General features: G+C 39.9%; 1 protein-coding gene and 1 long non-coding RNA gene across 9 annotated transcripts in view; one reads left to right on the top strand and one right to left on the bottom strand.

The window, feature by feature from the left end:
• Nucleotides 1–707: 707 nt before the first annotated feature.
• On the bottom strand, nucleotides 708–29439 carry LOC148214129 (uncharacterized). The gene is made up of 3 exons (XR_015798476.1): nucleotides 29391–29439; nucleotides 23420–23509; nucleotides 708–6224 (listed from the first exon to the last, which is right to left on the bottom strand). It is a non-coding gene; the product is annotated as an uncharacterized LOC148214129 (long non-coding RNA).
• Nucleotides 29440–43962: 14523 nt separating this feature from the next.
• HMCN1 (hemicentin 1) overlaps nucleotides 43963–72089 on the top strand; it is a 329972-nt gene continuing 301845 nt past the window's right edge. For 2 of the 8 annotated variants that reach the window (XR_015798470.1, XM_088153968.1), the window contains exon 1: nucleotides 46635–46791. Coding sequence is in view for 2 of the 8 variants with exons in the window: in XM_088153961.1 (XP_088010087.1) it covers nucleotides 46707–46791 (85 nt within the window). In the remaining 6 variants the exon portion in view is untranslated. Of the gene's footprint in view, nucleotides 44096–46589; nucleotides 46792–63060; nucleotides 63210–72089 lie in introns of those variants that run through there. The other 6 variants (XM_088153963.1, XM_088153964.1, XM_088153961.1 and 3 more) reach the window with 5 other exon arrangements.

Raw genomic sequence — 72089 nt, forward strand, 5'->3', positions numbered from 1 at the left:
GTGGGGAGGGTGGGCAAAGCATTTTTGCAATCCATTTCAAATAAACCAAACTTACCAATATATTTTATTTGTCATAATGGCAAATATAACACTAAGTCAAGTTCTACATAATCCACTGTTTTTCTTTCGGAATGGGCCATTTATTGGATATTTCTCAAGACACCATCTCTGCTTAACCTTCCCTATTTAAACACAAAATTCAGTTTTTGTGTTTGTGGGTTTGCCTGACATAGGCTGTTACTTACTTACATACAATTAACGTATTGACAGTATAATACAAGGATTGTGTCTGTGTAGCATTTCTAATTATGAGTACCGACTTATCCCCTTGTCCTCATGCCATTTTGGCAACCTTTCAGAACATAACGTTATGAGTTTAGCTGCATGCAGGTATGCTGCCCGACTTCATCTCATCTATGTTCCCTTGCTATTTACTCAACTAATTTCAGAAATAATATGTACCCATATATGATTAATGAAACATAGCTTTCTTTGTATTGTCGAAGGCTTTCACGGCCGGCATACGATGGCTGGTGTGGGTCTTCCAGGCTGTGTGGCCGTGGTCTTGAAGTCTTGTTTCCTAACGTTTCGCCAGCACCTGTGACTGGCATCTTCAGAGAAGATCCTTCACAGAAGGGTCACTTCACCCTGGGCACAGAGAGAACTGCTCCTGTCTGTGCTCCTGCACTCTGAAGATGCCAGTCACAGGTGCTGGCGAAACGTTAGGAAACAAGACTTCAAGACCACGGCCACACAGCCCGGAAGACCCACACCAGCCATAGCTTTCTTTTCTTGTTTCTTATCTACTTTGCACAAGGCACCATCTTTTTCTGACAATGTGACAGTTATCCTACATCCATTCATGCTACTGGGCTCAAGCCAGTCTTCTTCAGGTAGTCAGTAATGTCTGTAGATCTAGACCGAGTGGAAAATTTGAGACCAATGTGAGATTACCATCACGTTGATCAAATTATTTTTCAAGAGAAAGAACTTTGTAAGTGAAATCATTTGAGATTCTACCAAATAGTCTGAAAGCCATTAAAATCAGGCATGAATGGATTGCTACGGGTAAGCAGCTAAAAAATCTCAACATGAACATGTACGTACAGAAGCAACATCAGGCACCAGAGTTTTCTTAAAAACATAGTTGAAACCAAAGACAAAACTGAGGGGGGAATCACTAGAGGATCATCTGAGAGATTCCACAGTTGTAGTTGCCATTTCTGTTTTTCCAAAAATGGCACCATAGGACCTGACAGAAAATTGGACCCAGTTTTTGAGACCCAGAGAGCCCAGATACACAAAAACAGGGCTATGGTGAACTTCATGGCATTTACCAGTCAAGGGGATCAGCAGCTTGCTCACTTGTATCCTTGTGCCCAGTCAGTTGCACTGGAATTATAGTGATTGTAATAAACAGCAGGAACCAATTTCTGCCATAAAGGGCAAGAACAAATTGTTTCACACAAATTGTTCTCTATGGAGGAAGCCGATCTAGAAAACACTGGATACTTGCCACAGCAGTAGCTATTTTTAAGTTATTCACAAATAAGGTAATTTATCATTTGGAACATCATTTACAAAGTTTTCAGCAATCAGTGAATAAGGTGTAGACAAACAAAGAAAGGATCCTGAGGAGCAATAACCATAACATTTTGCTAAAATGTGTAGATAGTGCAAGTGGCATGAGCATGACTTGCCAGGGAATGGAACAACATCCTGAGCAGAATGGGTGTTAACATTAATTTTTGTTTGTATCTCTCTCCTTCCCCCTCATCAATATTTTCTAAAATAGCTGTCTGTATCTTAGAGGTGTTGAGAGCCAGTTCTGTGTAGTAGTTAAGGCACTGGAAACCAGGAGATAGTGAGTTCTAGTCCTGCCTTGGGCACAAAGCCAAATGGATGACCTTGGGCTAGTCATTCCCTCTCAGCCCTAGGAAGCAGGCAATGGCAAACCACTTCCAAAATCTTGGCAAGAAAACTGCAGGGACTCGCCCAGGCAGTTGCCAGGAGTTAACGCTGACTTGAAGGCACAAAATCATCATCATCATCATCATCATCATCATCATCATCATCATCATCATCATCTTACATGTGTAATTAGGGGTAATTTTTAAATTACATCTTGATTAAAATGGGATAGGTTATTCAGCTCATCAGTTACCAGCTGACAATCCCTATTAAGTAACTTTGAAGCATAATGATCCTTTAAAGTTACTTCAAAGAAACCAACAAAATCTAGTGATGTGGATATCTGTCAGACTTCAAAGCTTTTAAATGTTAATATCATCTGTACTATCCCACTTACTCACATAATAAGTATAATGGCAACATATTGATCCAATGATCTTGTTAAATATCTTAAGTCTCCTGCTCTTGAAACATCTGGTCAGATAAAGAGAATCAGAAATCAAACTCAACCTGCTCATTTTTAAAACTGCATTGGCTTTACAGACTTCCACAATTTAATATACTGTATGTAGAATTGTGCACACGATACACATTACAGTCCCAAACCTTAATAAAGTACTGCACAGAATATGAAAGAATAAAACTTCTTTATGTTTATTCTACAAACAATTTTTTAAAGAAGAGAACATTTTGGACTTTTATGGATGGCCACACTTCAGTTTGAGGCAGGATTTGAATGGAAATGATAAGTTATCTGGACAGCTGGAACACTGAATATCAATATAGATATATGGAATTAGTTCTGAAGATTTTATTAGAACATGGACTGCCCCTGGAACACTCATGGTCAAGTTAATTCTATGAATTTCAAATTTAGGTGGAAATCTTCTATAATTAGTATTGATGAAGGTAGAGAAAGTCACATATTTTTAGCCCTTAAAATAAAGGAGAAAAGAACATACCAAAGAAGACTTGATTATTTCTTTGTGATATGTTAAGAGTTACACACACACACACACAAACATTTTTTTCCTATATGGGAACATTCAGACGTACAGTTCTTCACTTTGATCCTGAAGGAAATAGTACAATCCAGGGTGATTACTTGTATACTTGCTTGAAGATCTCAACTGAAAACATTTAAAATTATAATGAAGTTGCAATATTTGACTTTTTCAGATGCATAATTCTCATTCTTACTACTGTTGCATACTAACATTTGTAACATAGTCTGATTCTATAAATGGGTTAATGCATCTGAAATTCCCTTTCAGCTGAACACTTTAGGAACACACTTGAATCAGAGTATTTCCTTGACAAACAAAGAGGTGGTCACAGAAGAGATAAACAAAGGAAGTCAAACATATGCCAGAGACAAATATCTCAATTAATGTGTGATTAATAATTAACCATATGTAAAGGAAATGTTTATGCATATAGCTTAAATTAAATATCTGGTATCTCCACTATTATTTTCCTGATCAGGTGTCTTCAAGATGTCTTCCTAGAATTTATTCGTTCAAGCATGTTCTAGAAGTGTTTGGCTGGAAAATAATATTATTGTATTATTGATTATGTGGCATCAAGTTGATGTTGATTCCTAGCAACCGCATAGACAGACTTTTTCCAAGACAATCTGCCACTAACCTTGTCCTTCAGGTCTTCCATCAGCACATCCTTGGCTGCTGTAAGTGAATCTATCCACCTTCTACTGGTCATCCTCTTCTCTTTCCTTCTGTCTTTCCTAGCATTCTGGATTTTTACACAGAGCTAGGCCTTCACTTAATGTGTCCACACTATAATAATCTGAGCCTCGAGTGAGAACTCTGGGTTGATTTGTTCAGTGATCCATTTGTTTTCTTGACAATCCAATTTAAAATTGAAGGAAGAAACATCAATAACCTGTGCTATGCAGATGACACTACTCTATAACTGGAATGCAAATGATCTGCAAGCTCTAGTAATGAAAAGTCAAGGACCACAGTGAAAAAAAAAATGGGACTAAGGTTAAATATACAGAAGACCAAACTAATGACAACAGCAACAAGCCTTAGAATTGACAGTGAATGACAGTATGGAATTGATGGATAACTCTGTTATTTAGGACTGACTATTAACAGTAAAGGAACCAGCACTCAAGAAATACACTGGAGACTAGCGCTTGGTAGAGCAGCCATGAAGGCCTTGGAAACAATATTCAGATGCTGTGATGTGTCTGTACCGACAAAAATCAGAACTGTGCAGGCAATGGTTTTTCTTGTGACACTCTATGGAAGGAAAAGCTGGACTTGGACGAAGCAGAATAGAAAGAATATTGATTATTTTGAACTTTGGTGTTGGAATAGATCTTCCTGTAAAGTTGCTGATCAATATAGGTGCCTGCTTGCTTTAGCTGGGCAGCTGGGATGACTGTTATGGTGACAGTGCTGGGAATATATACTTTTGCATTCTCTTCCAGTGTTCTTCACACATCCCTCCTAGGAACATCACCCTGCCACAATAAGGCAGCACAGGAGGACTTGGTGGTGGTGGTGAATCTTTTTATTGAGAGATGTACAATTATATCAGCATGCAAACAGATTTAACAAATTAATTAGATGATTTTTTTAAAAGATAACTATTTAGAAGGGCCAAATCCTGACACTTTATAAAAACTGAATTCTGCAAGTTGTTTCAAATTGAAGATTATCAATTAAGCTATTTTATTAAAATCAATGGAACGCCGTTTATGTCCTGCTCAGAAATATTTTGAATTGTCTTCTGTTCTTGCTTTGCTGAGTCAACCTTGTTTTCCTACTCCACCATAGCCAGCCTTCTCAAGTTGCTTTCTTGGAATTGACCTTGGCTTGGCTTCTGGATTATACCACCATCTCCTCCTTAAATTAGATGTTTCAACTTGGCTCCTTCATTTGGAAAATTCATTCAGGGTGTACTGTCTGTCCTGCTGACTAGTTTCATAAGTACATATTTATAGATTTTCTTCATCAAACTTCTTTCCAGGGAGCTTATAATAATAGCTTATAATCATTCAGTCAGCGCTTTCATATACAAAAGCAGATGACATTTTGTAGCAGCAGCAATTGGTGATAACACAATCATTTTCACATTGCTGGACTCCAGCACAAAACTGCTAAACTACATTATCAAAAAGTTCAGTTCTATTTATTTAACTCTGAACAGAGGCAATGGTTTCCGATTCCACTATGGGTGTGAATTTACCTAACAGTGCTTAAGATAATTATATGAACACCAGTTATTTGAAATGAGAAAGGTGATTTTGTCTATATTTAAACTCTAATTGAATTCTCACAGGGTACTTCTTTTTTTTTTGCATTCTATTGCATTTCTTCTCTTCTACCTAACCTAACAGTTGAGGATCACATTTCATGAATTTGATAGAACGGCATGATCCATGAAGATTTGTTCTTTAATGAAACATGCAAGCTTTTAAAGCTCCATAAGACTCTTAGTTGCTTGCTTAGTAAGACTCAAGCAATTCTTTGAAGATTGCAGATTTCACTAGGTGACTTGGGGAAACTATTTTTTTCCTGCTGGATTAAATCAAAGTTGATATTGTTTGGGTACCTGGTTAATTCTGGCAAATTCAAAATGTCAACAGGGGTGGACTATGGTTAAGACCTGGATAGGAGAACACAAGAAAAAAATAGAATCATAGGCTGTACTGGGAAGAAGGCAATGGTAATCCACTTCCACATTGATGCCAAGAAAGCATGTCCATGTCCATGCAGAACCCAGCTACATTGTTGTATCTAGCCAAACTTGGCTGATCTAAAAACACCAAGCAGGGTCAGGCCTGATTAATACATGGATAGGAGACCCTATATCATGTCTGTAGGCAAGACTGGGAAATTGAAAAAACATCCTAGAAGACGTTAATGGCATTTTGTAACACCAATGAGATGGTAATTTCTTTATATGCCTGCAATCAATTTTGATTTTGGCTTTTAAGACTGTTAATAAGCATAAAAGTCACAGTTTATTTTTAATCTAATGTGAGATGTATTAGTTGCTAGATAGGTGAATAGCCTGAGATAAGTGTAATGGAGAATGAAGGAAATGGCTATTGATATCATAAAGACATTCTTTTTTTTTGTAATCTTTTTATTAAAGTTTTACATATATAAAACCTAAACTAAAAGAACTAAAAGAATCTAAAAACAAAGGCATTCTTTAACATGGACAAAACATGCTGTTCTTACTGAATGTTCCTTGTAATTTATATGGATGAGGATTTAGCTGTGATCCTTCAGATGTTGCTGATCATCAGTGGAAAAGCCACAGGTTTCTTATCCCTGTTGTAGAATAAAGAGCATTTGGGGTTTCCTGAAATACAACTTAAAAGTATTTATTTTTCATTTATGCTGCTTCAGAAGCAATAGTCAGACCCACAGATTTATGCGATGTTAATACAAAAGATTCTATTATTCAACATATTACTATAGATGAGAAAAAGACAGTGAAGGCAGGAACAAAGCAAACCACATTCTGAAGAAAAAAAGAGAGACCTTTGCTGATTAACCTCGTCTGATGGTTTTGCTAAAAAGCAAATCAATGTTTTACCGCACCCTAGTCCCTGAACTATTAATCTTAGGTCACCAAATGCTGCTTGTCATGGTTGTTCCAGATTAGCAAACAATAATTTTAATCAAGCAAGTCGCTCCTATATTCATTCAGTTGCATGATTTAAAAAATTACTGTATTAAGCCAGACACTTGTGTGAACAAGAATACTCCCAGAAAGTTGTTCAACTGCAAAAGCAGATCAAAAGAAGAAGGTATCATAGGATGATACGTTACCTAGAATCCACTATAGCTATGTTATTTTCTTGGGATGGGCAGAACATTTACCACATATATTATGCTAAATCCTCAGGGTGTGCACCCTGGAAAACTGCTGTAATTAGTCAGCCATAATGTACCACTTTTACTTTGCAGACATAAAATATAAAAGTTGAGTCAAGTTTATTGAAGGAGGCCCAAGGACTAATTTAACAATAAAGCTTTTTATTATATTATACAGCAATGTGAAATCACAGCTGCCAGTTCTTTAGCCGGTATTGGCCTTCATTTGCATCAAGTTCTTCCCAGGAACTAGGAAGTTGTAATGTATCAGTATAATATATGTGCAGATCCAAGCAGTATGGCCTTTTGTAATTGACAGATGGAAATTTTATCAATGCGCAGATTTTCTAAGTGCCATCCAAGGCTCTTTGGTATAGCACCCAACGTGCTGATAACCGCTGGGACTCCATGCTGGTTTATGCCATAATCTTTCAACTTTGATTTTCAGATCTTGATACTTTGTGATCTTCTCCAATTCTTTGTCTTCTGTTCTACTATCCCCTAGTATTGCCACATCAATTATCCACACTTTCTTCTTTTCAACCACAGTTAAATCTGGTGTGTTATGCACCAAGACTTTATCAGTTTGTATTTGGAAATCCCACAATATTTTAACCTGCTCATTTTCATCTACTTTTTCAACTATGTATTCCCACCAATTTTTCAGTATCGGCAAATGATAATTTTTACAGATGTTCCAGTGAATCATTTTGGTGACTGTGTTATGTCATTGTTTATAGTGAGTTTGTGCAATCTTCTTGCACAAGCTGAGTATATAATCTACTGTTTCTTCTGCTTCTTTGCCCAGTCTGCACTTTGAATCATTTGATAATTTTTCAATTTTGGCTTTGATTGCATTAACTAGCTTGCTCTTGAGCAGCCAAAATCAAGCCTTCAGTTTCTTTTTTTAATGTTCCAATTGTAATTCATTGCCAGGTTTTATCTTTATCCACTTTCTCCTCAATCTTTTGTAGAAACTGACCATGTAATGCTTTTCCTTGCCAGCATTCTGTTTGTGTTTTTATTACATTATTTCAATATTCACATTTTGTTTCCTGTACACTCAGTATGTTCCAATTTTTAACTTGCATCAGTGCTTGTTCTTGATTGTCTTTTACATAATCAGCCAATGCATGCTTTTCTTCTTCAGCAGTTTTGTTTCACTTGAAGTAAACCTCTGCCTCCATTTCTGTGGGGCAGGTATAATCTAGCAGTATAACTATGGGGATGTAATGCATAGTGAATAGTCATGTGTTTTCTTGTTTTTCAGTCCAAACTGTCCAGTTCAGCTTGGCTTCAGTTAATAATTCCAGCAGTGTATCGTATAACAGGTATTCATGGCTTTGATGGTGTTTCCACCATTCAATTTTGTCTTTAACAATTTTCTCACTCTTTGGATGTATTCTTTACTGATCACATTTTTAGCTTGTCCATGCTTGATGTTATCCGGTTGTGAAATGCCGAGATAATTGTAGGCTTCATCCTGATGAGTCCTGATGGTTTGGCCATTAAGTAATTCAATTCCATTACTGTTCATGATTTTACCCCGATTTATTGCCACTGCAGCAGATTTCTCTAGGCCAAATTCCATTGCTATAATTCTGCTAAAAATTCTTACAGTATTTGTCAATGACTGGATTTTGATTTCTGATTTTCCATAAAGCTTCAGATCATATACATAAAGCAAATATGAGATTTTATTAGCATTTTTTGCTGTTTGGTAGCCAGGTTTTGTTTTCTTCAATATCACTGAAAGTGGGATCATGGTAATGACAAATAATAAGGGTGATAACGAGTCACCCTGGAAGATGCCTCTCCTAATTTTGACAAGCCCATATTTTTCATTTCCAGCCACCAATTCTGTCTACCACTGCTTCATTATTTTTTCTATAAACATTCTAATGTTTTTACTGACACCAGTTGTTTCCAAACATTTGATGATCCAACTATGTGGTAATGAATCAAATGCCTTTTATAATCAATCCAGACCATATGTAAATTGGTTTTATGGCTTTTGTAATTCTCCAAAACCATTTTATCAATCAGAAGTTGCTCTTTTGTACCTCTCCTTTTCCTTTTATTTCTTCTCTGTTCTACTGGAAGGATGTTATTTTCTTCGAAATAATCTTGGATACTGTCTGCTATTATGCCAGTGAGTAATTTAAAGATTGTAGGCAAGCATGTTATTGGCCTATAGTTTCCTGGTATTGTCCCTTTCACTGGATCTTTTTGAATCAGATACGTTTTGCCAGTTATTAACCAGTCACTGATGTCTCCTTTATGCAATACTTCATTAAGTTGTTTAGCTATAATTGGATGTAAGCTAGTCAGATATTTATTTATTTATATTTCGAATTTAGACACTGCCCATCTCACGAGGAAGTGACTCTGGATGGTGTCTAAATTCGAATTTCTATTTCAGCCAAAAGCCATGCAACTGATCATTTCCAGAAGATGTCCAGTTTTTAATCCTATTCACTCAATTTTTAACCATTTCTGCTACTATAATTAGTTCCTTCATTTGACTTTTACTAAATTCTTCTTCAAATTCTTTTATCCAACCAGCTTTTTTATTATAATCTTTTTGAGTTTCCCGTAGATCTTTCCAAAACTGGATTGTTTAATTTTTGTTTGGTTTTCCATTTTTAGAATTTCTATTGCCATTTATACTTTGGTAGACTCACCTCTGGTCTGATTGGAATAGCTGATTTTGCTTAAATTGGAGGACTCATGTCTCATAGCATTCAATTTTCCCACCTGTTGCTGTTATTTATTGCTTTACGATTTCCAAACCTTCTTCAATTTTTATGGTGCTGAGCCAATACGTTTTTATTAGGCTTATCTTCATCCTTACATTCTTCAGTTTTTGCTCTTTCATGTTCTTTAAATTACTTGCATCGGATCTTAATTTCTTTATCTTGGCTTCCAGTCTGATCTTTGACTTTGAATATGATTTTGCTTTTGGTTTTTTAATTTCAGTACCTTATTCTGTTGTTTTTGTGCTGTTCTAGATGTTCAGTTATTCTTTGTTTCAATTCCTCTTGTTTTTTAGTTAGAGGGCTTTGTTCTTTCTGAGGAAAAGGCAGAAGAGAGGGTCCCTGGTTTGGGAATGAAAATGATTCAATAGCTATGCTGGCTTCCTCTAATGCTGACTCCCCCTGGTTTTCCTCTACTTTCTGAGCTACTTCTGGCAAGGTTTTGATTTCTTTGTCCTGGGTAGACCTTTGCAGTTCTTTCAATTCTACTTCTGTGAATACTTCATTTCGTGTCATAAATTGACATTGATCTGCTAGCCTCTTTTCTGTTATTTCTGCTATTTCCAGAAGTGGTACGTTCTTTTCAGATATCCTCTTCTTGTTGGTCTTGATTTGTAATAGCAGATATTATTTCTTTGTTTTCAGTCTTTGTATATTTGCAATATACAAATTTGCAAGCCCCACAACTTGCAAATTTGCAATGGGTAAACAAGTTTTCTTCCTGTAATTCTGCAGCTGCTGGCCCTGGTTGCTCAGCCAACAGTCCTGAGTCCTGTAGCCCACTTGTCACCAGATGTCCAGGAACTAGAACACCTAGTGTAGTCCTTGTTGACCCGGGCAATGACCGATCTGGTATGGGTTTCTGTAAATTATGTCTCACCATATTGTTTATGGGAGAGACACTCTTCCTCTGGCTCCTCTGATGAGACCTGTCCAGCATGGTTGAACCTCTGGCATAGCTCTCATCCTCCTCGGAGCACACAAGCCCCACAACTTGCAAATTTAGCATATTCTTGGCTATATAACAACAACAACAACACCAACCCATGTCAAGGTAGTGCCTCACTGGGGGTTATTGTTGTTGTTGTTGTTATATAGCCAAGAATATGCTAAATTTGCAAGTTCTGAACTCTGTAAGGCCAACCCAGACTCTTTTTCGTCTGCTACTTTAAAGAAGAAGAGATCTGGTCCTTTCTTTTGAAGTTGTTCAGTTTGTGGGAAGGAATATAATGCAAGAAAATGTCTGTTCCTTCACTAGTATTTCCTTTGTAATACTGTATGAAACATGGCTATATATCTGCCAGGAAATTACCATTATTGACAAATGAAACAACCTTCTTCTCTTACCTATATACTGAGACAAAATCTTAACAAATATACTTTGTTTTCTTCATAAAGGATTGCATGTGCCTAGTGAAATATTCAAGAAAGGGATTTCTCATATTTTCTTATTTTATAAAAATAACTTTCTCACCTGAAATAAAATTTATTTCCCTTCTTGCTTACAAACTTTTCAGCCTATATGAAAGTACCAGACTGACATCTGATGGTTTGGGCTAAAGTGCTTCTTCTTCTGGTCATGAAATGAAGGTATGGATACATATTAGCTAAACCATGATTCATTTTACCATGAGTTAGTTGAGTAAATTGCCAATGTATTCAATGCTGTTTTCTACATTTGTACAATATATTGAAGCATCAGCTAACCTAGTGATATGGACCTTGGTATCTACTAGTAATTCTTGACATAAAATTCCATCATCACCAATTTACAAGGGATTGTGGGAATTACTTTTGGATTGAGTGTGTACAACATGCTAGAATAAAATGTGGTTGGTTAGTTGTTCAATGCACTGTGTGAACATAACCTTCATACAACTTCCTTGTCTGACATTTGTGGCTGCGTACCCTAGCTAAGGAATGTTTTCCAACAGGGAAGTTCATCTGACATTATAATCAAACATAGACATATTTAACTCTCGTTCATTTCACAGAAAGAGTTAAACCTGTGCTTAAATCCCTCCCACATTTTCAAACACTTTTCAATTTTTCTGGAATGTGCCAATGTTTTTTAATAAGGACCATCAACTCATTGCAATATTTAGTTGCTAATTGGCTGCCCTTTATTGAATGATCAATTAATTTAATAAATATAAATGATTAAAATATAAATGTATTTATAATATACACTTAAACAGATTCACTTTTGAGATACTGAAGAAAGTGTGAGATGGCTAACAATATAATAAACAAAAGCTTCCATCGTTGTCAGAAAAACTGTTTTAATGTTTTATTTCTCCTTCCCTGATAGAGTAGCACAGCAAAATTAAAAGGACCTGAAAAAATTAATGAAATCCAGTTAACTTGTAGCTTCTCCTGACTGACCAATGTAATGATACAAATGATTAAAGGTACAGCACCAATGTATGCTGACAATGTATGAGTTCTTCTTCACATAGTCTGTAGGTTATCTCTGACTGAACCGACTGCTAGAAAAATTATATGGTTGGGAAAGCCTGGTCATAAGAAAGGCTAAACAAAGAAAACATTTGCACTGTGGTGCTGTAGAAATTTGCTAAGAATATATTGGATCACAAAGAACAAAAAATTCAATACTGTACTAGGTTAAATCCAGTCTGCTGACAGATGTCAATGTGGTTAGATACTAAGGACACAAGCATGAGTTTATAAGAACTCAAAGAAGTGGTATGGACAATCTTGGTGAAATGTTGCTCATTGGGTCACAATGAGTCAGAAGTGACTAAATGACAGAATCATAAGGATTATATAGGTTGGCATTACTTTTGCTATTTTATGTATGGAAGCCGGGAAAAAGACATGCATACTTCAGTGAATGAGAGCCAGTTCGGTGTAGTGATTAAGGTGCAAATAAGGATGGTTTGTAAAGATACAAAACTATAGAGAGGTGCAGTGTATGGTGTTGGTGGAAACTAGATTTAGATTTTTTGTTCTCTTATTTCCTGACTTTAATTTCATTTGCTAGCTACTTCTTACTCTTGTTTTGGGCTTTTCATAACATGGCTCACCCAGAAAGGAATAATGTAATGGGAATGTATCTATGAGAGAGCCAGTTTAGTGTAGTGGTTAAGGTACCAGGCTAGAAACCAGGAGACTGTGAGGTCTAGTCCCACCCTAGGCACAAAGCCAGCTGGGTGACCTTGGGTCAGTCTCTCTCCCTCAGCCCTAGGAAGCAGGCAATGGCAAACCACCTCCAAAATCTTGCCAAGAAAACTGCAGGGAGAAGTCTAGACAGTCACCAGGAGTCAACAATGACTCGAAGGTACACAAAAACAAAAACATACCCCACACCCTTTAATAAATAGCAGAGAGATACTGTGCTTCCGCTAGGTCTGAAACACTCCTTCCAACTTATTTTTGAAGCAGGTATCAGTATGAAATTGCCAAAGTTTAAATAAAAACAGTGGCAAAATTGTGACCAGCTCTCCTAGGTGCCTCCCTGACTGCTGCCCAGTTGCTAACTTTTAAAAGGGAATTTCTAGGGTCCTCTTTTCCTTGTTATGGTCCTTTCTCTTTAAGCTGGATCTGGTCTGGACAGCCTTCATGTAGTGGATACTTTCAAGCAGAAAACTGCCCTCTGCCAGCAATTCTACCTCTTTTGCCAAGTAGAACACACAGTTCCTAGTAGAAAATAGTTTTATAAATACACACCAAGGCTACTTTATTTAAAAACAAATCTTGAAGTACACCCTCTTTAAATTAGGCCAACCAGTTTTCCAGTACCAGTATTGCTCAGCATTTTACCCCTCCTACAATAGTCCTTTCACCTCTACCTGTTTCCCCCATTAGAAAGCATCCTTTCTAATTCCTCACCTACAATATATTTCCCTGTTGCTGCTTATCCTCTGCCTGGGCCTTCTTTTATAGCTAGTTGCTCTCCTCAACAGTTGCAATCCTTATCAATCCCAGCCCCCATTATCACTGTAGTATGATCTAGAACATGCTAACCTGCTTTGACCTTACAGATGATTAAAATTCATGAGAGCAATACAATATCTTCAGTGACTAAACCCAGATTTTTTTTTTTTAGGTCAGACCCACAATTTGTTAGCAATTCCACATGATTGTTCTTTTCTGACTTTTGGAAAGCATGGTAAGGTGAAAACTTTATGTCAGGGAGTTCACACAACATGCTAGGCTAAAATGATGTTAGCTACTTTGTGGCTTATGTGTTGTGCAGACCCAGGGAATTGAGTGTTTTCAGTTAAACATGGGTTGGCATGTTGTGCAAATACAGTGTATGTGTATTTTTTTTAATATCAGTTTTTTAAAAATTGTATTACACTTTAATGGGTGTAAGATTACTATCCTTCATTCAAAAAATTTCTGATTTCCTAGTCATAAAATTTTGTCTGAAAAATCAACTTTTAATTTCCTGCAATTTAAGGAAATTGTATTTTTCAATTTCACTCACACCTTACTCCCTGCAATTGCATAATCCTGAAGCATTGTTACCATCCTCTGCATTTTTTTAGATACTATAAAGGAGCATTACTATCTACAATATTATACCAGCTTTACAGTGGTATAAATTAACAAAGTTAATTTAAAATTAGAAACTTGAAAATTATTGTCTGATGAGCAACACAGGAAAATTCTTGAAGTTTTTGTAGAACTCAACTAGATATTGCATTCCCAGAATATGAACAGTATATCCTGATTCCTTGAAATGGGGTTTTTTGTTTAGAGTGAAAATGGCCCTTTTCCCCCATCCCTCCATTTCCCATTTTGTGAACAGAAAATCACAGAACTTCAGCCACAATGGAGCATTGATTGGGGAAAGCATGATGATGCTAATTGCTTGTCTAATTTTGCTGTAATTTGTGTGTCTTTGTGATGCAACTGGTTTCACTATTTTAGAAGAGTATCTACCAGATCTTGCCAAGAATGGTAACAGCTGTATTGGAACCAGTAATTCAGCAATGTCCAATCTAGAACATTCCAGATATGTTAAGAGAATTCATACATTTCCCAGCCAGTGTAGCTTTTGGTTATGTTGATTGGGAATTCTAGGATACACAATGGAATACAATTCCCAGAATCAGGAGGGTGCCACTTTGGTGAAACTTGGCATACAGACCAGGAAATATTTGTTCTTGATTAATCCTCTGTGAGAACATGGGTAGTGATTTCATTGAGAGATAAACCTACCAATTTCCAGCTAGACGGCAGCAAACTTTCTGCATTTTCTGCATCTCTTTGGTGTCATTTAATGGTCATCTGGATTTTTAGCCCAGATTTGGTAGTTCTATTTAGGCTAAATGTTTGCATAAAATCCAGAGGATGCAGCTGCAATGATTGATTGGGGATCTCAATATGTTTTGATCTCCACCCAAGTCACAGTGCCTGAGTTTAATGTTAGGAGAGCAGAGCAAGGCCACCCCAAAAGGAATGACATTTTGACAAACAGGGAGCAAATATTACAGAGGTGGAAACAAGACAAATAGAAAAGAAACCTGCATAATTTCCAAAATAGTAAGCCAGTGAGTAGCAAAACATTTATCCAAGGCAATTTCTACTGTTTACATAGTCACTTGAATGTCTGTCTCATCCTTTAGTGCAGAAAATGTTCCTAACTGTTTATTTTTAACCTTAGAAAACATGTAGGGTTCATTCTCATGACTAATGTAGCACAGACCAGTTACTTTAGGAGCTGAAACAGAAATATATATCTAACCCAGGGATTGGAAAACTTTGGTGACCAAGGTCTACACTTTTTATTTAGTGGGTAGATTTCATTACACATGTAGGTTGGAGTAGGCTTGGGTAAACATTCTGGGAACTATAGCTTTCCCAAACTGGTGCCTTTTAAATATGATGGACTTCAGCTCCCACCATTTTCAGATAATGTGGTCATTGGGATTAAGCCAGAACTGAATGGGACATTAATCTAAGCAAATAAGTACATGGCTTTGGGCTGCATGTTGATCGTAAAGATATACTCAGAAAGAAGTTAACAAAAGGGTTGTCCAGATTTGTATAGTTTCAACATGATGAAAGATCTCTTCCCCAGCAGATCCATTTGGTTCCATGTTGAACTACCTGTAAGGGTGGAAATTTGTGAATTCTGAAGTCTAGAAGACACCTGCATTGCTATTTGTAGATGTGACAGGGCCCCATATAAGTGAAAGACAAGCTATAAGAGTTTGAACAGAAATAAATAACATGGCCATGATGAATTTGGCAAAATGGACCTAGTGAAGATTCAATATGGGGCTGGTATGCATGTTAAGCAGAATAAAATGGTAAAATCCTGCGATGATAAATGGGGTGTAATCTGAAAAATAATGCATCTTGGAAAGCCCTTCCCTTCTCTTTCTCATGAATTTTTTTTTAATTAAAGAATGCAATTTTCCCTTCAAGATGCAACTATTCTACTTTCTCAGGATTCACCTCACTCTGCCAGATGTGAACATCTATCTCGGGATTTGAAAGTGGCTTCCAGAGTTAGCATTTAACAATGGATTTCTATGTATGTCTATTCAGAAATGAATTCTATTGAGGTCAAAGGATTTTATTCTCTCAGATAACTGCACAAAGGATTGTAGCCTAGATCATCAGGAACACAGAAGGAAGGGCAAGACAAGCTATCTTCCATATAACCCTTTCAAGGTATCTTCTGCTTACTGTAAAATTTTAAACAAATCCCCCCTCCCTCACTGCTTGCCCTTCATATCAAAGCATCTTTCTAGGGGGAGAAAATGATCATGGGGTGATAGGATGAACAGAAACAACTGACCCGTGTTTTGCCAGCATGCAGGTACATCAGAGTCAAGATGCTTTTGTCCACACACTTGATTCAGCATCTGGACCCCCGACCCCCCCCCCCCCCCCCCCCCCGTTCACAAAATTGTGACAGCAAGGGAAAGTAGTACCTCCTCTTTTTAACCAATCAATTCCTTTCCTTTTACTCTTTGGATATACTCCCTTTACTCTTGGAGGAAGGCAGAAAAGCGTTTAATACCTTTTTTAATCGTCTGTCTCTGAGCTTGGGGCTGAGATGTCACTGACCCACCCTTTGGCACTGGCTCTTATCACATGGCATAACTTGGCACACACAGACGTAATGGAAAATAAAAAAAGCATTCATGCAAATACGAGAGCAGGAACAGAACAAGCCACAGAATGCAAACATGCTCTCAGTTATGAGAGCCAAAACAGCTCCAGAGTGAAGCAAGGTAATCCTGCACAGCAGCCTCCTTTTAGTGTGAGAGGTGACACCATTCCCCAGATGTGTTGCGGTACATGGAACACTTCACTATCCGATTACACACATGGGTCTCAAATATCACTCTGGGCAGAATGACTGTTCCCTCCCGGAGAAACATAAGGAGGGGATTTGAAGTGGGAAACATTTGAATAATGCCAGGCTGTTAACACTTAGATAATGACAATTACAGGAATTTGAGTCAATCTGTTTAAGCCTTCCTCAGTTAGACTAAGCCATCTGGCAGAAAGGGAAATGGGCTACCAGTGAGATGAAATTCTGTCTAGGGTAGCAAAGTGGCAAAAATAAACCTGTTTGCAGGAATTCAGATTAGATACAGTAGCGGCATTGCAGTGGAATAGAGTGCAATCATAGGAAAATAACATCCTTTTGTTCCAAACTTCTAGCTGTCTTTGCTTTTTCATTTTGGTACAATCCATGACTTAGTTAAGGCCAATCTCATAATACATCTGTTATTTGCAGGTTTAAAAGACCCACTATTACCTGCAGAGCTTCCCCTCCGATGAACTATAGAGTTAGTTCACCCATTCAACAGCAAGTCCTGAATAATGGGGCTTTGCAAGCTTCACTTCAACAGTGCTTCAAATAAAGCATCCCCTTGGAACTGCTTTGTGACAAAATACAGCCCTTCCTGCTCCTCACGGTGAAGTGAAGCTGCTGGAAGGGACAGGAGAACTTCCAGCAACTAGTCATGCTGGAGGAGATCTCAGAATTGACACTAGGCACTTTTGTTATCAGTAATTATGCCGTCAGTGGCCCTTGTCAAGGTGAACAGCATTGTCTCCTTGGCACAAAATGCATTGTTAAGGCAAAGCCTGGCCACTTGGTATAGTCTTATTGAATAATGGGAGCTCAATTGGTGCATCGTCATGGAGAAAATCTATGTGGCCGCTAAGAGTCCACAATGACTTGACAGCACATAATCAATCAATCAATCAATCAATCAATCAATCAATCAATCAGTGCAATTTTGCAGATGATCTGACCCTTAGAGAAACACTTAGTTTAATGATAAGGGAACTTATCATAGACATCCACACATAGTACATTAGCAATTGTGTTGCATCATACAGCAGATGCAATATTTCCTCAGCTTATCACTGAGGTAGGTTGATTAAAAATCAGTTGGTAAATAATTCAAGTGATAAGTAGGCAAGTCCAAGGTATGATCTCACCTTGGGCTGATGAGGTGGTATCTCAGTCCTTACCCTCATACCATGTACAGACTGGCAGTAAGATTTTAAGTGAATACTGATGAGAGGAAAGCAAGCTGGTTTAAGGAGTGGAGATAGAGATCGTGCACAGCTCTGGCCTTCAAATGTCTTGGTTATGTTCCCTTCCATTAGCATAGCTGTCTTCTGCCTAATGGCAAATGCAGTCTTAAGGGCCCACAAGATTATAAAGCCATATTCTATATTGATTAATGCAGAAGAACAACTAATCTCTAATTATTTGCTCAGTAAAAGAGGGTGGCATCTTTCTCTGAAGCACTGGGGACTGCTAACTATGTAGGTTTCAGGAATTGCAGCTCAGATAACTGTCGCTTCCCTGAGTTGTCACCACAAGATTCTTGTCTTGATAGGAAGAGAGGAACGTCAGATCTCCCTACCTGGAGAGGAGCTGCAGAAGAAGAGCAGACCACAGCATATCTTTATTTGAAGTCCTTGATCAGCCTGTAATAATTGTGGAAGCCAGCTGCCACTACAAACACAGGCACAAAAACCTTTGGAAATCCGGTGTTATCAAGATGAATTTGTTTTCAATGGTACATTATATATTACCTCCAATGCGTTTTTTTTTTTTTTTAAAGAAAGGCAATCCCTGCGTGAAAATTACTGATACAGTAAAAGTAGAAATCAGAGCTAGCCTGCCTGCTGCAAGATGAAGAGATCCACTTCTGGAAATAGTGTGAGGAATGTGGAGAGAGAAGCAGAAGATGTTGAGCATAGAAGTGTAGAGGCACAACAGTTCTACTCCAGGAAACACAATGTTACTGGGCTTTTTGTAGACAAAAAGGTTCCTGCCAAATAGACTTTTCTTCTATAATACCGAAAATGGCACCTGAGTCCTAGAGAGCAAGCCAGATAGTAGAGCTGTTTCCTGGATAATTACCCTCTGTGGTTGAGTTTCTCTTTGGACATGGAAGCAATGTCATTTGGAGATAATCTTTCATAACGTTTGCTTTCCTTATTACTGCCTACAGCTACCCTAATATTATTCTTTTTTCTTCTCTCTAGAACAGGGTTGAGCAACTGTGGTATTTCAGAAGTTGCTGGAACTGCAGTTCCTAACATCCCCCACCAGTGGCTCTGCTAGGTATGATTTCAGGACGCTGAAAGAAAAATGGCATCTGGAAAGCCATCTTTATCTGCGTCTCAGCCTGCTTTATCTGCATCTCTTTATCTGCGGATTTTTTTTATAACATTCTATGCTGCATGTCTTTTGGCAGATTCTCAGATGAAACTAGAACAATCTTTTTGCCTGTGATCAGAAGCAAAATTAGTCCTTAGCTATCTTTGGTTTCATCCCACCACTGAGCTTCTTGGATTAAAACACGTGGACCAGAACTGTTTCCTGCCAACATCCCCAACGCTGACCTATCTTTTGCCCAGGAGACCAGTTCATATTTAGCTGACACATTACAATCTTTGTATCATGCATCTATTTGTTTCCCAACCTATGTGTTGAATGGATGGTATAAGCAGTGGACAAGGGATATTTTCCCACTTCCTCTGAAAACCTATCAAATTATGCTTCAATACAAATGAAGTGTCTGTCCTGTATCCCATTCTTTTTATTAAAAGGTACAGAGTCACTGTTCTTAATGCACCAGAATCTCTTCATCTAATATGCAGAGCAGCTATAAAACTGCCACGCCCAAATCTTTCTCTTCTTCAGCAACATCAAGTTGTGCAAAATGTGTGATAACAGGCAGCATCCACTGTGGTGTGGGATAAGTTGCACTGTAATCATAGGTCACACGCAGAATTAAATCTAGAAGTGTTAGGACTGCAACACCTATCGTTCTATGCCAGCATAGCTTTTGGCTGGATCAAATGGTCTTTTGCTGGTTATGAGTTGTGGGAGTTGCAATCTCAGACACATTTATATATTTGTTAAATTTGCATGCCGCTGAATCCAGTCAGAATATTTGAATCATTTCAGGTTGTAGAAGGATAAATTAGACATAACCAGAGAAAACAGACGGTCTAATTTAGGTGACAGTCATGTATCTCCCACTTGTTTCTAGATGTATTACTCAATCACTCCTCCATCCCTTATTTCTAGCCATCAAATTTTCTATGCTGTTTCCGTACAAAATAACAAAGCAGCTAGCAAGGATGTTTGAAACTTACTGTTTTCTTTTTTATTCCCCAGTCTGAATTCCAGAGGAGACCTCGAATTGCCAGTCTGAGGACATGGCTTATATAAGGAATTATCTGAGAAATAAATTCTGTCAACCAGCGGTTGTCTGGTTGACAGAATGAGTAATACCAATGACTCATGACATTCAATCCTGCTGTAGGCTTTCAATAAAAATAATAATAAAAAAAAAACAATGGAAAATTAAGGCATAGTAAAAACTGGTGCACAGGATAATGATGCGTTTAATTCGTTACTTACCGTATTTATCGGCATATAACACACACAGGTGTATAACACACACCTTAATTTTAAGAAGGAACTTTGAGTAAAAAAACGTAAATTTAAAATAAATGACTTGGAAGCAAAATAAAGGGAGCTCTGAACTTTTTGTTGATTAATATTTATACCACTTATAAGGTAAATATGAAAGAAAAAGCACCCCTCTGAACGAAGAAAACCAGGCGCTTGCACAAGCGATGGGGAGCACTGTGATTTTTGCTCACGCGAGCGATGGGGAGCGCCAGTTTTCACTCACTTGCTTGCCTGCCACTCACCTCCTGCTCTGCGGAGCTGCCCCGGTTACAGCCCTGGCTCAAATGAAGGCTCCACCTGCCGCTTGAGTATCGGCGTATAACATGCAGCTAGGATTTCAGCCCCAAATTTTAAGGAAAAAAGTGTGTGTTATATGCCGATAAATGCGGTGATTTCCCCCCCCCCCACGGTTCCTTTTTTGTCACTTCCATGCTCCCCTATATATGTTCACTCAGAAATAAGACCCACTGTGTTCAAGGTCCTTACTTCCAGGTCAGTGACTATAGGATTGCAGACCCTTCACTAATTTCAGACTCGAAATTCAAATGGAGAGTTTTTCTCTAGAATAGAAACAGGGTTGCCCCAAGCCTTTTCACAGTATGACGCAAAGGTTTTATCTGCTTCTCCCACTGATCATTGCCTCCTTTTATTGGCAAGGATCCTGGGACTTCCGCCAAAACCCTTACACAGTTGAACTTCTCAATGGGATAAATATGGTAAAGATGCCCTTGAATGGAGCTCAGTCCCTGCTGACCGCATCCATACCGTTATCTTGGCAGCAGTGTGGCGATTTGCCATTGCCTTCTTCTGATATGTCTTTTCAACTTTCCAATCTAGCAGCCCTGGAATTCAAGTGCTAGCTTCCCAGACCACCAGAAAGGCTAGGTTCTGCCACTACTGAGGGTGCTGCCCCCAAAAGGAAGGAAGCATTTCTTTATGCACTACATTTCTTCTTGGCATTAGTGATGGGGTAATCTTCCTTTATTCAGGAAACTGCTGATGAATTGTCCAAAATGACCAGGAGAGGGTGTCTTGATGGGAGCTGTTAGAGGGTGGTCTTCTTACAGAGATTTCTCAGGAATGTGCAGAATGTCAGACCCACAGGAAGGACAGGGAAATGGTAGAGGGGGATGTTTTTGAATATAATGTTTTTATGAGATAGAGTTAAAAGTAGAATGAAAGAAGCACAAATTTAACAAAGGAACTGGCATTCTCGTGGGGACTTGCAGCCCTGGGTATCTCTAGGGTCTCTCCTTGGCGATTTGGGTGAGGTAGTAAAGCTGACTGAAGTGCACGTGGTGCTTTTAAATGAATCTGACATTTCTGTAGTAAGTCTTTAGTTATTGTCTCTCTTCTCAAGAGGCTTCCTCTTTCACAGGTTTCTTGCAACTCAAGGGGAGAGTGCAGTAACATAGTTTGTGTTATACAGATGATGTGAGTGTGCATAGAAGGAGCAAAGGTCGTTTCCTGTCGGAACAGAATGCTTCCTTTTCTGGAAGCTAAAATGCATGTAAAATGCCACTCTGAGTTCTGGCCACTTCCCCAAAGCTTATTTCCTTTGAACAATCCTACACTATTCCATATTCTGCCCTTTATAGATACATTAACTTATACAAACTTGGCTTTGCATGGCCACACTCAACCATACCTGCCAACATATCAGGATCAGAAAAAAATGATATGGTTTAATTTTTTAAATTTAATTATTTGTGCTTTCTCCACCATCCTCATCCAGTATGCATTCTGCCTCTCAGTTCCCAAAAGAATAGATTCAATTGAAAAAGACATTAGTAACTGGGCTTGAAACAGTCTTTGCCACTGTGGGAACTAGATTCTCCTAAGCCTTGAATGAGAAATGCATTCAAATAACAAGCTTGATAGTACTTGTATGCCCTTTGATATCATGACTTTCCAACAAGGGATGTTAAGAAAACACAGGCGCAAAGGAGGTGTTTCATTGTCTGGTTGCCTTTATTACTCTCCCCTTTGTTCTCTGCAGAATATAAGGAACAGTGTTTTTTCTTGGACTTCTGCTTATGCAGCATGCAGCAATAATATTTTGAAAATAAAAACTCTGTTCTACCTCAGGGAATCAGAAACACACTGGTCGGAATTAGTGCCCAAAGTTTGAAAAGGTATGCCTTTGACTTCACTCCCCACCCAGATCCCAGGGCTACCAGGTTCGAGCTGCAAACATCTGAATTGCCTCTAGATAGCAGCAAAGAGACTGCTGTCATCTGGGGGGCCCTGGATTTTCTTCAGCCCAGTTCTAGTAGACCTACCAAACCCAGGACTGCCGCACCCCTTCTGGGCCAGCCTTTATAATATATTTCTGCACCCCATCTTCTTTTGAATTTGCATTGGTTCCCGCATTCTGATGCTGGCCACAGAGCAGTAATAACATTTCCCAGTTAGGGGAGGCAGGATGAGTCACTGCTGTTGTATGTTTCTTTGAGGAAGCAGCAGTTGCATCTAGGCAAGCCTTGCTCCTCCCCAGCCTCATTGTGATGCTACAAAAAATAGCACGCAACCAGGATCAAGATGTCAGCTCAGAATTGTACTAGGACTCCTTTTGAGGGCAAAATGACCTACCAAAAACTTAATTGGCCTGGCTTGGGTATGGTGACTATCATGGATCACTCTTTGTCCAAGACAGGAAAAAGAGTAGGATCCAAGAGAAGCATGGGGCAATCTCAATTCTGGGGATCTAGGTTTTAATACAAGCAATTATTTCCAGAGGGTGGGGAAGAACTTCCATTTTTTAACTGAAACACCTTCTGAGTCTTGTCTTACAACTGGGAAGCCCTGATTTTTTCCAGGACCAGGTGATGTTATATCCCTTTACATCCTAAGTATAGAACTATGTGTGCCTTCTATCCTGCATTGCCTTGTGACTACATCTTGGCCTAATAACTGAACCAGGAGTTCCTCTTGTAAATACTGACCTTAGTTTACTTGAATGCTCTGTGAATTCTTTGGAATAAAATAATGTCTCCAATCCCGATTGGGCACACTAATTGCTGTTCTTCTTGACTCTAAACAATAGACAAATCAAGAATCACTGACCAGTCACACAAGTAAGAATACCAATATGGAGGTCAGTCAGCAAATCATGGCTGGCCATTCATCACCAGTGGGTACATAGTTTACCCATTATCAGTACTAAACCTGATTTAGTGCGTCATGCAAGCATGTTCATAGTGTCCTCTATAAAATTATCTTAGTTACACATTGTGATACTTTCAGGCCAATACAAAGGAACATAGTAACCACAGGTACTTCTGGTTTGCATTCTTGTGTTCTGAATCTCTTTTGCTTAGTTTGTAAAATGCTATTTATTTAACCATGTAGATCAGTACTTCCCAAACTTTTTCCTTCATTACTCAAAACCACTTATCAGAAAGTCCTTTTTGCTTATGTCAATTTAAATGTCCCTGTTGTGATGGGATTTGTGCATCATTACCCAAAGAAAAACCACTTTTACCCACTTTTGGGTAATTTACCCAGGTTTGGGAAGCACTGATATAGATTATCATCATCAATATTGATTATGTGCCATCAAGTCACTGTTGACTCTTAGTGACCACATAAATAGATTTTCTCCATGATGATCTGTCCATAACCTAGTCTTTCAGGTCATAAATATAAATATCATAGGTAGTACAGTATAAAAATACTAGAAAGAAGTATTCCAGCCACCAGCCACTCCTCTTTTGCTATACCTATGATAGTTGTACAGAAGGGACAAATAGATCTATCAGTCTCATTGTTGATGGCTCTCATCTGCAAACATCTCCATTATTTCCATCTTATTAATTCTAGTGCTTAGGTAGGTACATCAGTTTGAGTCATGACAACTTGGACACAATGAGGCTAAGCATGGCTTATTATGGATGCAGATAACCCTCAGATGATATAAACAAATACCAGAATCATCCACATTCCTGTGAAAAGCAAACAAACTATCACAGCACTTTCTAGCAGTTTAGGGAAAAGTACCTGGAGAATTTCCTAATATGCTAACAGATGGTCAGACAGGAATGTGAATCTTTTGAGTAAATGACATTGGAGCCAACTAACCCAAAGCATAAAACAACATGGGCTTCATCTTGTACAAATGCCTACTAGAAAGGGCACAGGGGAGGGTATGTTAAAGTGCAAGGAATATGTGGAATACTCTCTGGAATATGAGAGTGGCAGCAGTGAGGCCATGATGCAAACTGGGTGGGGAAATTCTGTGATGTTCATTTGTTTTCTAAGCCTATTTAGGTTTACCTCCAGTTTTCCCTGGGTTTCCTGCCTCAGAATGGAAGGAAAGAGTCCTACCAGTCTATCAATTGCTGTCAAGGGGCTCCAAAGTCTACACATGGACACAAAGTCTGGAAAGCTGCACATGCTCCTGACTGGGTTCATGGGTTGTGCTAAGCCATAATGTGGTTTATTTACTTTTGGTTTACCACGTTACATGAATGGAGCCACTGTGGTATATAAACCATGATTTATGTTTTATCAGGATATATGAACCCAGCCAACTGTTGCTTAGCTACAGTAACAAAAGCATGGTTTAATGTGATGTGTCAAATCAATCAGCATACAGAATGAACATTGAGAAACCCCCAACAAGTAGGTTATCTGCTACAAGCAGAAAGTAAGCATAGAATAGAAAACAGAATACACAATTTCAGAAGCTGGGTACAGACAGAGGGCTAGGCTATAATGTGGTCATAGACATCCATAACAAGCCACAACAACATCAAAATGAAGTATGTCGTGCAAATGACATGGTTATCTATTGGAGTCATGATAATTCACGTCACTTGTGGGATAACATCATGACCCCTTGTCCTCTTTGTGGGCACCTATGAATGTGGTTTGTCTGATTTTAATTTATCATGATGAAATAATCCAGTGATAATGATTTGAAAATATTTGTCTTAGTTTGTTCAGCAAACCCTTTTTTTGTAAAGTGTGAATCCAACAATATCTGACTATTAAGTAGTGATAGGCAATCAGTGATACTCCAGATGCCATGCTGGCTAGGACTGCTGTTCAGCAACATCTGGAGTGCCATGTGTGTCCTATCAGGTGTGTCCTAACCCTAACCCTAACCCTAGTTTTATACCTCACATAAATGTGAAGCAAATCATAACTTAAATGATAATGAATTGTTTGCAAGAAAAGAACCAAGCTCAGAGAACCCCAAGGACTCCAGAGTTAAACAAATGATCCACAATTAATTGGGTTTATTCAATATACTAATGCATAGATCTTGGTTCATGAATTATAGTGGCTGGAATGGCACAGCAACATTAGCCAAAACTAGTGTGGATCACATTGTTGGTTAGTGTGTTATATCAACCCAGCTGATTGCTCTTAAAGAAATAAAAGATTGGGCTGTAAGCCTTAGAGAGCTGTATGAGCCATCCTACAGATTACTGATTGGATTTACACTTTGCTGGAAGCCACAATGTGTTTTGCTTGGTCTTAGTTCTGTGGCTAGATTTGCCAATCACACTAGACTATAATGTGGTTAAGTAGCTTATGGTTTAAGGAGGCTATGAGGCTATGTCACCAGTTTATTTCGGATGATAAACATACAAGAAGGAACACGTTTCACCCTCACAGGGTTTTTTTTATTGTTCAACAGGTACAGAAGCAGACCTTTTGTTTCAGTAACATAAAGGCCCAAAACTAGCTGTTTCCTTATTTTATGACATATACACCAAGCTTTTCCTGCTAGCCAGCTGCATTATTTACAGAGTCCTTAAGTAAGCTCCTTGTAGCTCTGCGTACTGAATCAAACTATTACACCATTGCTGTAATATTTGTGATTGTTTCTTTAAGGGTTGCTGAGACCACTTCAGCCACTCTAACTTACTTTCACTCCTAGTTGCTGTGTGGTCTTTTATCCAACAAGCTCCCTGCAGATACTCTGCTCCGATTCCAGGTTGTGAGTCACTTGATAACGAGCTTCATACACACGCACTCTGTTACTTTGGAACTTGCTGATTCCTTAGTTGCACAATTGCTTTTCCTTTTCTTTAGGCTACTCTCAGTGGCTTCTGCTTGCCTTCTTCCTGATCCCCCAAGATCTCAGCTACTGCTCTTTCCTGTCCCACATTATTTTCTTCCCAGACTTCCAATGAATCTGTAGTCTCCGAACAGATACACACACACACAGATGCCACCAGCCAGCTAATTGATAAAAAGAACTCTGACAGAAGCAGAAGCTTTCTGAAATTGGAGTTGTTGCTGGAGCTGGCATGTATGTAGAGATCCTTGTTATTTCTAAAATGACTGGGAACTTGCCTGACAGGGAAGAACTTGAATCTTATTTATTTATCAAATTTATATGGCTACCCATCTCACACAAAGCAATCCTGGGTGGTGTACAATAAAACCAACAATTAAAACATTATACAAAAGTCACTTAAAACAATGAACATAAATTAAAAAACAAGGCGGCGAGAGGGAATGCATCAGAATATTATATCTGATGCAGCCAACACATGGGCTCCCTGTTGGCAGGGGATCCCCAGGCCTGCTGAAAAAGCCACATTTTAAGGGATCTTCCAGAAGCTCTTCTTTGGTATCTAACCAAGAACATCAGAATGGAGCAAAGGTTTCTTTTTTTCTTGCCATACTTTGCTATAGACATACATAGGAAGAAAACCTTTGCGTTTTCCCAACCTTTCTATGGGAGCTTCCTTCCACGGTTAACCATGGGTTAGCACATTGCATGGCTTATAGCTTATTTAAGGAACCATGATTAGAGTCTGGTTTAATGTGACATGTGAAGCCAGCCTTCATTAGTGGTGTTTACCTACATAGTACCCATAAACCATGGTTTACAAACTAGTGTCTGAGTAAATTGTATTAGTTCAAAATCAGAATCAAAACATAACTAGAGCTATCATTTCTGCATTTTAAGAATCTGGTTGAACCCTAGATGGCAGCCAAGGGGGAGTTGTACCTCTTGGCTACCATCTACTAATTACCTGGATGTTTGCAGCCCTAATTTTAACCTGATGTTTCAATCCAGTTATAGACTAATTACCATCACATAGCAGATGTATATATGAGTTTGGAGCAAGCTGTTTCTTTTCTTGGTACAACAGAATAAACAAGATTTAACCATAGCAAAATGGATTCATACCACACATTAAGCCATGCTATGGTTAAGGAAGTTTCTCTGAATCATATTGTGTAACTATAGACCTTATATTATCATATTTTAATCACATTACTGCATATCAGTCTGCATTGGGTGCTTACTTTATGATTAAGCAACCACCTTCCAGGAAATTAGATGGAAGTCTCACAATGGCCACAATCCAGTGTGACGCTTTACAGCAATGTCTGCAGTGTTTACATTCCCAAATGGCACACAGAGTTGTTTAAGAAACTTCAAAAATTAATCTTTCCTCCTTCCATGTTTGATAGCTAAAACCCTAATTTGCACCAGGGAGGGAATTCTTCTGAGCCCTGTAGACCTGGGAACAAGTAAATATACCTGTTCCCATAGTGTCCAGGTAACTTTACATTGCCCTATGTATAATCAGAAGACTTCCATGATACAAAGCCTGATTGACTGCAAGTGTCCTAGGTTGCAGCGTGAGTAAAACACCCTTCGATTTTAAAGAGTTGATTCTGACAACTATAAAACCTAAAACAATCAGGTGAAGGCTGCAAGTTCTCTTCCTATTTACCCAGAAGAATAAACTTGCATTATAGATATGGCAAAATGCTTCAGTAGAGTGATATGTAACAGTTGGCAGGGCAAAGTACTTGCCAGTTAAACATTTGTTTAGAATACATTATCTTTTGTGGCTCTACAGTAATTAAATTTAATACTTCCATATTTGCAATTCAAATATCAGCTCAATCCCTATACCTGGTTTCAGGGTCGGAAAGAACAGGAAATACAAAATTCATATGACTGGATGAAGTCTCCCTTAAAACGACATGCATGTTCAGAATGTTATTGCTAGTTCTGTCGGTGATTGCTGCCTATGACATTCTGCCTTTAGTTCATAGAATTTAATCTCTATACTTGATATATACAGCTGGCTGATCAAACTAATTCTGGGAAATTACTGTGTATTTTTATCAGTTGGGGCACCATATGAAATTGCACTGCTGGAACTAACTCATGGTGAGTTGCAATGTTTTGCTTCATTACAATATCAACTTGCATCTGCTGAGTTTTATTGCAGCATTTGCTCTCTGAGCCACAAAGGTGACTTCTCTAATCGCTTGGCTAAGTAGAAAGCTCATAATGCAACATAAACATGGGCTTCATATCACAAACATCACTGATCTGCCCACTGGCTTTTCATTACCCTTGAAATGTATGAGTAGCAATCAGGCTTGAAGTATACTTGTTAATCATGGGGCAGCCCTATTACTGATACTCTGGAACAATAAAATGACTGGGTTGCTATTTGTCATTCATTCAATTACAGTATTACTATCCAGAATTTAAAAAAGATAAAGCCACGTTTTAAATTACATGAAAATGGAAGGGGAATTAAACCACACAACAGGGTTTGAGATGGGGAACATGAAAACCATAGTGTAATCTCCAAAATGGACATACCATGGTTAAAAAAACAAAGAAAACCTCCAAAATATTTTCCAGAAACTCAATCTGGCCCACATGTGTAGTGTGGCCTTAGATCCCCAACAATAATAAGTGCAGCCTTTGACCACTAGATGATCCCCTCCCCCACGGCCTGCTGTAACCATGGTTATGAACCCAGGCATTATTTCAAACCTCTCATAGTGATAGTTGTGATAGTTGCAGTAGAGTCATATGTACTTCCTTAAACTCTTTGGTGGAATGGTTGGATACAATGGAAACATTATACAAACAAATCAACAGAAGGACTCAACTGTGAGTAAACATGCACATACATAACCTGTAAATGTAGCTGGACAATGGAACCTCCATCTAGAAATCTAGCCTGGCCCTGCTCTTGTGTCTCAAGAGCAACTTTGTATATGGCAGGTATAAGCAACCAATGGCATCTGAGTCATGAGTGGCTCCCAGACTCTTTTTATATCCTCTGGAACATCTCCAGATGATGCCGCCAAAGTCTAATGGCAAACAGCCAAAATTTGGTGGCATAATTTTTCACTTCCTCCATCCCCAAATAAGTAAAACTTATGACAGGCTTAATGTGCATATACTGTATAATTAAACGTCTGCTTGAATAAAAATAAAGGGTTGACCCTTCCTCACTGATGATATATCATCACCTTTCCTCCCCCCCATTGCTTGCTCTAATATACAGAAATCAGCAGGCAATGCTTTTCACAGCTGGGTGAGATAAATATTAAGACCAAGCAGCCCTTAAGCTACAGTGGGCAACTGAAAAGCTAACAAACTTCAAACAACAATCATGTTTTTAAAAGTTTGTTCAGTGCAATATGTCGGGTCATACTCTCTCCTGTTTTGTTAAGAATGTGTTTAGAGTAATGTGTAGCATGACCCTTTGTCTTTCATTCCTATCCTTGGTCATCTCTTCCCAGCCTTAGGCAACCCATAACCATAGTTCAGGGATAACTGATTTCTGTGCAGGCATGCCTTTGCTCACATAGTCTGTACCTAAGGCATAGCAAACAATGCGGGAAATATGCCCAGAGCATAAATAGCTGTGAGTGATAGAAAACAAGCTAATCTCCCCCATCATTTTGGGGGGGGGGCACTACTGTTCTGTGGTATTAAAAATTAAGGCCTTCATTAATGATTTTTATCTTGTTAGAGCATTGAAACAACTTTCAATGATATATTCCTAGGAGAACTGAGATTTTCACTGCTGTTTCTGAATGAGATAGTGACAAGCATAGTGGCTCATTATCAATGAAGTTAGAATACTGTCTCCATGTTTTTCCAAGCAAGTTGGTGTCATTTTTCTAAAATGAGTCATATATCTTTAGTTCTGATTTGATCTTTTGTGGTTATGGATGCTACTGAAACATTGCTCTTAGTTAAAGCCATGTTAACAGTCAAGGTGAGATCTGAACTATAGTTAAGACTCATATTCTCAGCCATTACATTACACATCAAAATAACTTATTACCAGATTTGGGCTGCAAAAAACTGAATAATCCTGTGTGTGTGCCTTCAAGGCAGTGTTGATTCCTGGCGACTGCCTGGACTAGTCCCTGCAGTTTTCTTGGCAAAATTTCAGAAGTGGCTTGCCCTGGCCTCCTTCCTAGGGCTGAGAGAGAGGGACTGGCCCAAGGTCACCCAGCTGGCTTCATGCCTAAGGCGGGACTGGAACTCACAGTCTCCCGGTTTCTAGCCTGATGCCTTCACCACTACACAGAACTGGTTCTCTGAATAATCCTAGATGGCAGCAAAAAGATACATGGCATTTTGATTCTTTGTTGCCATCCCATGGTCACTGGGATGTTTGCAGCTCAGATCTGGTAGTCCTGAGAATTTATTTCAGAGACGTCTGTTGTGAGCACTACTCGTTTATTGTTTCTTTTGCTGTACAAGTGTAAAAATTAATGTTTACAGGTAGTCCTCAAGTTACAATGGTAACTGGGACTGGAATTTCCATCACTAAGAGATGTGGTCATAAAGCACGATGTCACGTGACTGCATCACTTAGCAACAGCAATCTCAGCATTCCCCGTTGCTATCATTAACCGAATCCCACTGGTCGTTAGCTGAGGACCCACCCCCATCTAGTGGTGCTGGGGCTTTGTGCTGTGGCACTGGGGTGGCTGGCCATAGCATGGGGCTTGAGGTGGCACTCCTCGGCAGTGGTGGCCCAGGGGCTGAAATAGAGGACTGGGTACGGTGGCAGCTGACTGAGACTGCTGAAGGTCTGGGCCTCTACTTCAGCCCCAGCACTGCCACTGATACTGAGGAGTGCCACTGTTCAGGGCAACCAAAAGGGCAGAGGTGAGGGAAGATTGGCAGGTTGGGGGGAGTTGAAGTGCCTCTGTGGTTGTAAGTGCAGGAGAGCTGCCAAGCACCTGAATTTTGATCACCTGACTGTGGGGGTGTTGCAAAGCTGTAACTTTGGGGATTGGGTGTAAGTACCTTTCATTCAGTGCCACCGTAACTGTAAATGATTGCTGAACAAATGGTTATAATTTGAGGACTGCCTGTATACATAAATGTTCTGAGCAGTGGTGTAGTAGAAGGGTAGAAGAGTTCCAAACCTTTTTCTCAGAGCAGAAACGACAATATCATATGCTGGAACAGCAAGATAAGTGTGGATTTCTCTGATAAGAGGCAATAATGACAAAAGGTGCAGTTTTTATTACAGTTTGTGACACACGAAAGTCATAGAATAAGAACAATGGTCAAGCAGATGTTAAATATTTACTTCTTTTTCCTTGGAAGGACTCCTGTATGCCAGCAATTGAATAATAATACTTCTTGGTAAGATTGTTTGCATTTCTAATTCACTTTTATTGGTATATTATTTTGGATGTCTGCTGCTTAGAATATAGGTAATAGAAAAGCTCCATCCATCCACCCACCCTTGAGTGAGAATGGTGTTTCCTTGGGATCTTAACTGTGGAGATTATCATATTGGTGTCTGCCCTACTAAATCTACTATGAACATCTTCACACAATTTACTAAATGCAGCTGGACAAAGCATTCAAGAACAGTACTTTGCCATGTGGAGAAGCTCATATAAAAAATCTCTTTTGGAATTGTCAAGCATCCACATTGCTGGATTGTGTCTTCATATATATGAATGCAGAGCCTCTATACTTTATTTTCTTCACAGCAAAATGAAGTGGCTGAGCGTGCCCACACATGTGGAGATAGTCAGGAACCATTCTGGAAGGAGGCACATAACTCCTGCAAATAACAGAGCAACTTTAACATTTAAAAAAGAAGGCCTTCACAAGCACTCCTCTGCAATGCAAAACATTTCTTTTGAATTTTAAGTGTAGTCCTAATACTAAATCAAGTCGTTGGTTAAAGGAGATATACTGTATGTACTACCATTGTAATTCCACCTTGAGTAGGTCCTTATCTATCACTAGCTTTCATCTGGTTCTAAAGCAATCATTGTTTTTATAACTACAAAGTGGGATATGGAACAAAACAGCAAATTTTGGTTAGGCATTATGTTAGCAGTAGGTTTGAACCACACAGTTAAACCTCAAGTAAACCAATGGTGATGATTGGGGAAATATATACTTCCCCTAAGGGACCAACATGGCTTAGTATTTCATGCATACATGCTTTGTGATCTTACCAAATTGATAGATGCCAGAAATTACGCTGATCTTTTGTTGGCTGGATCTGAGGAAATGTGTAGGAGAAAGAAAAGTTTATATCTGGTATTTGAGAATCTGATATAACAATCAAACCAGGAATATGCTGCCAGCAATGCTTATATTTGCAGATACTCTGGTTGTATTATTTGCAAATAAAACAAATATTAACAAAGCTTTAATATACCCCGATTGCCTTTTTAAAAAATCTGTGGAACCTGTAAAGTAGCCATTTCCCTTGGAACTTTATATACTGTCAGCTCTTGAAGGTTGTCCAGACTCCACAAGAAGACTAGAACTTAAGCTTTATTGAGATAGGTTATATTATTGCAAGTCGGAGTGTGTTTTTCCTCCCTTCCCTCTTATATTGCAGTGAATCAAGGAGGAGCCAACCAGAATCTCTTCCTAATGCTACCTCCTTTCCAGGGCTCAAGGAATGCTTCTGGCCTTTCTGGTTTTGTAATAGCTTCTGAATATTTCCATCAACGCGATCTCCATGGTTCTCTACAGATACCTAGAGGTGAGCCATTATTTGTTAGAGGTGTTGGCACTTGCTTAGGTTGGTAAGTAAGTAGGGTTGGGCTAGATACTACCTGGATTAGAGATATCCAGAGAATGTGAAGGCTATAGGCTGGGAAGTTGGACAGACACCCCAGAAGAAGGGGGTGGAAACCACTCCCATATAGCTTCTAAGAAAACTACATGGATATGTCTATGATGTAACCAAGAAACAAGCTTGATTCAAAAGAGATTTTATTTTAGGATTGAGATTAAATGTGTGTTTTGTGTCTGGGTTGGCCATATTGAGCTGGTTAGTTACCCTGATATGCTTGTACTCCATGGAAAACATCTGGGGATGCTCCAGTATGTCAGGAAGCAAGCTAGTCATCCAGTGATTAAATGTCAGTTTTTCTGAAAAAGGGTATAACTGAAATAGCCTAACAGAATCTTAGTTTAGATAGCCAGCCCCATTTGTACTATTTGAGTCCTGTGTGCAACAAATAGAATGACTTTGAATGAGCTGTACAGGAAGGAATGGATGAATATTAATTTATTTTCCTTTGCTGGGTTGTCCAAATTGGCGCTGGGTGAAAATAATCTCTGCCAACAGTGGGATATGGAAAAGGAGGAGAAGGCAGCAAATGTCACTGTTTGGGATTGCTGGAACTGAAACATTTATTTCATAAATAACTGCAGCCTTTTGTAATTAGTCCCTGGCTTTGTATTGAACTGAAATCAGAGCTATGTGTACTTTAAAAACAAATTAGACCTTTTACTAAGATGAACTCTTATTCTTTGGTCTCTTTAAATTATGTGTACTGGTATAGTTTACCCAATTTATTACCAAGTTTATCTTGGTGTTGCTAGGCATAGGGGAAACTCAAGCATCTATGCAAAGCCTTAAAATACTATTCCACTTCTGTTGTGTGGCACTTCCTCTGGTTTTTCAGTCAGAACCAGGCATTTCACCTACTTTCTGGCATAGTGATTACCATAAGGCTTTAAAAAATCATTTTGTTTTTATCTACTTTGTGAAATGATGGTTCTCGTTAGGGAGTGCTTTAACACTGGCAGAAAACATGGGGTTAGCATAACCCCTTGGCAGAGGAATCAAGAGCAAGTGGGTTATAACAGATCCTTCCCATGATCTGTTATCAGCCATTGCTACTGAAGCCTGCACAACTTGAAATGCAGGTACCCAGAAATTTCCTGAAAGAGGTAATGGGTGGGGAATGAGATTTTTAGCACTAGAATCATCTTAATTATATATACAGCAACATGATTCTTGTTCTTTTGTTCTTCTGTCAAGTGGGATGGGGCTAATAAGGTTATGTTTATTTGCAAAGGGCAGAGTCAACCATGTGATCGGTGGTGCAGGTGATGGAAGAGTGAGATGGAATTTTTTTGCAAAGGTAGCAAAGAGGAGGCAGGGGGTGCCTGTCCCTGACACCCACATAATCCTGTCAGATCCCTTCCTGGAAACTTGGTGTGGTCTTCCCCCAGGTGAAAGAATTCTACCCAGGCAGGCAGTTATGCTTTTACTATCTCACCCGTTCTTGAATTTATTTATTTAATTCAATTTAGGTACTGATCGACTCCCCTGACTTGGGGCAGCTCACAACATAACGAAATAAAAACCAATACAAACCATGGGCACAATATACAGACAAACAAAAATAACAGACACACTCAGCAAGGGGCCCATTCATCTCAACCCAAGGCCTGGGAGAACAACCAGATCTTCAAGGCTTTACGGAACACTAACAAGCTGAGAACCACACAGATTTCACGGAGGATCTCATTCCAAAGGGCAGGAACCCTTGAATGGGAACCACCTCACTCTTCTATGACCGTCCTCACCTGAAATATGGGTAGGTTGAGAACTTGTCCCTGTGAATAAGCTTTTAAAGAAATGGTTCCAGTTCTCACCTTTTTACCACATTGCCACATTTTACCACCATGAGGTTCTGAAAGACATGGTGCTCGGTTACAAACCCAACATAGCAGTAAATGAAAGAACAAAGATTTGACATTAATAAAAGCAACAAAGTAAGGATTTGAAAGAACAGTTTTAACTGCCACAAGTTATGTGAGGCTGAGATCTCCCTAGCATTGCTAGCACTCAGTCATCTGCAAGCAGTCTGAGCAAACCAAGTCAGAGAAACTCTGAATTGGTGCAGGTATAAAACTACCTGAAACTGAGGAAACAGCATGTAAAACAAAGAAAGGACCTCACGTGCAATCGAATACATCTTCCCTGCCTTACCGGTCCCAGTTCTCCGAGCGCTTTTTAAGCTTTGGATCTGAATTCTTAGGTCCAGACATATGAAATCTGTTTTGTTTTTGTTTTTTCCAGAGCCTGGCTTCCCATGGGGCCCCCAGCCAAAGCTCACTGAGAAGAAAGAAAACTCCTAACTTCTCTTCTTGAATTCCCCCTCCCTCTGCCTCTTATTAGAAAGGCCACGGGTGGTTCTTTTGAGGCTACTTAGAAATCCCCAAGCTTTCCAGCAGGCCGCCCAAAGTTTGCCTGAATCTACAGCAATGATAGAGTGCTGATGCAGCAAAGTTAACCTTTCACCCTGGGGAAAAAAACATATTGGAAAAAGGGTAATTTGTAAATATTGTGCAAAACCGAGAATGCATAGGTGGTTATTAGTTTGCTTCCAAAGAAAACTGGATATGTCTGAACCCTGAACCTACATTTGCATCTATCCAAACAGGATATCCAAACAACTTCTGTAAGCCTAAATTAAACTGAGGTGTCGTTAATATCAGCTTACCTCACATGGAAGGATATATTCACACACATATGTATATAATTTTTATTCAATATGTTTTTCCACAGAGTAAAAACAATACAAATTGTAAGTTAAAGATAAGAGGAATAGAGAAAAGTAATAGAAAAGTAAAAAAGAAAAAATACAAAAGAAGGAAAAAGAAATAATAAAGAAGTGGCTTCTGACCTTAATAGCAGTTACATTCATATTTTACCTTCTCTCTCTAAGGTTACATCAAAGTTTCCTTGTTTCCATAATCTACCAGTTCTAATAATCAAATCCATAAATCATCAGTTCAGTTTTTTCTTTTTTCAGCAAAAAGTCCATAAGGGGGTTCCAGTCACCAATCAATGTAATAGTTGATCTTTTTCTAAGGAAACAAGTTATTTTGCCATCTCTGCTAGTTCCATCATCTTCACCAACCATTCCTCTGTTGTGGGTATTTCAGAATCTTTCCATTTTTGTGCATATAGTTGTCTTGTAGCAGTGTTCATATATAAAAATAATCTTACATGGCTTTTTTCTAGTTGTCTGTCCATTAATCCCAACAAAAATGTTCTGGTTTCGGTTGAATCTTAGTCTTTAAAATTCTTTGTATCACTGCATGTATTTGAACCCACATTTCTGGCTTTTTTTACAAATCCACCAAACATGATAAAATGACCCTTCATGTTGTCCAAATTTCCAACATAAATTTAAAATACCTTTACACATTCTAGATAATTTTTCTGAAGTGATGTACTAGCGGTACATCATTTTATAAAAATTCTGTTTTAGGCTATAATGTGAATTTCAATCCTTTCAACCACTTGTTTTTCCACTGTTCCAACAATATGTCGAAATTCTTAGCCCATTTTATCATGCACTCTTTCACTTGTTCATCCTCCATTTCAAATTTCAGCAAGAGTTTATACATTTTGGCAATTACATGTTCATCATTTGTACATAATTCAACTTCAAATTCTGTCTTTTGCTGCTCAATTCCAAGTGTCCTGCTATCTACCTTAAATCTTTCTCTTAAGTGTGCATATGAAAACCACTGAAAACTAAATCCCTCTGCAACCAGTTCTCTTGATTTCATCTTATATTCTCCATGCTCTTGTTCTAATAGCTCTCGATAGATTAATCATTTCTCTTGTTGTTTCTTTCCTATAAAATGCTTCTTGTGCTGAGACACATAAGGGCATTTTCAGGCACAGTCTGAGTTTATATCTCAATATATGCTCAATATGGCACTTCTGGTACAGTGTTTTTTAAAATCTACACTAACCTTAACTTTATTGTACCACAGAAAACCATGCCATCCAAACTTCAGATCATGCTCTTTTAATTCTAAAGTTCTTTTATTTCTCAGCAGCACTTACTCTTTCATCCGCACCAAATAACTGGTTGCAAAATACAGTTGTAAATCAAGCAATCCTGATCTGTACCTTGAAAGTTCCTTAAGACCTCTACCTAGCCCATTTTTTGAAACCAAAAGAATGGCTGCATCATCTGCATACAGAAGAATTGGGATTGGATGATGAGAGAGGGATGGAGAATGGAGGTCTAAATTGGCAAAAGCTACCACCAGATCATTAATGTAAAGGTTAAACAATAGGAAGGTTAATATACATACTTGCTTAATCTCTTTATGAGTGGGGATAGGATCCGTTAGATCTCCCAAATTAGTGCCTTTAACCTGCATTGTGGTATTGAAGTGTAACTGAATAGTCAAATTAAGCAGACAATGATCAGTCAATGAATTAGCTGGTTTCCTCCAAAGTTTTTCTCCGGAATGGAGTCAAAAGCTGCCTTTAAGTCAATAAAGGCAGCAAAAAGAGCTCCATTTGAAAGTTTGTAGTATTTTTCTGCCAAATGATATTATATTAGGCACTGATTTATTGTTCAATGTCTATCCCTAAAACCTGCCTGTTCTGGCATTATAATGTTCCAAGTCCTGTAATTTGTGGCAGAGAAATCTAGCATAGAGTTTACAATTTGTTTTTGGTGTTTTTTTTTTTTTTGTAATTTCTTTTTTTATCTCCTCTTTCATCCTTACAACCTTTCTTCCATTCTCACTTCAGAAGCAACCAACTGACTTTTAACAGATTTGACAGATTCAGATATCTGCTTTCCCATCTCTTAAACATTTTTTTGTAATACAGTATTTCTAGAGTAATTCCTTTTTCTGTGGTTGTTCTAATGACCCTTTCCTTCCCTCACCATGCTTTGCAACTTTTCTGGTGGTTGTCATTCTCTTATTTATAATCCAGAAGTAAAAGTAAATCAGTTACAAAGATGAAAATAAAAGGCATTCTTCTCCTTCCCCCCCCCCTTTTGCCTTCTGTATACCCTTAAGACTTTAGTCCAATCTATCTTTCTATAATTTTAATGACACAGTCCATCTCCTGTTACAGTTATCTCCTTGTTTTGTAAATTCCACCAATTATATTGTCCCTTTGGTTTCAGATAATACACATTCACAGGAAGGTCTGATTTGTTTATTTGATTAATTCCAAATAACACCAAAAGCACTTACACCAAAATATTAAACTTTCAGATTTATACAATCCCCATTATCCATTTATAACTTTTTTGGTCAAAATCTTGTTAAGCTCTTTGCTCTTGTTTTAAGTCTTTTAAAAGTATTATTTCCTCTTTGTTTTACTTTCTGTAATTTGGAAAGTGTAATTCACCCAGAAACTGTTTTCTTTGTCCTGCTGTTTTCAAAGACCTCTTTTCAACTGTAAATTGATTGTATCCAAAAGTGATTAAGAAAGTGAGGGTTTGGTCAAACTTAGTGTCCTTTACAAGCCTGTGCTTGTATTCATGAGCAAGCTGTTTCCTTCTTGCCCCGCTGCTGATCTACTCATGAGAAACCACAAGACTTCCATCTTGCACTCTCTTCATGAGGAGCAGCAGTCTGGGGTGGAGGTGGTCGATCTCTCGATCTCTCCTTTATCCAGAATGACTTTGCCAGCCAGAAGTCACAGCTGGGTGCCGTTCAGTGCCACAGCGCTGTCTCCGTTCCTTTGGAGATGTCTGGATAGAACATAGAACCTCACCTGGAAGCCGGAAAGATATATTACCACTTGAGGAGAATCACATTGTCTCTTAGGCAATGAAGGAAAAAAGTGATGAATATTTACAACGCAAAGCTCAAGATTTGAGGTCTAATTTATCCAGCAGAGAATAGTTTATGCTTTAATACTTTAAAGCCTTAGTTGATACTAGTAAGGAAAGCACAAATAAAGCGAATAAATAAATAAATAAATAAATAAATAAATAAAGCGAAAGCACAAATAGCGCAAACTATGGTTGCGTCGAGATCCTTACAATAAACACATGACATATTTGGAGAGTGGTTTGACACAATACATCTCTGATCTAGGAAAGGTAGGAAATGTTTCTTTTTAAGGTAACGTCAACATGCAGTGCCACATGTGAAAAGAGTTTCCCCTTACTTTATGTGTCGTATGTAATCTCGACATGTGTTTTTTCCCCAAAAAAGGAATGATATATGATTCTTGACTTATTTTATAATAACCCAAGTTAAACCTATGATAATGTACGGAAGATGAAGTGACACAAACTTTAGGGTATATAACTGAGTGCTTGTAGACTGAGGGGGTTCACAGGCACTGATCCATCTTGAGGAGATGACCATTCTGGCTGAATCTTATGCACAAGGAAATATTTGTCAGTATTGTTTATAGCCAATAATTAAGGAATCTGAATATACTTTTCTATAAAATTTGTCTTTACAAAATATATGCTTGTAATGTAATTTGACTTTGCATTGTTGGCCCAGGGGAGTGAGCAGGCAAAGGGCAATGCCTGTGACCAACTCTGCACTCAGGACAATTAGCAGGAAGGTTTCTCACGCAATTCTGCATCTGCCAGACAGCAAACTGTTTATGGGAATGGCCTGTTATTTGTATGTATTTAGTAGACTGTGGTTTGCATAATTGGTTAAATAAGCCACAGTCAGTGGCTGCACATAACATAAACATCCAATTATGTTGGCCTTTATGTTTTTTATTCTTTTTATTATTATTTGCAAGCCACCCAGGGTTTTGGTGCATAAATAAACATCAGAGCAACAACAATCTAGTTTAGTGAGCATATGTGAGTGTCAGAGTTTTGTACACAGTTGTATTTGAGGCTGGATATTACTCCACGCCTCTGCTTGAAAGCTGAAATTATGTGGGATGCCTCTGGGCTTGATTTGCTCACCCCTTCTACTCAACGTCTGCCAGAAGTTACTGGGCAATGTTATTTGGTGGCACGGGATGCAATATCATCGGTGATATTCAGTTGTACATCTCTGCCCCAGGCTGGCCATTCAGGTGCTGACTCAGTCCCTGGAGGCTGTGAGGGTCTGGATGGGGATTAACAGGTTGCGACTTAACTAGCAAGATAGAATGGCTTTGGGGTTTTGGATTCCCTGGAACTGGAAAGATGCCATTGTTAATTCTTTACAGGGTAGTATTGCTCTGGACAATGCTGGTGCACAATTTGGGGGTCCTCCTGGACTTGCAGCTCCTGCTTGAGGAGCAAGTGGCAGCAGCAGCTAGGGCGGCTTTGCACAAATTAATCTTGTGCATCAATTGTGCCTGAGGGAAGAACCTCAGAGGAAGTGTTCCTCAACTGGGAGGCCCTGCTTGTGGTCACTCATGCCCTAGTCACTTCTTGTTTGGATTACTGCAATGCATTGTACATGAGGCTACCCTTGAGGGCCACCTGGAAACTTCAAATGGTTCAGAATGCAGTGGTATGCACAGTTTGGGGTCCCCCAGACTGCTGCTGTGTGAGCTGCACTGGTTCCCAGTTTCTTTTCAGGTGCAATTCAAGGTGCTGGTTATCACCTTTAGAGCCCTGTATGACATGAGTCTATGCTATTTGAAGGACTGCTTCTCCATGAGGACATCTAGTGGGATGTCGCTAGATTGGATAGGGTGGGCTTGCCCTCTGTTAATTGCTGTCATTTGTTAGAACCTAGAAAGTGAGCCTTTTCCATAGCTGCACCCACCCTATGGAACAGCCTCCCCTCAAGGCACAGAGGACCCCTACCCTTCTTGTTTTTCCAGAAGGCTGTTAAGACCTGGTTCTTCCCTCAGGCTTTGGGTCAGAATGGGAGGTGAGCCCAGCATTTGTTGTGTTTTTTTAGAAGGTATTTTTATGGTGCTGATGGTGTGTTGGAGTTTCAATCTTATGTTTTTATTATTTGTGGGATTATTTTATATAATATAGGTGGCAAGATAAATTTCTCCAAATAAATAAAAATTAATGTGCAAGAATGAGATTCTTGGACATTACGAGTTGTGCTTTCCAAGAATCATAGCCATGATTTTAGTTTAGTTTTACAGCCATTTTTTAAAATGTTTTTAAAATGTTTTTTAATCTAAAATCTTCTCCAGCCTTTGTACCCGCCATAAGTATAGAATTCAACTTGTAGAATACTCAGCATGGCCATCTAGCTGTGACTTCTGGAAGCTGAAACCCATAGATCAGGGTTCCCAAACTGTGAGGTGTACCTCCCTTGGGTAGGTGCAGACAGAGTCCAGGGGAGGTATGAAGAACCTTATAGGTCCTAATTAGAGGAGCCAGGAAAGCTGTGGAAGAATCTTTAGACTTTCCCATAATGTGGTTTCAGTGAGGTATTTTACTGTGTTCATTCAATAGAGCTGTTTTATCCCAAGCATTTATATCAGGCTTTAGTGATCAGATGCAGGGAAAGTCCTCCCTTGACTTGTAAGATCCTGCCTTTCTCTACAATGTCATGTTCTATCTTGGCTCTAAGCTTGAATCTTCTACTCCAACCCTTGGCCCCCAATTATCATGGGTTCATTAACTAGCTTAGCCAGAAAAGCAGTATTTTTTTAAATCAAAAGTTGGCAAGAAACTGTATACTAAGCTGTGACAGAGGGTGGGGTTCACCCATTGTGCTACATCATAGTTTGTTTAAACATGGCTTGTTGAAAAAGCTATAGTTGGTGAGGTCATACAATATACTAAGCCAGAACCAAACACGCCACTTTACAATTATGGATGTTGAATGATAACTTATTATAATGTATAAAGCAAGTCAACAGGTAGCACCTTTATTAAGTGAGGCAATTCTTGGAGAACTAATTGGGCAATTTAGTCCACCAACCCTGTGTAGCCTCCTATACAAGTATACTGGACTCACAATGGGCAACTTTGCCATATATAGTACTCAGCCTTTAGACATTTCTGCTACCAAAAATGCAAGTGGAACTTCTGAGCTGCTCCAAGATTTGGTCTCATCCTTCCACTAGATGCAAAACAGTTTGGCAGTTCATGGGGTTGGGTTGTTTATGTATTTCAACTGCTTTGAAAAGATCATCCAGTTCAAGAGAATGGTGATGGCATCAGTTGTTGGTTGGCAGTACTGAGTGGTCAGTAAGAAGGAAAGGAAAAGGATTGGAAATAAAGGAATGGGAGCCTAAAAAGAATTGTCCCCACCTTATTTATGAGCTGTTTGGACTGCTTTGCATGTGTAATGAGATGTTTAAAAAGCTGCATTTAAGTTGGATGGACTCAGTTGGACCTTACAGCAAACTGAACAAAAGCCTAATTACCAACACTGTGTTTTTGCACCCAGGGGAGAAATATTACAAGCTCAAGGAGTTGCTATGGGAGCAGGAGCAGTTATGCTTTAAGTGCCACAGTGAGTGCAATGCCGTACTGTCACTCCCCTTCTTCAAGCAAATTGTTCTTTGTATTTTTCCATTTGCTGGAAATGGAAAAAGGTGCTTAGCTCTGCTTCAGCAGGGGATTGTAACTGATGTTTGCAAATTGCCTCTTGCTATGAGTACCCAGAGAATTATTTTAATCTCAACTGGGTAAATTTTTAAAAGATCTTAAATTCTTTTCATTCCCAGTGTCCGTAGGCTGGAAGGTCATGCAGAGGCCAGACTTCAAATTTCACAAAGTTCCAGGGCAAGTGAACAGTTTGCATTCCCATGTAGTTTAGCCTAAAAAGCTTGCATAAAGTTGAGCAGACTGACTTCCCTTCTGTGACTGCTTGGTGACTCACAACTAGCCTTGTGAAAGGGCTGAAGGATGAGGATGATAGCAGTTCAACAGCAGGGTGAGAACACTACAACTCTCACTATCTTTCAGCATTAGTCATGCAGAGGACTCCTATGAATTGTAATCCAGCAACATCTGGCAGGTCAGAGGTTTCCTACCCCTCCATCTCAAAAGCATATTTTCCAATGACCTCTCATCATAAGGGAGACCAGTCTTTTGGAAAATAAAACTAGAGTATTTGAGAATCTCAGTTTATCATCCCTGTTTTGCATCTGTTTTGCTTTGGTGGATCATAAAGTTGGGGGAGATGCAAAAGCCTCAGGGAAGAGTTTATAGCGTATGATCTGTGTGTGTAGAAGAAGAAGAGAGGAGATAGGAAAAGAAACCAGAAAGCATAAGATTTTGTTTCAATTGTCTAGATGACAGCCAGAAAACATGTGATTTTAATATTAAAACTAGAGAGAAAACACTGTACTTGGAAACAGAGGAGGCAGCACTATTGGTAGAAGGGCAGCAGCTACTTTGATGTGGAAGAAGAAACAACCATGGAGTCTTAGGAAAGCCTGGAACTTGTGAGTCTGTGAAAGGCAAGGGAAGTTGTGGTATTCAGAGCAGCCTTCTTCTATTGGTGTGCTTTCTAGGTCCTGTCCGGTTGGGAATTATGGGAAAAACACTCAAACACTTTTCAAGGATACTGGGTTGGGGAAAGTTGATCTGCAATGATATTTGCAAGAGGAGAACCTAATTGCCTTGACCAAGGATACGTTTAACCCAGCACTTGGTTTTCTAATAGCGGCCAACCTGATGTCTCTAGAACTTTGCAGGCACAGAAGAACAGTGGAGACCTGCATATGGTGGTTCTATATAGTAATTGGTAATATTTGGTGATAAAATAAATATTTTCCAGGTTTGGTCAGGAAGATCAGAAGCATCCTCTTCCAACTTGCTGGCAGAATATATTTAAGAGAACATCTACCTACTGTGACGAATGCAGTGGACTAGAGCTGCTTGCTGCATGAACTCTGAACTCAGTGCTTTCTATGGTAAGAAGTTGGGAAACTGTAAAGGATTATGGAGATAGCCTTGAAGAAGGTATATGGCAGCCATTAGGAAAGCATGAAGACAGGAAGGGATGAGGAAGAAACTCAAGATGGCCCTGCCTTAACTTGCTTTGGTATAAGAGGGAGAGAAACAGAAACAGTGTCAGGTTTTCAAAATTATGTTGTTATAGTCTAGATCAGTAGAATTCTAGTATTTCCTGTGTCTGTTTCCTGATTGGATCTACCGCAAAGGGGTGACAGAAACTCATCATAGGGACACTATGTTCCATAGCATCTTGATCTCATTAGTGATGTATCTGTAGCCATTGACTCTTAAATAGCATAGAAATAAAATAATAAAAGATTGGAAAGTCAGTTGATAAATATGCTTGAAAGGAATTTAGCATATTCAGTTACCAGTCTTCTGCAATGCTTCACACTGGAAAAGCTTTGGCTAACTTTCTTAATATGTTTGAACTCTATATCAGATGTTGGCAATGGTATCGGAATTTACACTGAAAGGTTAAACAGAATATTTCTTATTTTATGCTGAAGGGAGTCTATTAATAAATAAACCAAGCTGTGACTGGACTTTAAACATGCCAAAAGAAATCAACAATAAGGTAGTTGATAATATGCTGTTGTCATGCTGCCCAGTATGTTATATAGTTCACATGTCTTGGGCTAGATAAGATATGGAAACTAATTATATGAGACAGATTTGGAAACCTTATCAGAGTAAATAGGGAAAATCTAGGGAGGGCCAAACTGAACTGGAACTCAGGGATGGAATATAAAATAAGGTAGGTTGAGCTAGTGTATAATGGTAACAGCAACCAAATCAGTAATTGATTTGCCTACTCCAAAATTTCCTCCATTAGTAGTAGTATTTATTATGATCTTAGAGTACAAATAAGGATAGAAACCATAAAAGCGAATGTAATAAAATCATAACTAAAACTTAAAACCTTGTAATTTTCTTCAGCAAGATCCTATTATGGATCTCATAGTCCAGCAAGTTCTTGTTGCTAAAAAGCAACATTTTGCAACTATACATGTCAATTATCAGTCTTTATCAGCCAGATATAAAATTCATCAGGGTGGCCTGGCTTTTTTTTTTTTTTAATTAAGGGCTGAATTAACCTGGACTCAGAATAAATATTTCAGTGTTCAATTCAGTTCAGTTCAGTTTAATTCAATCTCCCTGAATCCATAAGGACTTAGTCTCTGGAGGGCTGGAGTATTGTTATATTCTAAAACTGCCAAGGAAAGGACATTAAATTGGGCTCTAAGAAGTGCCCAGTGATAAGTAAATATGCTTTTACTTATCGAGTAAGTGTCTCTGGGATTCTGTTAGGAATCAGAAGAGCCTTGTGATTTGTCCCTTTAAAATGCTATGTCCTCAGTCTGCTCTTTGATATAAATTCCTTAGCTTTTTCAAGACCAAATGGAAACAGATATTCAGTGATAGGCCATAGGGCAGCAATTTTCATATGATATTTTTCCATCATTTTGCCTTAGAGTTCTCAGATTTTATTAATGGAAGGAACCCAACTGAACCCAATTTAATCCTTCACCATGCAAATGAATTGCTTCCCATATTTTGGGTTCAACTCTGGGGAGATCATCTCAATCTTAAAGCTGTATTGGGGACTCATCTAGGTGTTAAAGGATTAACTTAACACCTTTAGGACATTAAGGATCTTAAAAATCCTGATTGTAGTTTTTCAAAAGAACTAAAGTTGGAATAGGGGGCCGTAAAAGGTGTGCAATTGTTTTCATAATAAATAATTTGACAGTGTCTAAATCCCTCTCTGTCTCTGATGAAACTTTGGGATTGCTGTTGCACTTTTTTGGGCTAAGAAAGAAGCAATATTAACTGGGGCTGATGTCCTTCTAGAATACTGAAAAAACAACTGCTAGGTATTAAAAGCATTTAACTTGTTCTGTGGTCTGATTTGGGGACAGATCATCCTGGAGAACGTCCATCTACATGGTCACTAAGAGTCAACAGCAACTTGATGACACATAATCAACCATTCAGTCAATAGTTTGATTATTTATATACCATCTGTGGGATGTGGTGGTATTGGAAAATACTATGGCTGGTTTTCTGATGGTTGATAACTAGCTGCTTTTCCATGCAGAGTTGAGACTTAAGAGTTCTCCTGAGACTCACTTAGGTTAGTAACAAAACAGCAGCATTATCTGCATAAAGCAGAATAAAGAGTTGTTTGTCCAACATTGGTGGCATGTAAATCTAAGTTTTGTTAATGTTTTATAAACAAATATATGTAAATATTTAACAAGAACATGGCTAAGATGTAGCCTTGTTTTACCTCCTTGGCAATTGTGATTGTATTGGAGAGCTGTCCAGCACAGTGACATTTGACTCTAAGTCTTGCTTATGTATCAGTAGCAACACACTTTTGTCGACTTATCAGATGACAGTTTCAGGAATTCTGAACTTGTTGTCTAACATGCTGTGTTATCTATCTAAGAAGATAATGATACTAAATCAGTGTTAGTCTTTATTAGGTCTGCTGGGATAAGGTCATTGTCAGGATCTTCGTCTCCAAAGGCCAGAGATGCAGAAGATCAGCCAACAGTTCTAATGGGGGAAAGTCAGCCCAAGATTCTCCATGCAGTCTGTGTTTTCATAGCTAGACAGCAGGCATCCACAACAAAGCTATATCAAGGTAACCCTCTATAATATACCAGGAAATCAAAACTTTTTATTCTGTAGAATCCCAATTCTGATATTATTTATGTATTTATTTATGTATTTATGTATTTATTTATTTTTAAAGTGCCTACTTTTTCACTTGTATTATTTTTATTTTGAGGTTGGTTTTTTTTAATTGGTGGTTTTAAAATGCTTTCACATTATCGTTACCTACCTTGTGAGGGTGGGGAGGAGGCTTCTAAATGTATGCCAATGGCTACTGATGGAATGCTGCATTTGTCCTCTGTTGCTTGCTTTATGATTTAGAATAACAAGATCCTAGGATCCTAGAGTTGGAAGGAGTAATTAAGGACATTGTGTCCAACCTCCTGCTCAGGGCAGGGATCTAAATTAAAACACCCCTGATAGATGGCTGTCTAAGCTCTGCCTGAACACTGCTTCCACTGTCAAACTGCTATTATCATTAGAACTTTTTCCCCCTCCCCATGAAATTCAAAATCTGCTTTCTGTAACTTAAATCCATGATTCCATGTCCTGCACTTTGGAGTGATACTGAAGAAATTATGGCTGCCTGTGTGACAGGTAATTGAAGAATGCTATCATATTCCAACTTAATCTTTTCTTCTGGAGGCGAAACATCCCTAATTCAATCAGTCCTTCATAGGATTTAGTTTCTAGTGCCTTAATCATTGTTGCCATTCCCTGAATTGCTCCAGTTTGGCTGAATCCTTCTTAAAATGTGGTGGCCAGAACTACTGGATAGTATTTATTGACTAATTAATTGAAATATACATTGGCAAAAAGCTCTATGTTCACTGAAATCTTTGTTTTGAAATCATTAATCTCTTTCTTACAAAAATGGTTGTCCTATAGTTCAAAACTAGTTAGGGCTTTATTAAGATCAATAGTTCCTTTCAAAATATTCAGCAGTTATCAATATTCAATATATCAGAAATGTTTTTTTTTAAACTTTAATATACTGTTACCTACTAAGTTCATATTAAGATCACTGAATATCTTCTAAGGCCTACACCTCAAACAAATTTAAAATAAGCATAAAATATAAATCAGAAAACCTATTATGGTACTTCTAACAAAGGAACTTTATTTTCATATATAGGTATATGTATATATTGATTGCAGGGATACATTAAATCAAATTGTTGTACCTTAGGGCCATCAGCCAACTCCTTAATGTTAGTTTTGATATTAGTAGGCTGTTTAAGTCTCTGTATACTCAAGGATTCTCACTATTGTCAAGGGTCACAGCTGTTTTGCCATTTTCCTCTCTGAGCCATATGAATTGCCATTCATCTTGCAAATCATCTTGCTTAATGAATCAGCTCTTTTATTTCTTGCTACATGTCTATTTCATCATCTGATTTCCATAACGATAGCTTTGTGAGCCAGGAAATGTCATAATTTGCAAATCAGCAGATCTGTCTTCTAAGTCAGTCTGAAAACAAGATGATTTAAGACAGTATTCCTCAAAATGTGGGTCATGATCCCGAGAGAGGGTGGTCACAATACCATGGATGGAGGGTCAGCAGACAGTGCCTTCATCACAAATCATTTCTAAGCAAGCTTATCAGTCTGATGCTCAAGTGTGTGGAATGCAACATAACATAAAAGTTCCTGAGCCCTGTATGAAACCTAAGTGTTCTTCTCATTTTCTTTGTAAACACACTGCATTTGTCTTTCAAAAGGGGAGTAATTATGACTAGAGGGCAGAAGGCTTCTATGAAAAGCTCTGACCATCTAACTTGACCCTTATTCTTCTGAGGAAATTAAGGTGGAGTGGGGAAATTGCAAGGGAAAGGCAAGATTGATGTGACTGTTATCTCAATGGGGCTAGGTTGAGAGAGAGAGAGTCCAAAGCCTACTAGTGTGTAACAAGGTACAGCATTGTAAGAGAAGCTGATTTAAGGCAAAGAAACAACCTTCTCACTCTTCCCCAACTTTGGTGACTGAAAATGGATGTTTTCAAACTGAAACCCAGATTTTAGGAATTATGTAAACATTAGCAAATTCATTCTTCCCATTAAAAATAAGTTTTTAAACTTTACTGGGGGTTTTCTGGCTTTGTTTTTCATTGTTTTTCTAATGAAATGGTTTTATTTCACAATATTGTAAAGCCCTGCTGCTGTTCTGTTTAATATATCAATTAAAATAAGACATACATTTGTTTTTTGTCCAAGCCTCACCCACCAGTTTTGCTCATGGGAGGGCACACAAATTCATTTATCACTTTCGAGGGTCACAGTAGTACAAAGCTAAGGATCCTTGGATTAAGGCATTGATGGACAGAGAAACTTTTAAGTGAAGATAGAAGAACATCTGTGGAAACATGGAATTGTACATGGCTGCATTTGCAATGATACATATCTGCACATCTGCATCCACAAGTGCCTTACCTTGTATTTTGAAGCCCATGTTCAAAATCCTCAAGAAGAGGGTATTCCTGATTGTCACTTGTTTAGGTTCTTCAGGGGAAATCTAGAATCTGAGATTTTATCCTCAGTCTAGGATAAGATATATAAGAACTTTCCAAGATGGTGGCTGGGAGTGGGCAACTGTTGGCCACTGCACTGGTTTAGGCAAAGGGACGGTTGTTACAAGTTTTTTATCTTTACCCGAACTCCCCAATGCTCCAAGAGCTTACCTGTGTGCCCTGAAGCTTGGATGCCAACCGCAGACTTCGGGACAGAGTTTGGTGGAGCTGGTGTGGCTGGGCAGAGCCCCATGGTTAATCTGGGCGTGGTGCACAAGGTGAGTGGTGAGCAAGGCAAGTGGTGCGCAAGGTGAGCGGTGTGAGCTCAAGGAGAGGCCTGGGCCACAAAGAAGAACTTTTCACTCTAGTCTGGGATCTTTGGGGGTGCTTGATGTGGTGGTCCCAGATGCATGGAGCTTGGCGGAGCCTGGCGGTTAGCTGGAGCATGACAGGGACTGGGCGGAGCTCCGTAGTTGTGCCAGATGATGCAGAAAGTGCACAGCCTGAAGAGAGATCTGGACCATGATGGCCTAGAACTCAGCTGGGATCGAGGCTGGACTACTGCTCAGGGCCTGAAAATTGGCCGGACTGGTACTGGAGCACTAGAGGTGACCTGAGTTGCAGCTGGAGTGACCTGAGTGGTACCGGTGATGAAGGACTGAGGCCTGGACATTGGCCTAACAACTGGCTTGGCATCTGGCACCTGAACAGTGGCTCTGGCCCCGGCCCCCTGGGGAGACCTGAAGAACTGGGAAGCTGATGGGTTCAATTCCAGACTGAGTGTTGGGGTCCCTCCAGTAGATGTTAGCTGGGTCTCCCTCCCTTGGGTGAGACGGGGTCTGCGAGTGGGTGTGGGAATGTGTGGGTGAATGCGTGAGTGTTGTCCCCTACTGACCAGTGAGAGAAGTCAGTGTGGGGAGCATGGTGTGTAAAGGGGTTGAGAGGTAAGGCTCTTATGGCACCGAGAGCGGGAGCTGGAGTGCTGGGGAGCACCCCCCCCCCGATTGACTGATTTAATTGACTGGGTGATTGTTGTTATATGTTTGGATGGAGGGTCCCCTAACTAGGGAAGCCAGAGACCCAGAACTGGGGGGAATTGGAGGCCCTGGCTCATACTATTCGGGTGATGATGGGGAGGGGGTGTTATGCTAGGAGTCAGAGCGCAGGCTGCTCTTGGGGAAGATGCCCCCGGTGTTTACTACTGGTGGCGTGTTCTGGCCCTCTGGACTCAGACCCAGGCCCTGGACAGCAGACCCATGGAGACCCTGGCTTTTGGCTGGTGCTGCTTAATGCCAGGTCAGTTAATAACAAGGCCCCCCTTATATGTGATTTGATCACTGAGGAGTGGGCTGACCTGGCATGTATCACCGAGACCTGGCTGGACCCTGAAGGGGGGGTGCCCCTTTCAGAAATGTGCCCAGTTTGGCACCAGCTGTGACCCCAGGGCAGGGGAGGAGGGATAGCTGTTGTCATCCGGGAATCTCTGTTGGCCTTCAGGGGTGCTGCTCCACAAGTGGCTGGTTGTAAGACCCTGTGCCTGAAGCTGGGTTCGTGAGAACAATTGGGATTGTTGCTGCTATACCAGCCTCCCTGCTATGTGGCAACCTCCCTGCCTGAGCTGCTAGAGGCCGTCTCGGGGCTGGCGGTGGAGTTCCCCAGATTTATGGTTCTGGGGGACTTCAATTTGCCATCGTGCCTGGGATGTGCCTTGGAGAAGGCCCAGGAGTTCATGCCCACCATGGCGGCCATGGGCCTGTCCCAGATTATTTGCGACCCAACTCGGGACAGTAGTCTCATACCAGACATGGTTTTCTTGTCAGAGCAGTAGCAAAATGATCTGAAGGGGGAGTTACATCTGTCCCCATTGTCATGGTCAGATCATGCCCTGGTGACCTTGAGATTCTCTTATGCTACCCCCCTCCTCAGGCAGGCAGGCAGGCAGGCAGGCAGGACCTATTCAACTGGTTCACCCCTGGTGACTGATGGACTCAATTGGGTTCCAAAGGGAGCTGGGGGTTATACCCAAGGATCTGCTGCATGGTCCAGCGGAGGCCTTGGCTGCTGCCTGGAATAGGCAGGTGGCCGAGGCCTTGGACAAGATCGCACCTGTGTGACCTCTCTTGTTCCAACTCCCCATGGTTTACGGAGGAGTTGAGGGTCTTGAAAAGGATTAAAAGACAGTCTAGAGCATCGCTGGAGGAAAACAAGGACTGAATCCGACTGAACACAGGCTAGACCTGCTATTAAGGCCTACCTTGTGGTGGTAAGAGCAGCGAAATATCAATATTTCTCTGCTCTTAATTGCATCCATAGAATGCTGCCCAGCAGCCCTGTTTAAGATCACCCAATCCCTTTCAGGAAAGGAGGGCCTGGTGGCCTATTTACAGGGCCACACAGAGGAGTTTTCTGGGCATCTGGAAGATAAAATCACTTGGATCCATTCCCAGTTGGATTCCAAGCATGGGGCATGGCCTATGGAGATGCCCAGGGTACAGACTTACCCTGTTATCTGGGAATAGTTTGATCCTGTTGGACCTGAGGAAGTGGACAGGGTCCTCCAGACTGTTAATGCCACCACTTGTCAACTAGACCCATATCCCTCCTGGCTGGTCAGGACTGCTTAGGAGGTGACATGTGGGTGGGTCCAGGTGATGGTGAATTCATCCTTGAGGGAAGGGGTGTTCCCAGTCATATTTAAAGAGGTGCTGGTGCATCCCCTCCTCAAGAAACCATCCCTGGATCCCACCGTACCGGGCAATTTTCGTCCAGTCTCCCACCTCCCCTATTTAGGGAAGGTGGTTGAGAAGGTGGTGGTGTTGCAGCTCCAGAGGATACTGGATGAAATGGATTATCTGGACCCTTTCCAGTCAGGTTTCAGGCCCGGATATGGGACGGAAAAAGCATTGGTCACACTCATGAGTGATCTTTGGTGGGAGCAGGATGGGGGTAGTGCATCCATCCTCACTCTTCTTGACCTCACAGCGGCTTTTGATACCATTGACCATGGTATTCTTTTGGGCTGACTTAAGGAGTTGGGCGTGGGCGGCACATTTTTGTGCTGGTTCACTTCCTTCCTCAAAGGTCAGTACCAATTGGTGTCGATTGGGAGCGAGAGGTCCGGCCCACGGCCCCTCTGTTGTGGGGTACCGCAGAGTTTGGTACTCTTGCGGCTCCTGTTTAACATCTACATGAAACCACTGGGTAAGATCATCCACCACCATGGGATGAGGTATCATCAGTACACAGATGATACCCAATTATACATTTCCATCCCAGGTGATCTGAGTATTGCTGTGACCACCCTTTCACAGTGCCTGGAGGTTGTAGGGGTCTGGATGGGGAACAACAGGCTTCAGCTGAACCCTGGTAAGACAGAGTGGCTGTGGATTGGAGGCTCCTCTGTATCTGGGGGTTTACCATCTTTGGTTCTCAATGGGGTTGCACTGTCCCAGACAGACCTGGTGTGTAATCTGGGGGTCCTTCTGGACTCACGACTCCTGCTTGAGGAGCAGGTGGCAGTGGTGGCCAGGAGAGCCTTTGCGAAGCTTCGTGTTGTGCACCAGTTATGCCCCTTCCTGGATCAGGAGTCCCTCCGGTCTGTCACTCACACCCTGGTCATCTCTTGTTTAGACTATTGCAATGCGCTCTACATGGGGCTACCCTTGAAGAGTATCTGGAAGCTACAGCTGGTTCAAAATGCGGCTGCACAGGCAATCATGGGTGCCCCAAGGAGGGAACATGTAACACCTTTGCTGCGGGAGCTGCATTGGGTTCCAGTTTGTTTCCAGGTCCAATTCAAGGTGTTGGTTATCACCTTTAAAGCCCTACATGGCATGGGTCCAGGTTACCTGAGGGACCGTCTCACCCCCATTACATCGACCCGGTCCGGCAGAGGAGGCATGTTGTGGATCCCATCAGAGAGAGAATGTCGACTGGCAGGTCCTAGGAGGAGAGCTTTCTCTGCCGTTGCCCCCACCCTATGGAATACTCTCTCCCCAGAGGTGAGGCGGGCCCCTACCCTCCCAATTTTTCAGTGGGAATTGAAGACTTGGCTCTGCCAACTTGCCTGGGGTGAGGAAAGATACAGTCGACCCTGGGGATGGCTGGCACCTTGACAATGCTCCCTGAGTTTATTAACACCTAATTAACATCTGCCTCTTGGAAGTGAAGGGGGGGGGGTTGCCTTTGCAGCCTCACTAGAAAGATACCATTAGCTCGAAGTGAGAGGGACAGGTACGCAGGAGACCTGAGGGTATTCAGGAAAGGGTCTACAGCTAACTGCCTTGTGTACCTTGAGGATATGCTAAACCTTTCAAACTGCCTTGTGTACCTTGAGGGTATTCAGGAAAGGGTCTACAGCTAAACCAGTTCAAACTGCCTTGTGTGTTGTAATCTCTTGCCCCTATAAGACTATAAAAACTAAGTCTGCATTTCCGTGGGCGTGGCACACCCTGGCATATCTGTTGCCTATGCTTTGGATTGCTGACCACCCAGCTTCCTTTACTCGGCCGAATAAAGTGCTGTTTCTTTCTAAGAGCCTCCTCCTGAATTCTTGGCATTGGATTTCTCTGGGATTCAGGGTTGCAAACCTTACAGAAGTATTATAAAGGAAGTGTGTTTTTAACATTTTAAATAATTAATATTTACCTATTTTAATCAATATTCTATTTTTACTGTAAACCGCCCAGAGTCACCTCACAGTGAGATGGGTGGTGACAAATTTGAAATATAAATAAATAAATAAAAGGCCAAGGACATGGCCTGTATGAGAAAGGACAAATGAACCCTTAACATCACTGCCATAAATCAAGATTTATACTGTAATTTCTAACATGTCTTCCATCAAAATAGAACTTTAATATTTAAATGCTGAGACAGTTTCAGCCTATTTCCTGGATGAGCTGGCTTCTTTAAGTAAGCTATGAATTTGGTGGACAGTACCACAGATATGGCTTGGTTTTCATCCCCTTCATAATGAAAATACTACTGATAATTATGTTGCAAGTGCTCCTTGTTGTGTTGCCTTTTGTTTTACTTCTGCTACTGTCCTTCAAGATGGAACAAACAGTCCAAGTTCACACAGAAGTTGAATGAGACGTTTGTGATGTTTACGAAAGGGCAGGTGTGGAGGGGGGAGAAAAAGAGGAACTATTTTCATAATAGTACAAACTTCTCTAAAAGTAAATGTTTCTTTTTTCACTTGGATTGGTTGAATTTGCTTGCGTTCTTTCCAGAATATTGTGAGGCAGTGCCTCGTGAGAACATAATGTGAGTTTTGTTTCTGAAATATGTCCACATAGTATATTTCTGATTTCATCCCACTTGAAAAGTGTGTGGGTCCTAGGCTCTGGAGATGGCAATGGGTAAATCCTTAATTTTGCCCCATTGGAACCTGTAAAGATTCACTCCTTCTGAAATCAATAGGATGATTTAAATCAGTGTTTTTCAAACTTGGCAACTTTAAGATCCGTAGACTTCAACTCGCAGAATTCCCCAGCCAGCATGGATCTAACACTGGTTTAAATGTTAATAGTATAGTTTATTAATCCATGATAAAATTGTTTAGAGCAGTTCTCCAACCAGCAGTCCTAACTGAAAATGCCAAGTCCTTAAAGAAGCAATAACTCTGAAATAATATTGCCTTTTTTGAAACAGCAAGCAGGGCACTTGACCAAAGCATAAGTATTGCTCATTGAGAATAGTCATCCAACCCCTTTGATAGCACTCACTTAAATGCTGATCATTTTAAAGCAGTAATCTTGTTTTACCAGAAAGGACCACGATTCTTCATCAGTAATTTTACATCTCCAGTGACATTGCTCTAGATGAATGATCCAAATTCTTTGGATATGGTGTACATAGTACCAGTTGCAGCTGCCTTCAGTATCTTCTAAACTCAACTCTAATGTTAACTTTAACCTCAAAACAATGTGGAACTACTTATCTTGGTTCATTTTGTCAACACTTGAAATTATGCATTCTCACTGTATCATTGATATTCAGTTGTGATAATCCTTTTTTTACATGCCATTTTGTATTTTTTCTTGTTCATTTAAACATAACTTATCTTGGACAATTTATTAGGAAGTATTTTATTGAAAAGCAACTCTGTAGGAGGGCAACCACATTCCAGACCTGTTGACCTATATTGAATAAAGCTAAGCAAGCGTTTGTGTTTTGTTTCTTTAGACTTCAGTAACACACATTTAATATTTTTAACACCATTCTCAACCAACCAATTTGCCTTTTGATAGCCTAGATTTTGTGCAACATGCCTAAATTAATAAAATGAAGCAAATTCCTTAAAATCCTGATAGTTATATTAATGTTCATTATTTGTTGTAATAGTTAATGGAAAGCCGTGTTTTGCAAAACTGGCTTTCATTTTACCAAAAATATGTCTAACATTCCAGCTATTTAACTCCCACATTTCTGGATAATGAGAATAATATGGAACAGTAAATGTAATCCTCCCCTTATATTCAAATAGATTTATTCCAACTTTAGACTAAGGATTCAAAAAATAATCATTCATAGTTACTAGTTGTTGTATTTGATAACCTCTATAATTCTGATGTATCACTTTGGGCATTTTGAGGGGGCAAGGGGGAAACATGATGATGCATCTGACAATGTCATCACATGCATGACATTACTTACATTCTCTGTCAGAAGTCAAGATGCCAGTATGTAATGGCAGCATTTGTGTGATGTCACTGCATTTGGGCAGCATTGCAATATGCTGTAGATGATGTTGTACACCATAGTGTCTCTTACAAAACACTCTACATCCCAATTAAAGTCAAGCCAACAAATGTCAGCAGAAGCATATTATTTGCATTTTTAAAACTCAAATGCCTGTTATTAATGTGATGCAACATCCTATGTGTTGCAATATTTTAGCACTTTACTGTCCAATGTAAAGTGGACTTCATTTGTATGTCTACCGTCTACAAATGGACTTCATTTGTATGTCTACCGTCTTCCTTTTTTTCTCCTTCCAAAGTAGATACGATGGAGAAATCACCATTGTTTGTCCTATTCACATATTAATACTGATAGAATGAACTACCCTTGTTGCACATATTGTTGTATCCAACTAGCACATATTACAGAAATCTAAAGAAGTACTGTATATAGGTGGTGAAAGGTGAACTCCCCAACCTTCCTTATATGTCCTCCGTGCCCCCCTAAGTTTTTTTCCTGTTTGGGTAGAAAAAGAAATGGGGCAATGGACAATGAGGATACAAGACAGATCAGAGTTCATAAATGCAAGCCTTTTAGCTTTTCCTTCATTTTGCTAATTAAAGTTTGACACTATCACATCTAGAATGGGTTCATGCAACATGCCAAACCATCGTTGGTTTAATAATTACAACAGCATACAGTGATTACTCTATCTTATCCTCACAACAGCCATATGAGATTAAAGATGGCAGACAGAGCAGGAGTCACGGAAGAACTGCCTTCCTACTAGCTGGCTGGTTATATGGCTGTATGGAAGGAAATTGGTGGCTGGCAGCTGCTGGCTGAATGGATGGTAGCAGAAGAATCTCAGCTGGCACTAGACTGAACACGGGTTAGAGCTGCTATCAAGACCTACCTTGTGGTGGGAAGGGCGGCAAAGCGACAATACTTTCCACCATTACTGCGTCTGCGGATAGCCGTCCTGCAGCCCTGTTCCGGGTGACACATGCCCTTTTGGGTAGGGGGCCCTGGAGATCCTCTTGCAGGGTCATGCAGAGGAATTCACTCAGGATCTGTCGGACAAAGTCACCTGAATTTGCTCGCAGCTGGACATTGGCCTTGTTGCAGGTTCGAGGGAGATGCCTGAGGAGGAGCCCTGCCTGTTATCTGGGAACAGTTTGAACCTGTTGAGCCTGAGGAGGTAGACAGGGTCCTTATGGCTGTGAGCTCGGCCACCTACTCTTTAGACCCATGCTCCTCCTGGCTTGTTAAAGCAGCCCAGGGGGGTGTCATGTGAGTGGGTTCTAGTGATGGTTAATTCTTCCTTGAGGGACGGGGTTGTTCCTTTGCCTCTTAAGGAGACCTTAGTTTGCTCTCTCCTCAAGAAGCCCTTGCTGGACCCCACCATACTGGACCACTTTTGTCCAGGATTTAACCTCCCATTTTTGGAGAAGGTGGTTGAGAAGGTGGTTGTGCAGCAGCTTCAGAGGATCCTGGAGGATGTGGATTATCTGGATCCTTTTCAGTCAGGATTCAGGCCAGTGTATGGGATGGAAACAGCATTGGTCACACTTTTAGGTGCTCTCTGATGGGAGCAGGATGGAGGTATTGCAACCATCCTTGCTCTGCTTGATCTCTTAGCAGCCTTCGATACTATTGATCATGGCATCCTTCTGGACTGGTTCCGGGGATTGGGGGTGGGCAGCACTGTATTGTACTGGTTTGCCTCTTTTCTCTGGGGTTGATATCAGTTGGTGGTGACTGGAGGGGGGTGGAGAGATCCTGCCCTCGGCTCCTACTACGTGGGGTGCTGCAGGGTCTGGTGCTCTCTCCTCTCCTTCAACATCTACATGAAACTGCTGGGTGAGCTCATCTGCTGCCATGGGGTGAGGTATCATCAGTATGCTGATGATACCCAATTATACATCTCTGTTCCTGGCAAATTAAGCAATGCTGTTGATGTCTTATCCCAATGACCGAAGGCTGTAGGGTTCTGGATGGGGAACAACAGGCTTCAACTGAACGCTGGCAAGACTGAGTGGCTCTGGGTTTTGGGGCCTTCTGTTCCTGGGACTTCACTATCTTTGGCTGTGGATGGGGTTGTACTGCCCCAAAAAGACCTGGTGCACAACTTGGGGGTTCTTCTAGACTTGTGACTCTTGCTTGAAGAGGAGGTGGCCGTTGTGGTCACAGCCTGCTCATAGTCAGTCATGCCCTGGCCACCTCCTGAATGGACTATTGTGATGTGCTCTACATGGGGCTGCCCTTAAAGAGTATCTGGAAGCTTCAGCTGCTGCAGAATGCAGTGGTGCAGGCAGTTATGTGTGCCCCTAGAACAGTACACATTACACCTCTGCTCCGTGAGCTGCATTGGTTGCCAGTTTACTTCCGTTCCAATTCAAGATGCTGGTTTTGACCTTTAAAGCCCTTCATGACATGGGGCTGGGTTATTTGAGGGACTGCCTCTTCCCGTTTACATCTGCCTGTTCCATCAGATCTGGCAGAAGAGGTATGTTGCAGTTCCTGTCTGCTAAAGAGCTACATTTGGTGGGACCCTGGGGATGGGCCTTTTCTGCCGTGGTGCCCACCTTATGGAAAACGCTTTCCCACACCCTGAGATCATTCTGGCTCCATTCCTGTTAACTTTCGCAAGTCCCTCAAGACTTGGCCATGTCATCAGGCTTGGGGGCCCCAATGGAATGGGGAATTGTTGAGGTGGTTCCACTGTTGTTAATATCTGTCACTCTCTCCTTTCCTTTTTTAATTGTAATATTAATTTTTAATTGTAGATTGTTTTTATATTATTGTTTTTTAAGTTTTTATTGTGTACCACCCAGAGTTACATTTTGTGAGATGGGTGGCTATATAAATATGAATGAATGAATGAATGAATTGGTGACTAAGCCACAACTAGCTGGGTTCAAACATCTTGCTAAGTCATAAACCATGATTTCTACATCACAGTAGCTAGATCCATGCAATACATATAGACAAAGCCAAATTGTAGTTTAGCACAATGTGAACCTTTTCACACACAGACACACCCATTTGAATGGAATTGACCCAGGGATAATGAATGTGGCTGCTCTTGTCTGGTCTCTTGTGCAACTCCTTGACCCTCTACTGTAAACTGTTTTGCTACTTGGCCTCCCAGTGTAGTTGGGAGGTGTTTCCAAAATGAATATTCCTTGCGTTAAACCTGTCAGCAGCATGGGAGAAACAAACTGCTGACAACTGGAGTCAAAGAGTTTCCACAGAGGTCAGTAAATCTAATTAGCCATGGGTTTATGCTTTTCCCTCCCTTTTTTCCACAGTACTTAAATCAGTTCCTTCAGTATTTTCTATTTATACAGCTCAGATCCAAACCAGAGTTCTGAAGGTCAAATAACTACCCACAGTGTGTATGGCTCAAGGACGCCGTGTAGGCCCCCAAATGACACCACAAAAATATTTTTGTTGAAAGAGATGTCAACAACATCCCACGTTATGTTTATCTCAGTGTGCCACACAAGACTAAACCTCATGAGTCAACCAAGAAAGCTTCCATTCCCCCCCTTCTTTATTTAGCAACGCGAGAAGGTGGTTGGTCTGATTTTCTCCCAAGCAGATCTCTTTGAAGCCTATTGCTGTTTTAAAATGCTTCGCAGCCATGTTTGCTGGCTGAACAAAGCACCGTCTCTGGCTTCATGAAGCATTCCATTTACTGGTAGCGCTTGAAATCACTGAACAGTGAGATATCGGAGTGAAATTTGGCATGCCCATTTATTTATTTATTTAAACTATTTATAGGCTGCCTTTTGAGACAAAATCTTCTCAAGGCAGCAGACGATATTTAACATATTCGCATTAGTATATGTTTATAGTCCAAGGGCAGATTCCACTTGACACCCTGTGCACACCTATTTTGAAAGATGGGGAGAAAAATACAAAATATACCGTGTTACTGCATATCCTTTTTGAAAAGTGAAATAGAATAAACATTGGTGACCCTATTTAGTACATAACTGGACTGTTTCAGAGTTCAGTATCAACATGAATACTTGCATGAAAGAAGGGAAAAGAATAGTAGTAGTAATAATAATAATAGTAATAATAATAATAATGATAATAGACAGCAGAAGAGAAGAGAAAGAAATGGAGAAAATCACCAAATATAAAGACTTGCAAATAGAAATAGAATGACTGTGGCAAAAGAAAGCAAAGATAGTACCAATAGTTATAGGCATCTTAGGTGGAATCCCAAAACATCTGGAGCACCACTTGAAGACCATTGGCATTGACGAAATCACCATCAGTCATTTGCAAAAGGCAGCTTTACTTGGAACAGCTTATATCCTGCAACGATACTTTTAACACCATCAAACAACAACATCTGCCTATCCCAGGTCCTTGGGAAGGACTCAATAGGTGGATAAAAATGCCAAATCCAGTCTAAACATCTGGCTGACTGTGGGACCAATCATAATCATACTTGCCCTGAAGATTAAAATGTTGTAATGATACTTGTGGAGTAAGTATGTATGTATGTATGTATGTAATTTTATATGATTTTGTTTTAAATTGGAATGCAATCTTAACTCCTATACGTATTGCATTTCAGGGTATGGCACAAAAATGGCAAAATGCATTGTAGTTTTGACAACAAGCTAACAATCACATTTTCTTTAGTAGGGTCCTTCCTTTCACTCCAGTATAGATTATAGTTTTTAGTGGAAATGATGGGGAATATTCCAGGTGAACACCGGAGGTGTCATTTCAAGAGTTTTTACTGTTTATTGCCATCTTATTTTAGCAGTGATCAGCACTGGGTCACCTGTCAGTATTTCTCCCCCCTGATTCAAACTCCAGATCATTTAAGCTATTTCCCAGTCTGATGTGGAATATAAATCCCAAAGCCCATACTTTGTATTTCTGTTTGGAATGCTGGATCAGATAACGGTTGTATTCATATGCCACATTAAGATACAAGTTGCTTTTCATATCAAACAAGCCAGGAGCAGTCTTGTGGATCAGCAAAGTAATCATGATTTCTTTGGCCAATTCATGGTTTATTTTTTGCTACTTCAAAAAAATGTATCTTTGCCTTGTACCTTTACTGATTTCTGATTCACTTTGATGGGGCACAAAAACAAATCAGAGATAAGCCAGGGAACCTAACACACATAAAGACACATTTCTTTGTTCACTCATCATTCTAAGCAACACTTGCAGTTATTTGATTCTTACACTTAGCCATAGGTTGTTTCAACCATGACTTACTGAATAAAACATAGTGCCTGAATTAATATATAATACTAAGCCATAAACCCTGATTTATAAACCTTAGCAATTGAATTCATACAATGAACACAAAACAAAGGGTATGAACCAAATAAACCAACAACAAATCATGGCTTCAGATTGCTCTAAAACATTGGGCTAAGCCAAAACTACATTAACCACATTATGGCTTAGCACAATGTTTGAATCTGACCATTGTCTGGACTGGACATATAGTACCAAATACATGGTTAGTACATATACAGTTGTCAGGTTGGATGATAAGTACTCTGAAATGCTGTTTACTCCACAGGCATAATCTCTTCAGAATTTCTGGGAAACATTTTACTCAGTTTAGTGTTTGAGATAAGTTGAAGAACATTTTGCCTGGAAGTTGAACCTAGAATCTCAGGATGCAAAGACACTGAGTTATTTCTCAAACAGCTCCACATTTCAAGCATATCACATCAAAAATGTATCTTTAATGATAGATAGTCATCTGCTATGGATGAGATAAGGAATGACATCTCTTGGTTTAAATTTGGTGCTCAGTACAATAATTGGCATGATCAATATATCTTAAAGCTTCCCCACTCAAGTTTGTTATCGATTGATTAATGAATGAATTAAAATATTTCCATCTTCCTATCTATATAAAGAAATATATTGATAACCTTTACAGTATATATAGTTCTGGGCAATGCACAATGGTTTAAAAGTATAAAGCAATAAACAGAGGACCTCTAGAGCTGTAGGGTAGATTTGGATTTTTTAAAAAAAAAAACAACATTCTGGAAGCAGGTGGTGACAAATTATTTACCTACTGTTGCCAAGAAAACCACATTATGTCTCCATTAAGTCATCAGGAGTTGAATTTGACTTATAGGAGACTTTATTTTATAGTAACAATAAACAGTCATTTAGCTATTAACACAACACTTTTAATAACATACTTAATTGGAACAGAATCAAATGTTTCATATCATTTTAACAACTCTTCTGGAGCAATGCAGTTCTATTATCTGCATATATCCATAGGGCTAAAATATTAACGGAGAAGTCTTACTTCCTTTGAAATACATAAGGAACTGTGTCATAAAATATTATCTTTCTTCAAGCCAGATCTCTGCTCTAAATATAGTAATGTAATATTTATTGAATTATTGCTACAAAGGGTTTAAAGGAAACAAAGAGAAAGTCAGTTGTGCTTTGGAATGATTAGCCTCATGTTGACACTGTCAGCTCCTCAACAGTGACAACACTGACAGTGTTATGAATGTCAGTGTTATAAACAGAATGAATGAATGAACAAACTAACAGTATCTTACTCAACATTTACAGTACATTTCTTAGAATTCTGGAAAGAGGGAAACAAAATCCCTTTGGAGGAGATATTACTCAGATGAGGTGATTTTAATTAATGAATAATGTAGGAGCTTCCGACCAATTAGAGAAAAAAATGGATGTATCTTGAAGACATATTGAAATAGGTTAATCTAATCAAAGGATTTTGCTACATGAACAATCCTTACTTGCATTAGTCATTCAGATGACGTCAATGGAACTGCTTGCAGATTTGGGGAATTACTTGCATAATATAAAGTTTATGCTTTAATCTGTTACATCAATTCAGCTATGGTCTTCAGCCAATCTTTCCCTCATTAAGGCTTGGGATCATTTAAACAAAGAATTTTGCACAGATTGTCCATGTTCGAACAATATATTGTGCAGTTGCTGCATTCATGAAATATTGGGTCCAAAGTCTATCTTCCTTTTTTTTTTTCTTACAAAAGCAACCAAATTCATTTAAAAAATCTGTTAAGGACAGCTGTATAATCTTTCTAGACTGGCAAGGCCATGAGCTGTGTTTCCAGAAGCGACCTTTAAAACTATGTGAGGAATGGCACTGAATGGCCGGCTCCGAAGTCCAAAAGTCTGTAAATGTAACAGAAACAAAACCATGTAAACACGGTGTTTACTCCATAACATCTCAGGTAAGGATGGATGAACAATCCAGACAAAACAAGCCACATAGCTTATAGTTAGTTGTGAGTGTCTTCAATCATGCCAACTGGCTCTTCCTTCCTGTCCTCTGTGCCTCTTCAGTAGCTGTCACTGTCTTGTTTGCCCATGACTTCCCCTCTTAACCAACGGGAAACAAACATAAGCCAAACCACAGCTGGTTTCAGATTTACTTCCCTGATAAGTGAAAACAGAAGCATGAGCTGACAATATAGAAAGCTTTGAACAATCCAGGAAAGTTTAGGAGAGGCACGTAGGACAAAGGGCATGAGTCATCAGACAAAGATAATTTCCCCGCTACTGGTTTACAAAGCAGCCCACCACTTCTTGTGTCAGAAAAAACATTGTCATTACAAATTTGCCCAAATCATCAACTCTCTCCTGGCTCTATAGTGCTTGTAGCTGTTTGGTGCTGAATTGTGCTGTCATTGCTGGTGAGTGTGCCAATGCACCTCCCTCCTCACACCCTCCCCTCTGGGGTTGTCACCATTCTATGTCAACAGCATTGGCTGGCAGAAACATGCCCAAAGCTGGGTGCTGTAACAACAGAGAGGAAGACTTTTCTGATTTGCACCAATTCACTTTTGCATAGATCAGACCCTGTGCTCTGTTCCCTTACCCTCTTTCTTGTTTTTAGAGACTCCTGATACTTTAGGTGGGACTAAAAGACTTGAACCTTGGGCTGGAAGGCTTGATTGCACTTTTGAAACAGACAACACATTTGGGGCCATTAGGAAATATTTCTTCCTTTCTGAGTTTCTCAGCTCTACAGCTTGTTGCTTTGATAGGATGGGAAAGAACAGGAAGAGACGTACGTTGGGAGAAGCTCTGGTGCATATATAGAGCTCACTGTTGTAACAGGAATATGTAAAAAGAAAAGAAAGGGAAGTGGGGAATTCTATCTGAGTACCAGAAGAAAAATGCCTGCAGATGTCAGTCTGTGGGGAAAAAAGGGGGCAGCACCATACTTCTGAATGCGCCCACACCTATGGCAACAGCCAGAAACAGGTTATTTGACCTAACTGTCCTAAAAAGACACTGCAAAGCAGCACAGATTTTATATACTGTGTTGTGTGCCAGGATCCTGCCAACCCTGCCAACATACATGCAAAAAACTACATTTAACCTGAAACATAGAGTGACAAAGTGTTAGCAGAAGCCTATGAAATCCTGGACTGGACAAAGCCAGCATTGTGCAAATGGCAGGGTTGTTAGGTTAGACTGGTGCCAATTTAACTGCAAGAGGGGATAAGATTGATGGATCATGTGCCATCACGTCATTTTTGACTCCTAATAACCACATAGATTTTTCTCTGTGATGATCTGTCCCTAACCTGATCTTTCAGGTCTTCCAACGGTGCATTCACTGAGTCCATCCACCTTGCTGCGGGTCGTCCTTTTCTTTCCTTCCACTTTTCCCAGCATTAGCGCCTTCTCCAGAGGAAGGGGGTAAGGGCTACAGTTAATCATACCCTTGCCATGTAGTTCAAATTGCACATATGGATTGTGTTCACAATACTGCAACATAGCCTTCTTTCTGAAGTATGAATCTCCAATACAGACCTCATCTGTCGAGACCCACCCACCCCTCAGTCCCTGCCATCTTCTAAACCTCCTCTAGTCTTTTCATTTACCTCCAGAGTACATGTGTAGAAACTCAGTTTACCTTGGTTGCTGGAGAAGACTTTACAGAGCTGTTGCTTCAGTTATAATGCATCCAGGCATTATGACTAGAGAACCATTTTTTTCTCCTTCCAACCAAATGAAAGTGAACTTATTTATCAATATGAAGAAATTAGGCTCAGTTATGTTGGGTTGAGAAACAATTGCTGACAGTCTAAGCCTAAATATACTTTCTACATGAAAGGCACTTATATGGAAAGCTGCATCCAGGAGGAAATGGCTGTTTATTGTTCTGAGAAGGTTCTCAGCATTACACTCCCTGTCATCCCCAAACAGATGACTGCGGGTGGATGAATAGCTAAGATCTACCTGGGATTTCAGCTTTGCCAAGTGGATATAATAGTTCTTTAAGTTACTAGAAGTGAAGTACATAAACTGCCCCTGTAATTACTGTCTGATAAAGAAGGGTTTCACTGTTTTTAAAGAATACTTTTTTTAAGTTCTTAGTACAATGATCATAGCAGAATACCAAAAAATGAAACAAGTTTGAAGAACCCTGAAAAAGTGTTAGCCCTTAGTTTCCTTAAATACAGACCATCCATCCATTGATAATGTAGTAGTTTACCCTCCCACTCTCACTGCCCCACCCACTTACTTTTATCATTCTGTAAGTCAGGGTTTTGAATCCAACAGCACCAACCTTTTAATTTCCCCTTTAGTCCAAGAGTCATTTTTCCATTTTTTCCCCCCATAGCCACTGGTTGTTCATCCTCCTTAAAGCAGCTGCTGTCTTCTTAGACATCAAAACATTCTTGCTCCCCTCTGCTCCTCTGATTCCAAGGAAAAGCAGACATTATGAAAAGGAACATGAATCAATGACTGAATTGGGAGAGGATTGGAAGGGGTCATGTTAAAGGTTAGGCTTTCCCACATCTGGGATGAAAACACCCAGATGACTACTAAATGGAAGCAACGAGCGGTTGACTCTTTCCTGTTATCTAGTGCTCATTTGGATTTTTGTAGCCTAGTTCTGGTAGCCCTACAAAGGGCCTTTAGAAGCTGGCAAAATGCTAGCTAACCAAGTCACCCATATATAATATAAACTATGAAATGCGTGTGTTGTTCTTTGGAGAAAACGCCTTATGTATTTATCTAAGTCAAGATTGCACACAACGTGTGATCTACACTATTGTCTTTTATAAGTACTGCTGAATAGTGTTTACTGATTGTTGCAAATGGTCCATTTTGTGCTTTTCTGTTTGCTTCTCAAGACTCTTACTGCTCATGTTGCTACTTGCAATATATTTCTCAGAAAGAACCACAATTTGCTTGGTTTCCATACAATAGTCTCAAGGATTCTGATGCCCTGGACCATGTCCTGTACTATTAGCAAGAGTTTCAGTCCATGTTCTTACTTGCACACCTTCAGATTCTATCTCGTAGAAATTGTGCTGGGCCCTGGATGTCCTGATGCACAGTTGCTGAGAACATTCAGACAGAAATTCATCCTGATGTAAGTTACTCCCCCTTCTCATCCTGAACATTTGTCCCACGTTCCTTGCACTGTGCTTTCTTAGATCCACCCTTTTTTTCTGGAATAATTTAGAACAGGAAAAAGACCTGTATTTAGAAAATCCACAAGCAAGGCATAAAGACAATAAATCTGTCCCTTGCTTGCCCCACCTTATCTTTTAACCTTGACTTCTTGTAATAGAAACATCCAAAACAGTCAACCTTGGGCAACGGCTGACCTGTGAGGTTCTAAAATCTGCCACTCTCCCTCAGTCTGGACTGCTTATCGTTAAGAGACTTCCCTTCTTTACTTTGAGTCTGATTTACCTAACCAAAAATTGCTACTTTGTTCAAGCCATGGAGGCAGCAGGATTGCTCCAATTATAGAGGCAAACTAGGATTCCTGAGAAGTCTGTCTCAGCCCTATACATATGTCTTAGGAACTTTCCCACTGCTTAGAGTTGAAATGCTATCTACCGATCCTTGAGTCCGAAGAAAACTATATAGTCTCCATTGCCAATCAATCTTGTCTCTCTAATCACAGTTTGTTAATTCCTATCTGTTATCTGGTTCCTGAATGTGGAGTGGTGCTTCATAACCTTGTGGGTTTGAGGTCTGAAAGCATCTCCAGGAGTATAGAAGATAGATTTCATCCCAGTTTTATTAATGTACAGCAGAAATACTCCCATGGCTAATCATAAAAATGCAAAATGAAAGTAGGGAACACTGTATCTCAGTATTTGAAGGAGCTATTATTAAGCTGCTCAAGATAAGATAAAACTTAGGGCAAAGAGTGATAGCTTTTTAATTTGTGTAAAGCAACAAATGTCTCCAGTTGGCACTGGCAAAGCAAGGTTTGGCTACTGTATGTCCCTATATGCACTTAACCATAGCACAAACATGCCTTGAAAACACAATTTTCCTCCTTGGCTTTACAACACTGCCCTTATTTTGTCCCCAGTCCATGAAACAAGAAAGTCTTTAATTGTCATAACTTGCACTGGTATCAAAGTAGTATTTTCCCATTATTCTGACCCTGTCTAACAATACGTTAATAAAATCAATTAGGATTTGCCACCCATTATTTTGGAGGCAGAGTCAAATGACCAGCAATGAATGTGATCAGGAGTGTCTGTTGGAAGTGCTGGGAAATCAGGGCATATCCCCTCCCCTCTGGTTACTAGCTCATCCCTTCCCAGTGTTTGCCTTTTCCATTAGCCCTTTCTTTGGAGTCCTTGGGGTTCTCTGAGCTTGGTTCTTTTCTTGCAAACATTTCATTACCTGGCTAGGTAACATCTTCAGTGCTAAAATGGGATGAGGTTTGCTCTCTATTTATCTGCTGTGGCCTGCTTTGCCAGTGCTGGTGAGGGTTGGGGTTCTGTTTTGCTCATCTGGTAGTTCATTGATTAGCATATGTTGACTGCTTGATTGTGTGCCTGGTGGTGGGTGACCTTTGTGTATCTGGGTGATGATTGCTGGAGGTGATTGCTGGTGATTGACTGCTGGTGAGGCGATCTTCTGATTTTTTGTCTCTTTTGAATAGTATGTAGATGCTGTTTATCTCTATGTGTCTGTTAATTGCTGCTTTGTCTGAATACCTGGCTTTCAAGAATTCTCTTGCATATTTGGATTTGGCTTGGTCTAAAATGCTGACGAGGAACGCGGTGGCGCAGCAGCTTAATGACGCTGAAAGTTGCTGGCCAGAAATGGTCGACGCTTCAGCGGTTCGAGTCCAGCCTTCGCATTAACAGGGTGAGCTCCTGTTTCCTCCCCAGTTCCTGTCAACCCAACAGTTCGAAAACTCACGTGAGTAGATAAATGGGTACTCTCACTCCGGTGGGAGAAAAATGCTGGGGGCGCCTTGCAAAAGGAGTCGGGAGCAGTTGCCGGTAAGCACGAAAAACCATGCTCGCCCGAAAAGGGCGTGAAGCAATGGAAACCCCGCCTCCTGCGCTCGCCAGCTGGGCTCTGCTCTAGGAAGGAGGCTCTGCCAAACCACTTCCGAAACACCTTGCCTTGAAAACTGCAAGGACTCGTCCAAGCAGTCACTGCAGAGTCAGTAACGACTGAGCGCAGATAAAAAAAAAAAAAAATGCTGACAGTTTCCCACAGTTCCACAGTTTAAACGGAGGGATTTTTGTTGCTTATTTACCAGTTTCTCTATATATGTCAGTTTTAATCACTTTGCCTTCCCCCTACCCTAAGTAAGAGAGTGGTTGCCAATCAGCTTGTCAGTTTCAGTTCCCTGGCTCTATAGGATCTAGCTAGTTGCACAATCATGGTAGAGTCTGCCTTCCTCCTCTCTAGGGTTATTTCTGCCTTCCCTTTGTTTCCTTATTGCACAATTCTTTAAACCGAAAGGTGTCCAAATTGGACATGAGAGGACCCACCCATCTAGAGAAGCCAGATGGAAACCTGAATTCAGACTCTTCCCATTCCTGCTGCAGTGCCCTGATAGTTGAATGTTCCTTCCTCTGGCTGTTGACATATCAAAAGGAGACAGTAGTAAAGCCAGAGAAGAAAACCACATTGTCAGTAGCAAGTGGCATATCCACAGATCAGAACCACACCATTGGGTAGAGACTTAGAACAGACATAGAGGCAGTATAGGAATTGGCAGTAGAGGCAGCAAATTTTCATTATGCAAAGATCCAGCTCTCTGGAAAAGACTGTAATGCTGGGAAAGGTAGATGGACTCAGTTACAGTGGTGATGATGCACTGTTAGAAGACCTGAAAGTCCAGGCTAGGGACAGATTGTCATGGATAAAATCTATCTGTGTGGTCACTAGGAGTCGAAAATGACTTGATGGCACATAATTAATCAACTAACTGCTTTGAGCCAACTTGATGATATATAGAGAGCACAATGGGCAAAGCCGCTTTTTCAGCACTAGGACCCCTTGACCTAAGCTTCCACATCCTCCCTAAACATCTTTTCTGATAAATGGAGCATTGACCCATGAATGGCATGCTAGAAATGGCTGGTCATAAAGAGTGGGAGACAAAATATTTCCAGTCCATATCAAAATACACTTTGAAAAGCCCATTCTCTCAAAAAGGTATGCACTTTGAAACACATTTCATTCTAAAGCACACTTTTAAAAACTTTTTTAAAAAATGAGCCAAGAACTGATTTGCAGAATTATGAGACATAATGGCATTCAAAAGATATTTATGTTCAAAACCTTATGTTAGTCTGGGGAGGGCGGATCACACCACTTTGCAACAAAAACTCTCTCTCATAAGTAAAAATGTGATTTGTGATTAGAGAATCCATGTGGTTATTTGGCTGCAGATTTTTGGAGAGTTTGGAAATGAGATGAGTGCTTTCAGCTGAATCTCATGAGGGGAAGAGGAAGAGAATAAGGCCTTCTTTTGTGGCCTTTCCAAACCTACACATGATAGAATAATTACATTGTCAACAAAATGCATGGCAGACTTTTGTTCCTTGGCTGGAATGGTTGTTGTGGCATATACACCTACTGTATATGTCCATTGATGTGTACTTCTGACATCCACAACAACGTTCCATTAATGGTGATGGTTGGGAGCTTGAAGCCTGAAATGATACTGGCTTGTCTTCTCATTGTGTTCATGCAGTGTGCTTCGTTACAGAAGATTTGGGTCAGATATCAGGGTCTCTGGTCATAAAGAAGAAGAATTTATATATATAGCCTCTTGATACTAAATTTATCCCATCTTTTGTTGTTAAATTTAGGTGCAGAAACTAAATTTAAGCTCAGCACTAAAAGAAGGAACCATTTTTTTCCCCTTAATGGAGGGAAAACTCTGTGACTGGGTTCCTTTATCATGCTAAACTTACAGATGGTTTGTTAGACAAGCTATATCTGACCACATTTCCACAGCATATTAAGCCATAAACCATGTTTTCAAAACCAGAAATATTGGGTTCACATAATATGTTAAGCCAAAACAACAAAACACATTATATGCATAACTGCAGGGAATGTTTGAATACACAGTATAGATATCTTTCATTAAATTTGAAATACAGTTAAGTATAGACTTAGTAACAATATTCATATAAGACAGGAGTAGGAAGCCTGGTGTCTTCAAGGTACTTTGAACTAAAGTTCCCATGATCTCTGATAATCAGCCATGCTAACTTGATTTTTATGGGATTTTTTTGTGGTTTAAAATATCTGGAAGTTGTTTATCTCTGATGTAAAAACAGAACTAGACCTTATGAAAGAGTTGTGGTTGCTGTTGAAAACAACAGTTCTGTATCCCTTCCCTTTTCTTAGAAACAAACAGTAATATAAAGCACATGATCATTTGCATGATAATCAGGCCAGGTCAGTACCCACCACTTGTCCCTGTCCTCCCCAGATTGCCCTTACTGACTCCCCCAAAAGCTTCCAGATCTCTGCATATTGTCAGATAATACCCTTCAGGCAGAGATTTAATGTTCCATGTGGTCTGCGTTTAATCTCATACTGCTTTGTTTATTTGGAACCTTTCCTGGTAAATCACTGTCCATATTTTAGAGATTCCATTTAAAATGTTTTAAGTGTATTTTGCAAAGAGATGCCATTCCTCTGTTTTTAGCTGCATTCCCTGGATCTTTAGAAACTGAATCTGAAATGCAGGAGGAGTACTACAGGGCACAGGCATGCTGGATTATACATATGAAGATCATGCCCTTGCTGCCACTGGTGAGGTTCATTTTGATAGATTAGTATGTGTTAGCATCTGTTTATGATATATCTTTAATAAGAACAGAAAAGCATTTCTTTCATTTTGTAATCAGCATTGGGCAGAATTTTGCAGAATAAAGGAATATATCAAAAAATCCATAGAAATAATGTGTAACAGTAGGTGGAGAACATATTACCAGAACTTCCAGATTTGGGTTGCAAAAATCAAGGCAATCAGTAGATGGTAGAAAAATGGCACAGAACGCTACCTCTTTCCTACCATCTGATAGTCATTTGGATTTTTGCAGCCCAAATATGGGAGCCCTAACCAATACAGTGGTACCTCAGGATACGAACTTAATCCGTTCCATGACTCTGGGCATATCCCGAGTTGGTCTTAACCCGACGCAAATTTCCCCATAGGGTTCAATGTAAATCCGGTTAATCTGTTCTGCCCTCCGAATTTGGTCGCACCCCGAAGCAAATTTTCCCATAAGGTTCAATGTAATTACCGTTAATCCATTCTGATGTCCGCGGACCACGCGTCAGGGGCGGGAAAACGGCCGGGCGCCACGTGGCGGGGCGGGAAAATGGCCAAGGACCACGTGTCGGGGCGGAAAAATGGCCGCGGACCACGTGTCAGGGTGGAAAAATGACCATACCCCGAGGCAGAGTTTGCACATCGAGGTAAATTTTTGCGGCCGGAGCTGGTCATAACCTGAAAAGTTCGTTAGTGGAGGCGTTCGTATCCCGAGGTACCACTGTACATTCTGTGAGAGTAAGAAATCTGATGAATTCTCAGTTGTCTCAACATAACTGTTGAATGCAGATTTGAAACAGTATGGTCTTAATCTACAGTTTGGGCTTGTAAATGCCTTCCTTGCTGAATGTGAGTTTTTGCTTTCATTATTATGTTGTAAGAGTCCTTGGTGGTCTCTGAGTTTGGTTGTTTGCTTGCAGATGTTTCATTACCCGGCTAGGTAACATCATCAGTGCTACTGAGTATGGGGTTTGCTCCCTATTTATATACAGTGGCTTGTATACAGTTTATATACAGT

The sequence above is a fragment of the Python bivittatus genome, unplaced genomic scaffold (assembly GCF_059951505.1).
Source record: "Python bivittatus isolate LINGU-HERP-01145 unplaced genomic scaffold, Pbiv_v1 ctg000700_np1212, whole genome shotgun sequence".
NCBI classification, from domain to species: domain Eukaryota; kingdom Metazoa; phylum Chordata; class Lepidosauria; order Squamata; family Pythonidae; genus Python; species Python bivittatus.